Below are 72,089 nucleotides of genomic sequence, written 5' to 3'. Positions count from 1 at the left end.
TATAAATTGATGTGGTAAAAATGTGATTAGTGCTACTTAAACAATATAATGAATAGATATTTGAAATGATTTTTTGTGATTGGTGACATGCCAATTTGTAAGACATAAATAGTAAAATTTTCAATATCTCTAATATCACTCAATAATAAAATATTGTGAAAAGTTTCACGAATGGTAAAATTCGGGAAAATAATGATAAAAAAAAAAATAGTGACAAAAAATACTGTGAAAAAGAAAAAAGAAATAGTGAAATAGGTGCAAAATGTGGGACAAGACAAAAACTATTTATAAGAATAGTGAAATGGGTGAAAACGAGATATGGTTTGCTATTTAAGAAGAATTATATATATTTTTTCCTTTATTTTTCCTATGTCATAGTTACTTTCATCTAAGTGGGAGTCATTTTTTCGTTTTTTCTCATATCAGTGTGTAACTTCTTAAGACTTCATATACAAGGAAATTTTAGGAATCAAGGGGCAATTGCCCCTCTCCCCTTTTAGCTCTGCCCTTGGTTACAAGGCTTCTAGCAGTAAAAATGACAATCGACAAACTTAAAGAATGTAATTTATACTCTCAAAAAAATGTCACACAAAGTCATATTCAAGCATGTAACTTGTTGATCTGATTGCTAAAATATCTTATCGTCAAATAAAATATCTGGATTCTATGCTGTGGACAACTAAATTTCAAGTTTGAAATAAATCAACCAAGTAAAATAGTTTCACAAATATGAATTTGTATTGATGAATGTGTGGTACAATTCTCTGTAATTATAAAAGAGTAATCCTCTGATTCGATCTCCTTTAAAGACTTGTTGATTTGAATTAAGGTAATGTGATTCTGATTCAAACACCAAATATACTTTAATTTGGCTAAAGAATGGATCGAAAATCTTTGAAATAGAATTACAATGAATCTCTAGCTATGAGCTTGCTAGAAATCCTTTGTTCTTCATGTTCTTCATGCATTCTTTGTCTTTGAAGGTTTGTGGTGGAAATTCTTTGGGGCTTTGGAGGCTTGAATTTGTAGAGCTTCACCGATTTATATTTTTTTGAAGTTTCTGGAGGCTTTTGAACTTGATTCTAGTGAACTTTGAGATTTAGGAAGATGATTTGGATTATTTCTCTTCGAATGTTCTTCGTATTCGAAAGTTTGTGGTGGAAATTCTTGGGGGGTTTAGAGGCTTGAATCCGTAGAGCTTCACCAATTTGTGGTTTCTTGAAGTTTCTGGAGGCTTTTGGGCTTGATTCCAGCAAACTTCAAGATCTAGGCAGGTAGTTTGGATGATTTTACTTTGAATGTTCTTCGTATTCGAGGTTAAAGTTTTTGAAGTTCTTGGAGGCTTCAAGGATTGATTCCAGCAGAGCTTCTATACTTCTGAATCTTTTCTGATGCTGCTTGTGGCATGGATGCCTTGGCGTATCCCAAGATGTGTTGGTGTGTAGAAATGCCTTAGGAAGGCTTTTATTTATAGGAGTTTAGGGGAGGATGAGTGACATGTGGCAAAATTTGATTGGTGACATGTGTCACAGTCTGATTGGAGGAGCTTTAAAAGTTTTTCTCCAAGACACGTGGCATCTATTGATTGGCTAAAATGCTTTGATTTTCAAGGTGACACATGTCAACACCTGATTGGATTGCCTATGTGATTCCTTATATGCGCCGATGTGTGATTGGTTTTTGCATGCTTTTTATGCTTTTATTTCAACAACACTTGACAAATTTTTGTTGGTTCTAAATAGTGATAGCGGAACCTAGTAGCAGTACTTGGCGCTTTGTAATTAATCATACTTTGTGGACTTGGTAGTATGATACATTTGTAATACTATCATATCTAATTAAAATTAAATTAAATTATTATGATTTTTTTTTGAGAAGGAAATTTGTTAGGCTAAAAATAAAAAAATAAACATTGTTCACATATGTGAGCATGTGAGTCAGTTTTCCACTAAATGGTGACTTGAGGGGCCGGATCTTGATCAATGTAAACCATGGCCCAAATAAACAAAACTTGCAAGGCCTATTATAATAGAGAATATCACAATAAACTCACTTTGGAAGTCATGGTCACGTAACTAAAGGTTTTTGTAAAGTTTTCACATGTGTGAGCATGTGAGTCACTAAGGGTCTGTTTGGATAGAACTTATTTTGCTGAAACTGAAAACTTAAAACTTAAAATACTGTAGCAAAATAATTTTTAAATGTGTGAATAGTACTGTGGGACCCATATTTAATGAAAAAATTGATAAAAAATGAAATTTGTGGGTCCGTGAACAGTGCACGGACCCACTGATTGACAGAAAAGTCAAAAAAAGGGGCCAAACAGTACTGAACAGTACTCTACTGTTCCGCTTGTCCCCTGAAACGCGTGTAGAAAAAAAAAGAAAAAAAAAAGAAGCAAAACGCATAACGCAAAACGCATAACTCTGGATCCAAACTTACACTAAGTCAGAAGTGCAATAGAAGTTACCAAAATATAAGGAGGAGTGCAGTAACTGTTTTTGTCTACTATAAATAAAGATTAAAAGTATTATCAGAAAGGACAACAAAATCTGACAAACTAAATTCACATACCCGGTCAACAAAAGGATAACTTCTTGTTTGTAAGTGCATTTGCCTCACATGAATTGTCTAAGCATAGCTCTTTTTGTAATTTAACTTAGGAGTTTGTGCGATTTGAATCTTTCTTATTTGTATGAACTTGAATTTTGAATTAAGATAACTACATATTGTGATTACATTGCTTGTTCCCTTATTTTTCTTAGTTGAATATTTTGTACTTTTAAAGTCCTATTAGTTTAGGCAATGGCAGGGCCCATCAATTTGGTGCTAAGTCTTGTCCTGCAAATAGTTCTTTTCAAGATAGTTTGTATTCTCACAAACAAAATTATTATGATTTAAAAAGAAAAAAAGAAAAAAAAGAGCTCAGCTTAGAAGCTTTATTCAAGCATTCAGGCTCATACCGGTTATAACGGTCCCTTTCTTTCGGCCACGTATACCGCAAGGACAAGCTGATTGGACCTTAACGTTAATGGACTTAGATTTAAACCTCGCATGGGCCCAAAAATAAAGGCCACGCACGGGTTTGTTCTTCTTCTTCAATGTTTTTCTTCTTCAATCTTCAGTCTTCACAGGTTTGTTCTCGCTCTTTACAACCCATTGAAACAACTATAAAGAGATGCTTTAGTTTGTTAAACGGATGGGATTTTGTTAGGAATGAGCTGCTTGTAAACAAGTTCCAATTGAAAATGATCCTTCTTTCAATAATCTATTCTAATTTCTAAGTATGTCTCTCCAAAACCTCCTCAAAACCCTGAAAACTGTGAAAAGAAGTCACCGTCCAAACTTTTCCCCTACCCCTAAACCCTACCGGGAAATAACGCAAATTATCTCTAAACCCCTAAAACCCTCCTCAGCTTCCAAACCACTCAGCGCCACAACCACCACTTTCCTCTCCAATCTCAACCCCACCACACTCCTCCATGTTCTCACTGACCCAGAACTCAAATCCTCTAAATGCTTACGTTTCTTCAATTTTCTCCTCCACAACCAATCTCTCTTGTCCTTCAGACCTGACCTGCAAGCCCACTTGACCTTAATTTGCAGGCTTCTTAGGGAAAGAAGGTTCTCAGATGCTGAGAAAACCATGAAATCTGATTTGGTTTGCCAAAATCCCAGGTACCCATTTTCTGTTATTGCCTCTACAGTTGTGAATTGTTGCAATGATCCAAAAGTTATAGCCAAGTTTTTCAATTCTATGCTTAAGGTTTATTCGGATTGTAAATTGTTCGATTTAGTTTCTCAGGATTTTGATTATATGAAGAATAATGGAATTGAGATTGATGAGAGGACTTGTACTGTTCATTTGCTTGCACTTAAAAGTTGTGATCTTTTGCAATTGGTTTTAGACTTCTTTTATCAAATGGTTGAATCGGGTATTGAGGTTTCTGTGTATTCTTTGACAGTGGTGGTGGATGGGTTGTGTTGGAGTGGAGAGGTCAAGAGGGGTAGGGAGTTAGTGGAAGAGATGATTGGTAGAGGAATTAAGCCCAATATTGTTACATTCAATGTAATGGTGAATGCTTGTGCCAAGAGATGGAATTTTGAGGAGTTGGATTTGGTTTTGCTTTTGATGAAAAAGGAAAGAGTGGCATTCAATGACCATACGTATAAAGTTTTGATTGATGGGTTCACGAGTTCTGGCAAGGTTGACGCAGCTAACAAGTTGGTTTTGGAGATGCATGATAAAGGTTTAAAAGTGGATACTCATTTGTACAATTTGATTATTGATAGGTATTGTAGATTGGGGTCTATGGATGGTGCAATGTCAATGTTTGGTGAAATGACTGATAGAAGTGTTTTCCCTAACACTGATACGTATTGTGCTCTGATAAGTGGTCTTTGCAAGGCTGGAGAAATGGGGCTGGCAATGGCATATGTGAATATGATGCAGGGTAAAGGAATGGAACCAGAAAATGTTATGTTTAGTATGTTAATTGATGGTTTTTGCAATAAAGGGATGGTCGCTGAAGCTTTTGAGGTGCAAGTTCTGATGGAGAAGAAAGGATTTGCTACTGATTTAACTGTGTGTGACAAGATAGTGAGTGGGTTATGTAAGTTGAATCGGTTTGAGGAAGCAAAGAGGCTGCTGAACGTGATGGTTAAAAGAGGTGCAACCCCAGAAATAGCAAGTTTCACTATGCCATTTGATATTTGAAGCAGACGTGGGCTTTTTTGTGGAAGGGAAAGGACTGTTTTAGAGGATGGAGCAATGGGCATGTGTTCTAATATTCAGCACTTTGATAGACGGGAAAAGGAGGGAATTGCCAAGAGGCTTGTGACTTAGCGGCATTATCCAATTCTCCCATGAAGGAGAACTTGGATTCTAATCTCCTTCCCCAAATATAAATGTAGCCCGTACGCTTGTAGTTGAGATGAAAGATGAAGGTTTTATTCTGGACTGGACTCATTCTTAAATTAGAGTTCCTGGAAACTCTTTTGTTGCGGAAGGTGAAAGATTCACTAAGCTATTCTGTGATACATATATGAGGATGCATACATGGCAAAGTTTTCAGGCTTGTCAAAGGACTGGCAATTGGCAATCAAATGAAGCTTGGGATATGTATGATGATGAGATAGTAGAGAATTGTTAAAGGTGACAGGACCTTATCACCTCTCTTGATCTTGGGCTTCACTCGGCTAAATATATGACAGCTGTGCACAGTAGTCAGTAGAAGCATATATCTTAGACAGTCACACAGTTAAGAGCAATTGCTACCCACCTGGGATAAGCAAAAATATAATTGTGTATAAATAATTAATGAATAACGGTGTTTAATAAAATTGATTTCTGCTATTAATTGTGTTACTTTTTACTTCCTCTTATTTACTTGGGGTAAGGGTAAAAGACTTGACAACTGGGAAAAGCTGGGTTTTCTGGTTTTCCTCCAAAAGAGATAGATAAGCAAATAATTCAAACAGTACCAGACCGAAAGAAGAAGTGACGTAGAAGTTTGTAACTAAATAGAACTCTCACCAAACGGAACAAACTTTTGAACTCGTAAACATTCCCTATTGCTTCACAATTCACATAATCCCACCATAAATGCACGTGACCATCATGCCCTCCAAGTCCAACCCTTTAAGGTAAAATGCAGCCCAACAATTCCAGCAACCAAGGAATTCCATTCCGGTCAATTCTGATCCACTCCCTTTGGCTCACTATCGTTGGCATTGTCCTCTTCCTCCTTGCCACCGCCAACACACAAGCACTTATCTACGTCAAAGTTTTTGGTATATCCGGTGCAATTATCGCCACGGCTCCTTGGATTACACAGCTTATTGTTTCAATGGCAATTATCATTTTATACAAAGTTGGAGTTTGTGATCTAACATGGCTAGTGAAATCTGAGGTCTCAGGCTGTGGGAGTCGGAGAGAGGTTGATGAAGATTTTGATCAAGGTGCAGCTTTGCATAGGTTTGTTATTGCTCGTGGAAAAGTTAATGTGCGTGGAGAATATAATCTTAGAGACAGATTTGGCATGTTTGTGCGAGTTAATGAAAGAAACGGTCCTCAACTGCGGAGGAACATGACGGTTTGATCCTAGGCTTTGCTTAATAATAACAGAGTTTGTTTTGCACATTTTTAGTATTTTACCATTGCCAGATACCTCCTCTGCTCTGGTTGTCTTTGTTTGTAAGCCTTTTTCTTGCTCCATTTTGTTTCCCCCAATTAATGTGAAATTATTTAGTGTACAATATATGGGATCAACTAGGCCATTCAGGGCATTCAGCCAAAAAAAAAAAAAAAAAAAAAACTAAGCCATTCAGGGCTTCTTGTTTCTCTAGATATATGTAATTTGCTAATGAAGGATCTCATATATATATATTTTTAAAAATGTAACAAGTAAATGAAGGATCTCATATATATATATTTTTAAATGTAACAAGTAAATGCAAATATATTACGAGGAACCCATCTAAAATTTTTAGCCTTTTGTGCCTTCAATATCCAACAATGATCTAATTCTCAACAGGATTTTAACAAAGATGGTTTTGGCATGTTCATATAGTAGATGTAAATTTGATGGAAGATCTGGTCCTCGAATGAAAAAGCGGAGCTGTTTATTGGTAAAGCTTTAACCAGTGACATAGAAACTGAGTCTTTTACCGGACTAAAATCGTGGCTGGCAGAAAATGCAAGCTTTGTGAGCCGTAAGTGCTGGCATTATAGATTATCTCAGGGTTGCTAATCCCATAATTTAAATCTAAGCAACAGGATATATATATATATATATATATATAAAATAATAATAATAAGGCCCATTTTTCCTTTTCAATCCAACTAGGTGAAAATCAGAAGGAGATTCTGACCTACAATTGAGAATCAGAACAATTTATTTTCTCGTATACCTTTTGTAGTGTCAAACATGTCTAAAAGTTACCCCACACATCAGATGCCCTCAGAATCACCTTGAACTCCAAGACAAAAGACCTGATATACTTTTTTTAACCTTTTCATTTTTATCTTTATGCTCCATGAGCAACAGAGCAATCCTATGGTATACGTATATACATCGTAAGTTTCTAACGTAGACTAGAAGAATGATATAATCACTCAGTATTAACTCTTTTTGGCTGGATCGCCAGGTATTACCTCTTCCTGCTTTTCAGTCTCTTCCTGCTCTCTGGAATCACCTTCTACCAGAGCTTGATCTATTGCTATAGTATTGAGTGGGCCTTGTGGGGTTCCAAAAAGTGTAGTGAATATCTGCCTATGACATTCGTCACAAAAGTAGACGTAGGTAAAATGGCCCTCGTATGGGAGCTTATGTACCGCAGCTCCTGGTAGAACCCGGTGCACAAAATCAGTCATGGATGGCGGCACCACCCTATCATCCATCCCCTGAAAAAAGGATATCACAAAAATAGTGTTGATACCTCCAAGTAATAAGTAAACATCTATTCAAAGTTCTGTGTGAGTTTATAACTGATCTTCTTGTTGTCTCATCATCTTATTAAACATTAACTACATTAATCCAAATGTCTGTGAGGAAAAAAAGTCTATCGGAATTGATAATCAGACTACTTTAAGCTGATGATGTCCAAGTATCTATGGAGTGCTAGAGAATAAAACATTATTCAATCAAAACAAACATGAAGCAAATGGATATGCCACTAACCTGCCATAAGTGTATTGGGCCAAGGAAGCCTGTATATTCCTCTTTAGCTTCAGTGAGCATAGACTTGAGCCAATTGAGCAAGCCTTTCCCTCTTTGTTTCTTCTGTAATTTAAGGTCCGCAAGGCTGAAACCCCAATTTGAGACCTGTAATGCAGCTTCCTCCACAAAGGGTTTTGCATTTCCCTGCCTGATTGATTCTTCCACATCCCTTTGCCAAAATTCTTCATAAATTGGGTCCTCCATCAATGCTCTGTCCTAGAAAGATAAGCAATGTCTTCAATAATGACGCATACAAGCAAACAAGCAGCTAAATAGGCTTATCTAAAAGAACCAGAAAGTAAAAGCCTCAGAACAAGAATGCTTTTCTCCAGTTTTAAATGGCCAGCAGCATCAATCCTCTGTTACCATATAGCCTACAAGAACTATTGTGTAATCTACATAAATCACCAGCTCTATCCCTGTATCTTCACACTCACACACACACACACACAACACCCCCCCCCCCCCCTCTTTCTTTTCCCACAAGGACAGAGCACACAATAAATACAGGCTTTCTGAATACCCCAGAAGGAAATTTTCCACCCCGTCTATGCTCCACTATACAGGGGACTGTTCTTACTCATCTATACAAACAGCATAAAGGGTACTGGCATATAAAAGGACATGTCAGCCAAGATTTCACAGCTGTGTATAACTCTCCTTCCAATATTTGAGGGTAATGTGTTTCAACTGAAATTGCAAAAGTGCCTTACTGGAAACAGGAAAAAAGACGGGAAGGGAAAATAAAATACATCAGCAACCATCAGAAGACATCAAAGAGTAGTGATGGTACAAGGGTCAAATTTGTAGATATATTAATCTGAAAGAAATTATTGATGATAAAATGGCTCACCCTCTTTCCCAGTGACAATGAAAGCCACTTATCAATCTGACCATGCTTTCCAGACAAGAAGCTTCGATGGTAGAAGTAAGCGAGAAATCTAGGAAGCCTCCGAGCTAAAATGTACATAAATTTCCTCTTTTGAGTCCACTTCTCCCAAGTTCCACGTCTCTCTTCCTTAGTCATGATTGTATCATATGGATTAACCATTGGAGCAAACATGGCTGCACCTGTTATAATACAGAAAAACTATTCATTTCCTCAATCATATGTTCTGGATCATGGTCGTGTTATAAACTATTCTATCCTCTTGATGAATTTAGATTATTTAAAAAATTCAATTTCATGAATGAGCTCTAGCTCAAATTGCACCTCCTCCCCTTGTAGGAGTTGTGGGTTCAAGGGCTACCCATGACCCATCACCAGGTGCCCACATTACTTTCCAATAAAAGAAATTGATATCAACAACATGTCTATTAAGTAAGGCATCTTAATTCCTAATATGTCAAGACTTGTTTATATTGACATTGATTACCAAAGTTAACCAATAACTTGCCTTCTATTTTTTTTTTTTTTGTTTGCTGTTTACAAGTTCACTTCCTTCAACAGCAGCAGATTTTGAGGCTATGTCACCAGTATCAAGAATATCAAATCAATAAAAAGTGGCTTCAACCACACAGCACATTTAGTCTTTTTTACTTTACCATGCTAAACGTAGTTACAGCTTAGGATTAGTGCATACTGTCACCTCCTCTGTTGGACTTAATTATTTTTTTTCCTAGCCACTGCACTATTCATACAAAGCTTTCAACGAAGTTAAAATCTAGTGACTACATGTGCAATTTTGCCCCACAAGTTATATAAAAGAACAACTTTTTATTTTTCCTTTGATAAGTAATAATATAATATCTAAAGCTTAATTGATGGCAACTAAAACTTGTCTTCTGCAAATATTTTAGTCTCTTTATTTTGGGGGGAAAGCAGGGGGAAGGGGGGTTGTGGAAATTTTCTTTGATCAAGTCCTTTACCAACTGAGGAGAACCTTATAAAAAATCAAATAAATTTAAAAAAGTAATTTCCACCACATTTATTCTGCATGAGGAAAAGCAAATCTATATCTATATAGTGAGAGTAGTGTCATTACATTTCACAGGGAAAGGTAACCATGACCAAAAGATCAAGCATTCAGGAAACTCAAAACTCCAGAAAGGGACAAATACAAATTTCCTTCATAAAAACCAAATAAATGGTATTTATTATAATTTTATTTCATTCAAAGAGAGGTTCGTGTATTATTGATGTTCCACATTCTAGCCAAGCTAAGCTGATCAAAACAGATATTGGATGTTAAATACCTGCAAGTCTATCAGGAATGTATCTGAGTGCAGCCCAAGCATGCATGCTTCCACTTGAGTATCCCACTACCCAAAACTTGTCATTGACACCAACAGCATTTGCTAAGATTAACATGTCTATTGCTGATGACTCAAGATTTCTTTTAGGATGAGGATCACTCTCACCAAAACCCGGAAGATCATACGTTATCAAGCGAATGCCAAACTCTTCCAGCAGTGAAGCCTTAAGCCCAGGTATTCCTAATCAAAAAGACAATACAGAATCCAAAAAAAACAAAAAGTCAAAACATGTGGCTGATTTTACACAACACCAAATGTTACTCAAATGAACTGTGAAACTGTATTCTTTCATTTCTGCCATTGTACAACCTGCAAGCCTGGAGGAAAGGAAAGTATGTGGAGCAATCATAGAAAATCTAGCTCTTTCAGCCGAAACACCTTGCTCCTTGTATGCCAAATATCTACCATCCGGAAGCACTATGAGCTTAGCACTAGGTGGATGTAGGTACACTTTCTTCATCAACAGGACGGGGGAGGTATCCTGTTCGGTATTAATTTTCAAGGCTGCAAATTAACTAACCATGTCAGAATTTACTAGAGTCTAGAAGACATATACAAAAACATACAAGCATCTCAGGAACATACATAACAAAAGCTATACTCTAAATGAACTCACGACTACAAAGACTAATCATTAGGTTTTGTATCTTAGGTTCCTCGAATAAATTCAATTATGTGGCCTTGGAAGCTGTAACTAACTAACTATAAACAAGGAAGTGCATTGGGCAATAAGCCTCATGGTTCAATTTCATTGAGGAACTTAAGGTATAGCACCTAAGTAACTGTACCTAAGTTTTGTCATATGTAATACAGTTTTTCTATAAATTTGAGACAAAGAAGGAAAGGATTTGAGTTACAGTTAAAATCCCATACAACATACTAGGAAAGCATTATAACAAAACATCATGAAACTACATATTACAAAATAGGATAAGATTTGAAGCCAATCAAAATCAATCAATCGTCAAACCAAAAAAAATAATCCAAACATTCACCAAATCCCAAACAAAGATTAAACCCGAGTTCTTTTGTCCCCAAAAAACATTCCACTTTCTAAGATCCAAAATTAAAACAAAAACAGAAGTATTAGAAACTGAAATACCTGAAAAAGCAATGAGAGAGACAAAGAAGATGACTAGCCAAGAGTGCAAGGGGTTCTTATCTTCAGGCAGGAACTGATTGAAGAAGCTAAGATTGTGACCAAGTCTCTCACAAAAAGGCTCACCAATATTCCTCCACAAGTAAGAACCCTTTCCCAACTTTCTAGCAATGTAGGAGTCTTCTCTCACTACACTCTGTCTCACTATATCCCTGCACCCTTTTCCTAACGCCACCGTAATCTCCGCCGCCGCCTTCATAAACTCCGTTGCCTTATCCGTCAACGGCAAGTCCTCCGGCACCCTCACATTACTATAAGCGCCTGACATATCTCTATTTTTTTAACTTTATTAGTTTTTGTATGGGTGCTCAAAATGAATAGTAGTAAGAAGAAGAAGAAGAAAGGGAGTTGGGGAATATTGATATTGGCTCATTTCGTGGAAATGTGGTGGAGAGTGGGTGTGGGGGCAAGTTATAAAAAAGGCTTCACTGGTACGCAAAGGTGGAGACGAGAGAGAGGGGGACCAAAAAAGTTTGACAATGAGAGAGAGAGTGAAAGAGGGGGCAAAAAGTTTGGTGAGAAAAATACATATATACTGGTGGCTTTCTTTTGTGTCTGCAGGTTGGAAAATGTGTAAGGATTTATGACCCGTTTACTACGTAAATTTAAATATATATATATTTTAGTTTTTAAATAAAAACATACGTAATTTTATACATATTTTCCCTCACTCATATGTATTATAAAAAAAAATTATAATTTATTGTTTAAACACATATACCAAACGGGCTCTTAATCATTTTTTTTTAAATATTACCCTTTTCATCTTCTTTATGCTTACTTTGGTTTTTTTAGCTTTACACCATGTGAAAAGTTGAGGTATTCGTTGCATTTTCAATCCTAAGCGGATAAGATAAGATAAGATAAATAAATAAATGAATAAATGTTAGAAGTTATTATCACTTTATTATTAAAAGTTTACAAAATTTTGATTAACTTTTTTGCCAATAACTTATTTGAAGTTGATTCTAAAAAAAAAAAACTTATTTGAAGTTATTATTATCATTTATTTTTTAATTTCATAAAGTACTTAGATAGTAGGTTCATTTTTTTATAAACTGATATGATAAATATGTACATGGATTAACTTTTTGACTATATCTTATCTTTATCTATATATATATATATATATATATATATAAAACCGAAACCTCTGCTGGCATCACAATTTTTCACGTAAGTACAATATTAAAAAAATAAAAAATAAAAATAAAAACATTATAACACCTCAAAACCCTAGCAACCTTATCCCTTTCTCAAGCTAAGAAATATAAAGCCACAGTTTTTGTAAACTCTCTCTCTCCAAACGTAAATATCAAATTCAACCCCTTTAATTTCTCTTTATATTTTTGAGGCTTCTATAGAGTTATAATGAGTTATGCTGATTTTGTTTTTTTTTTTTTTGTGTGTGTATAGATGGTCATAATACTCCAGTATTCCAAGAAAAGTTTGTGTTTTCGTTAATTGAAGACCTTAAAGAGATAAGTGTTGCAGTTTGGAACAACAATACAAAAGACGATTTCATTGGCAGTGGAAAGTAATTACTTTGTCTCATATTTTTGTTTTTTGAATTGATTTTGTGTGCTTTTTAGACCCTTTTGGATCAATTTTGTTAATTGGGTGTTTTTTTTTTTTTTGATAAGGTCCAATTGGGGAAGGTTCTTTCAAAGGGTTACGACGACCGCATTTGGTATCTGTATACTAATAGTGGGTGGTAAGTGCTATAAATTACTAACCCTTTTAAGTGTATAATCTGTTTCTAAAATTATCTATAATATTTTGTCCTCCGAAAATTTTATCTTTTTAATTTTATTATATTGTGTTTCTTAAGCTATAGACAGATTTTCTTTATTTCTTATTTTCAATAATAAATAATTTTATTACAATACCGGTAATTGTTTGAGAAATCTAATATGTTCATATCTCTATAGAATAGAGAATAGTAGAAGCCAATTTTATTACAACTATTTAAATTGAGTTGACTTAATTCCGTACAATTATAAAGTATAGCATGAAAGATAATGGAATTAATTGTTGTAATTTTTATTTTCTTTCCATGTTTTGAATTTCCATGTTTTTAAAGCTCAGTTGTACAATATGTGTAAATTCTTCAGAAGGCTACTTTAAATAGTAAGTCAATGTGTCTCTTATATTTGGGTATTAGTTAGAATTATTTTCAAATGATTGTACCAATAAAAGTAAATATGTATAAATTTTGTTTAACTATCCCGTGCATTGCACGGGTTAGCGACTAGTTTTGTATAATTTTTAAAGCATCAAATTTTATGGGTATATTTATACTTTTGGATGATTTTTAACAGATTAATAAAAGCCAATTTAAAGGCATGGATTTGAATTAACCTTTTCTGTTAAATTATTTGATTATTAAAGTCTTGTTTTTTCCTATATGACAATTAGATCTTTGTCAACTTTTAATGAGTAAGCTTTTTACTCATCCAAACACTTGCGAAATGTGATTTGTGCTACATTTAAAAATTAACCTATCAATTTGTAAGCTTATATACAATTTTTTTTTTTTAATAATTATGACCTTTTATTTTAGTTAAAAAAATTCATATTGATCTAATTTTTGGGTAAGGTACAAACTATACAAGAAAAAAAAAAAAAAAAAAAAAAAAAAAACTATACAGGCACGAGTGAAAGAGTGAGGTATGAGAGGAAGGAGTGATTGAGAGTGATTGCGTGAGAGGACGTGGGTGAAAATTAACGGTGTGGGTACAGTCCACGTGGAGGAGATTAAGTTACGTCGAATATTATCATTATAGTAATAGTAGTGGCGGTTGCTTATGCTAGCAGAAAAAAGGTTGGAAATAACGGCCCTGTTCGATTTTCTGTCCTATCCTATTTCCTTTGTTCTACTCTCGTTGATTTGCGCGTGCATTGCCCACCTCACACATTACAAAACACAATGCCACTAATCCATACATCATAAATACGTAAAATTATTAGCTGCTTACCTTTCTTTTTTCTTTAATCAATTAATTTGTTTTTTAAGCATTGATTAATTCAATACCATACAGCTACAATTATTATCAAGGCCATACACCTGTAAAGGTTGTTTAGGCATCACCTAGAGTTAGAGAACACAACAAAAATGTTACATCAACAATATATATAGGAACCCATCAAAAAAAAAAAACAATATATATAGGAAATGTGTGGAAGACCTTTTTTCTTAGCGTGCTCCTGCAAATTGCAATTGTTTATTGATTTTTTTTTTTTTTTGGCTAAAGCAATTGTTTATTGCATTTTGAAAATTGGGATGCGTTGACTATTATTGAGTACATGGTTACGTTAAATAAATTTGAGGAGATGATATGTATACTCATTAATTACCTCTCTTAGGCCAAGGAATGAGATTAAAAATTCTTTTAACTATTTGAGATTATTTATCTGTGACTATGTAAGTCAAGAATGTTGTAATTCAACGTTATTACCTTTTTTTAATTTTTTATTTGTGAAGAGACAGACCATGAATGAGCAATCTGAGAAGCTTCGAAAGCAATTCGCTTATGAATCTCCTATTAAAGAGTTTTACTATTATCGCTCTGTGATCCCCATAGAGAAGCCTCTCGAAAAGATGGATTGGAAATTGAGGCAATGATGCAAGCTGCAATAGAGTAGACCAATACGGGAGGAAACTGAGATTCAAGGATTTTGCCAACGTCTGTAGCTTTGCTGAAAGAGTTCAAGATATCGAAGTTTAGTAAATACAATGGGGTTGGTGATCCATATCATCACTTGCTGTCATTCTGTGAGGATTTTCAAGGCCTTGATTCCCAGTCTGGGTTATCGATCCACCTTTACTAGAAACCATTAGAAGGGAAAGAACTCAAGTGGAACTCATCTCTCTCCCTTGATGCTCTACATAGTTTTGGTGCTGTGATTGATGTATTCACTGGCTGTAGACACCATTTTACAACTTGCATTTAACCAACATTAAGGGCAAAACAGTAATTTGCACCAAGGGCATGATTGTAATTTCAATAGTTAGATCTTCAGATTTGTGATACAAAACAAATCTTGATGCTCTAATGATCAATGGTATGTTATTGGCCTTAATCGAACCACCTGATCAAAAGTTATCATACAAATAATTTTCAATGATCGTGGCTCACCTACACAATGGGCCTGATCACATCCTATTTTAAACACTTAATTTTGATTGGTCCCAACAAAAATTAATTTAAAATTAATTAAGTGTGAATTTTGATTGGATTTCATTTTATTTTATTATTTTTTAAGAAATAATAAAAAATGTTTTCCTTTATGGCATCTTACTTGCTCTTTTGAAAAACAATTTGGATAGAGAAAAAGATATGATCCATGAAAATTTTCAAAAATAACAGAAAATGCTCAAAAACATTACTATTTTTAGCAGCAACTTGAATCGCATTTTTGGCTTGGAAAACGTTGAAATTTGGTTTCCTCTATTTTTGGAAAAGTTGTAGAGAATTGAATTTCCTTTCAAAAAACACCAATCCCGAATCAATTGGAAGTTTGAGTAGAAAGTTCGAGCCAAAATACGAAACAGGTGCAGAAGATAACACAAATTCAATATCATCTTCAACTTTCTTTCAAAATTTCAAATGGGGATCATTACTTGGTTTTTTTCTTTTTAATCTTGTTTATATAATGTATCATATTAATAAACTATATGTACTGTCACATGTATATAAACTGTATGTATTGCATTGACTTGAGTTTATGATCTCATATATTTTTTATATTTGGCCTTTAGTTTGATATTCATGCTTAAATGTTGAGTTTGCTTAAACTTTTGGTTTGTTATCCTATGCCTAAGTTTCATTTTCCTACAACATGCTTCAACTCTTGTTTGCTATCACATGCTTGATTTTCATTTTCTTCTAACATGTTTAACTTTTGTTTTCTATCACATGCTTGATTTTCATTTTCTTCTAACATGCTTAAACTTTTGTTTTCTATCACATGCTTGATTTTCTTTTTCCTCCAACATGCTCGGATTTTTGTTTTCCATCACATGCTAAATTCTTGAATTCCTTTTGCATGCTAGATCTTTGATCTTTACTCTAAATGTTGAAATTGTTCTCTTAACACATGCTGATTTTTAACAAATGTACATATTGAATTGGTTTCATGTAATACAATACGTTTTCACATGAAATTAATGCAATAACATTCCCTAATCCTTTGACACATGACATTTGAATTTTCTAAAGTTCTGGTGATATACTTAGATGAACATGTCTAAATATCTCATTGATATTCATTTTACATGCTTAGATGAACACTTCTAGGCTAATGCATAATTTTCACTTAAATGCTTAGATGAACATGTTTAGGTAGTTGTTTTACTCTCTTTTTTAAATGCTTAGACAAACATGTCTAATTAACGTTCTGATTTTCACTTAAAAACTTGGGTGAACATGTCTGGGTGATTTTCTTTGTTCTTCTCATAATTGCTTGGATGATTGGTATGCCTAAAAATATATGTATTTTTTTCTTTGCAATTATGTTGATGACAAATAACATGACAATTTTGTTTTCCTTCACATGCCTGGATGAACACTTCTAAGTTATTATTTACTTTTCATAACATGATTGGATGAACATATCTAATTTTCTAATCTATTAAACATGCTTGGATGAACATGTTGAAGTTAGAAATTCTTGTTTTACATTAACTTCCTAGATTAACATGCCATTACTTTCATGCTTTCTTTACATTTACATTGTTATCTAACAAATTTTACTTTTTGTTTCTCTTTACATTAAATTCCCCAACATATGTTTGTTTACAATTCTTGCAAATTAACATGTTTATATGATATATTATTTGCATTTGTTTGACATGACATGATATTAGCCACCTTAACCTAGGAGACCGGTTTTACTGAGCGAGATGGGTGCTTAATCCATTCCCATCTAGTAAATTAGCCTCCGAACCAAGATCAAGGGTTTAGACTAGGCTCTTGTACATGCAATTTTACATTTTTTAGAATGTAATTAGGAAACAAAGCAATGTAATTTACTTTCTTAGATTGTATCTAGGACCAAAAAAGCATTGTAAATTTTGTTACAAAATTGATGTAAATTGTAATATATATATATATATATATATATATGTATAATACAATAGAGGCATTTTTTATAGAGAAGGTTTTCTTATTTTTCCATTTAAATTAAATAAATGGCGACTTCATGTAAAACTCTCGATCTAGGGGGCAGTACATTTTACATTGAATTCAACATTTTGAGCATCATAATCCCACCCGTTCACATGGGAGAGGCCTAGTTTAAAAAAAAATTGGCGGACCGAGGTCGCAGTCACTCACACTGGCCAGTAGTTCCACTAGGTGGAGCATCCCCCACAAAGAGTGTGCTCTTCTGGTGTGTGCATTTTTTTTTTTTGGTGGACTTTTTGTAAATTTCAAAACATTTGTAAATTATTATTTTTTTTTTACCAATATTCAAGACATAGTATTATGAAGCTGTTAGGCTTTACTTGTTTGTTGTTTAAAACTCAAAGTTGAAAGTTTGTTTCCTTTTTTTTTTCTTGGTACACTAATTAATTTTTTAATTAAATAAATTGACATATAATTAGATGATAAAAATGACTTTTACTCCATTGGTGAATTATGGAAAACCTAGTTACAATATATATTTTTTCAAAAGATAAATAAAAATGATTCAAAAACAGTTATTTTGTATCTTTTCTTTTATTGATTATTCAAAGAAATTTATTTAGAACAAATTGATATATCAATCTTTAAAACACAATAAAAAATAATTAAAATTTTATTTATTATATTGTTCAAATTGTGCCAATTATATTTATTGTCACGTTAATTTGTAATTATTTTTTTAGTAAAATTGGTAATAGTTTTGGCGTTTTTTTTATTTGAGTGATAAGCAGAGATGACTTCAGAAACACCAATAATCATTTCGGATCTCATCATCAAACTTCTTCTTTAGCTCTAGATGCTTCTCAAAGTACTCATTTGCAGTCATGGTACTGATCTTTTTTTGTTAAGTTAGCACACAAACCAATACAAACCAAAATTGTGAGAGAGACATGGAAAATGGGTGATTTAAAAAAAAAACTAAATCAATGTTTACCTTCATTTCTTTAACTTCTGCAACCTCCTTTTCTAATCTTTCAGACTCCTTTAGAGATTTCTCCTCAGCTTCTTTGAGCTCCACCAACTACAATTCAAAATATATTGAACTTCAATAGATTTTCCCAAAAATATAAGATTTTTTTCCCTCGCCATGTTTACAGTAGCTGCATAGTTTCTATGTAGTAAGAACACTAAAATCAAGAATTTCCTGCAATCATTGAAGCTCCTAATGAAAAAGTATACCTTGGTTAGACATGACCAGGAGCAATTTCATCAAATTCTAACACATTTGGACCTTTTTTAACCCCTGTTGATGTTGATTTTTCATGTTTCCCAGTAGAAGATAAACAACATCAGAACCTTTCTTACAAGAATTGTCAATTCAGGTATTCCCGATAGAAAAGATTTTCTTGATTTCAGTTTCTCACAAGATATCACTGGAAGTCATCCCATTATATCCATGGACATTTGGATATTCTTCATGCCCTCTTGGATGTTACATTTTCAATTATGCAAATCAAAACAAGTATGAGCAGTTCCAGAAATTTGTCGAAACAAAGCACAGAGAAAGAGAAAAATCAATTATACACAAATTTGTACACAAATTTTTCCACGAAAATCAATTATACATTCAACCAAAAATTATTTTCCTAATACAATATTTCTCATAACATAGATTCTCAACCAAATAAATAGAATTTCAATCAAACAAATTCCTTTATCAATTTCCTAGCAACCAGCAAAACCTTAACATCAAATCCACAACAATCTTGAGCTAAAAACTTCCAAATCAACCTTAGACCCACCAATAGCATCATCAACACACAACTCACAACCAAGATCTGAATAAAATATCTAAATAAGAAAACAAGATCTAAACAAACCTAGATCAAAGTGAACGAGAGCAAATCCAAAACCATCTCTTTCTTTTCCTTAGTCTTTTCTTTCCTAGTCTTTTTACTATTGTCTCGCCTCTCTTCCATCTATGGCTATTGCCCCTCTTTATAGTGGGCTAATTAAATGGGATTTCTCCCTTTTACCCCCTAGGGCTTCACCAACTATTTTTGGTTTGTTATGGGCATCCCTTCAGGACTGCCCATCAACCCGTTGGTTGCCCGACCGTTATCACCATTGGGTGAATTTAGTGCATTCTCTTTCTTCCACTACCCATGCCATGATAAAATCTTTTTTTGTTTGATCTTCCTCCTACCTTTCCCTTCTTGCTTCAGTGGATAAGGGTTTAGGTGTCTCACTACCTACCTCTATGGTATGCATCGGGTGGTCCCAGCCGTCTACTACCTCTTTTGGGCAAAATGCCATCGCAACAAGGCATTTTTCCCAAAAGAAGTTAAGGTTGGAAACCTAAAATAGAATTTTTCCCCCTAATACCAGACCACACCCTTTGAATCCCTTGACTGCATGCCCACCTCTCCTTTATTGGCTAAGTACAAGTGGGTGGTGCTCCGACCCTTGTGTGCTCGTTCCACTATCCTCTAGGTTTGTTTTCTTTCATTCCTATGTTGTTTCTGCCATGTATCCTTCTGTTGTGTCTCTTCTACTTGTGTTTATCTTCCACGAAAAGGTGCATGGGCTTCTAGGTTTGCCTTATTTCTTCTCATTCCCTCGTGGGCTTGTTTGCTTGTTTGGCATAAGTTCTTGCCAAACCAATTCGTTGGGTTTTTGTTATTCTTTCTTATTTCCTTCGTCCCACTAGTCTCCTTCTCTCTTCTTGCTGTGGTTATGGGCTTGTCAGCCCATTGGTTTTTTACTTCTTCCTTTGGGCCTTCATAGCCCATTTACTTTACTTTTACCTCTTTTGTGCCCATGGGCTTGCTGGCTGTTATTTCCTACCATGTTAGCCCATTGGGCTTTTACCTTTTTTATTGGACTTTCATAGCCCATTTACTTTATTTTACCTTGCATTGCGCCTATGAGCCTACTGACTATTACTCCTTGCCACGTTAGCCCATTAGGTGTTTACCTCTTTTCTTGGGCTCCAATGGACCTTTTGCTTCCATCAGGTTTCTTTCACTCTTTTCCTCCTTCATCTTCCTTCACTATTGGGCTATTTGTAAAAAATGGGTATAACACTTGTAAAATGACTTTGTTATCCTTAATTTGAAGGAACTCCATTTTAACTAAAAAAGAGGGCTTAGTGAGTTTTCATCTCTAAGCAATAATGATAAAAGTGATATAGATGTGGCAATGACCTAGTATTTGAATTCAAATAAAACAAAGACATTAATTCAAATGGACTGTGAGGTGAACGGTTTTTTTTTTTTTTGTAACGTGTATTTGAAAGTGGTGTAGTGAGTTTTATTTTACTTTTTTGTTCCCATGTTTTGTCCTTACTTAAAGGTATTTTTGAACCACATAAAAGTCTAATTGAAGAAAGAGAATTTTATGGGGAATCCTATGATGTTATTAACCTTATTCCTAAAAACTAGGAAAAATCATTGGTTATTAGATGAGGTATGTTTGATATTGAGAGAAGTCCAGATTAAAGGAGGAATCCTGTTATAGATAGTATAGATTATCTTAGTCACAATTATCGACAAAGGTAAAAAAAACCCATTTTTATCGCTTTGCCAAAATAAATGTGACGCACATGCAAGCAACTAACCCCCAAAATTCAAAACAACAAGCATGACTTATGGCATGTACAAGTGCTCATTTATTCTAACATATTAACATTATAATAATAGGGGTTTGAGAGCAAATTGATCATGATTGAAAATCAGCCTTAAGAATTAAGTGATAAGTGAGGAAGAGGACATTCTATGATTCTACTTTTTTTTTTTTTTTTGGTTGATAATTCTACTGTTATAATGGGGAAATGGGGACTTGAAGTATAAATCATGAATGTCTCTATTAGAAACAACAGGAGTCGGTTGAGCTACAATGCTCTAGCTTCAATTGGAGCTACCAAATGAGAGAACAACTTAATTATGAACCTACTGAATGTAAGAAATAAAGCATTTGTGTTGGAAATTACTGCTCTCTAAGCTTTCCTAATGCCATCATTAAAATCAACATGTCACACCTCAAATGATCAATTTTTTCCATTTGGTCCAAACTGCCCAAGCTCAACACATGGACCAAGAGCTTGTTATGAAGAAAAAGGATGAAAAAACAGTCTTTATCTTAAAGTTAGAAATGTCTCTAGCCACTTAAGAAATCTTCATTGTCAAACTACCATGTATCAAGATCAATGTTCCTAAACCCCGCAAGAATCAAATTCCACATTTAGCATTGCCAAAATCAAGTAAAAATCAAACCCCTAAATAAGTTGAGATTCTCTACTTCCATGTGACACACAAACTCATCAACCTTTTGTGGCATATTTATTATTTTCTATTGGGCATCAAGATCAAATTGTTATGTTTTGCATATAATAAGAAACAATGTGCTAAATATAGTATTTATGACTTTTGAAACCAAATAGAAATTGAGAAAGGTCCCACATCCAACATGAATATGAAGTGAATAAATTGATTGGGTAAAACACAACTATAAAATAAAAATTGTACGACATGAATATGAAGTTATTGTAGAGATTTCTAATCCTCAAAAGCCCTTTTCATAACCGGCAAACTAAATCCTAGCCACCCATAGCCCAAAGTGATCACATTGTGAACAACCCACAAAAACCCATACTAGCCACAAACTATCAAAATTCCAATAGAAAACCCGAAGTTAGGGAAAAAGAAAAAATAAGAAGGGAATGAACACATCTCAGAGGGGCTTTCCAAATCTAATGCTAATTTGGCAACTTTTGTGGAGGTGGACAAAGAGCAATTGGAAATTTATACCGTTAAAAAAAAATAATGTAGTTAACTACAATGGTGGCACATGAAAGGTTTGAAGGGGAAAGGAAGAGTTTTTTTTTTTTTTTTTTTTTTTTTTTGAGAGATAATTACAACATGCTGCTAACCCCATAGCTTGAACCTTTTTCCCTCTAAACCTTTAAGCACTTTGTGTATGGGAAGGTGTCAATTCAACTACAACGCCTTTGGTAGGGGAAAAGAAGAGTTAGAATTGGAAGATGGCGGAATTAATGGTAAATTGAATATAATGAGTTAGAAAATGTGTAAAGCTGCACTATATATGTGTGTGTGTATATATATATATATATATATATATATATATATATTAATATAGTTAAAAAAATGGGGAAAAAATAATGACGAGATCGATGATGTGATTTTAAAAAAAAATGACAAACTTCAACTTTTAGATATATGTAAGGGCAAAGACTTAGGTACAATAATTAGTTACTGTTCTTTAGGTTCCCCTCTTAAGATTCTACCATGTGAATTTTTTCTCATGGAATGGAAGTGAATATTTTAGTTAAGTAGCGATATGATTGAATCTTAAGAGGAGAACCTAAGGAATAGCACCAAAGTATTGTACCTAAGTTTTGCCCTATATATAAATATAGATTATATATACTTCTTTTTTTCCAAGTTAGGTTAGTTTGACCCCCTTGCCTTCAAAGTGGAGCTGCCTGTGTGTATATGGTAACAAATAGTGTTCAAACATGGCAGAATCTTGTGCTATTTAAATAACAAAAACTGTTATTCAAACAACATTAACAAACATGCCCAAAATAATCTCAACATCGCTTTCCTTATAGTGATCTTATAAATAAACAACCTCAACAACCTTGTACTTTTCAAAGGCCAACTTCAACGAACAACGTTTAAGTTTTGACTAGTTGGTCCTTTGAAACCCTCTTGGAACTTAGTCAGTTAGAAAAACCTTGAAACTTGCATATGTCCATTCACACTTCCAAATTTCTCGTCTATATATTCGATTTCTACTCTTTTTTAAGGCTTACCTTCTGTTCTTTTTCCATCATTCAATAAGTTTTTGATCTTGTTGTTGTCTTGTCGTGTAAGCTAATCATTATCCTTCTTGAATTTTTACAATTAACAAATTAAAACTGTTTTAGCTTGCCATGAACAATTCCGAAGGGGTGACAAGGGTGAAAGGGACTACCCTAGGGGTAGTAATGGTGTGTCAATACACCCACATAAATAACTCTCGGAGTCTCTGGCAGGGGGATCATCCTTTGGACAACAACACTGCGATTCTACTGGCCGAGATCATCGTGGTTTTTATCATCTTTGGTTTTGCTTTCATTTTGCTGAGACCTCTTCGCCAACCCAAGATCATCATACAAATTGTTGTAAGTCTATTTCTTTACATAACTCATGTCCATATCAAGTCCTTTCCCATGTTTTAATTTGGTAGCTCCTGTAGCTACCTCTACCTTCTTTTTTTTTTTGGAAAAAAAAATTCAAAATTTTCTAATAGAAAATGTTTGGCTCAGCTATGTTTGGAGTTATCTTACTCAAATCTACATGACAATTGAAAAAACCATTCACGTGTAATTTTAGTCGCATGATATTTTCAATAAGTCATGTGATTTGTTTAAATAACACACAAAGGTAGTTTATAATTTATCACACAATGAGTTAGAAAAGATAGTTTCAAATTTGTTTGAACCAAAACTTTGTCCATATTTTATGTCTTAGAACAATGGGTAATTTATCATGGTATCAGAGTAAGAGATTTTGAATTTGATATATGTCTCAATTCTATCTCTCATTTAAAATATTAAAAATTCTATTTGTTGGGCCCCACCTATTAAAGGGGAATTTAGACTCACATAAGAGGAGTATTAGAATTATTGTTAAATAATTAAACATTTATCATTGCTGTCATCATTTTCCTACTAGTGGAATTTTTTAAAATTGATTTTGTAGCATTTGGTCCTTCCAACTTATTGTCCACAATCAAAATGCATAAAGCTGGATTAAAATCAAGTTTCTTATAGTATACATGCTGATACTTAAAAAAATCTGCTTTCCCAGGCTGGCATAATAATGGGTCCCTCATTACTAAATCAAAGCAAGGTGTATGAGGCAACATTATTTCCTCCAGGAGCCAGATATGTACTTGTAACATTTGCAGAGTTTGGCGTCATGTTTCATCTCTTTATATTAGGATTACAAATTGATACAAGCTTAGTAAAGAGCATTGGAAGAAAAGCCGTGGTAATCGCTTTAACGGGGAATATTATTCCCTTGGTATTTGGAACGGTAGTATACAAGATTGTACAACGTGCTAACCCTTTAGAGCATGCAGTTATACTTTTAGCCTTAATTACTACAAATGCTTTGACTCCTTTCATTGACATCACCAGCCTCCTCTATGAAATGAACATTCTTAATTCAGAAATTGGCCGATTTTCTGCCTCCATTTCCTTCGTAAGTGATGCATGTGGTTGGTTTCTCGCATTTATTGTGAGAAATACTGGTGCAGCCTTGAAATACTCCCCAACCGAACCTTTATCATTAATAGCAATTGTGGTCAGTTATTACTGCTCCATACTCTTCCTAATGCGACCACTAGTGATATGGATTGTCAGTTTCACGCCAAAAAATAGACCCATTGAGGAAAATCAATTTATAGCCATCCTCTGTATAGTTTTGGTGAATGCAATTTTTGCAGAGTATATTGGCGAACATGCTCGCTTTGGTGCTTTTGTGCTTGGTTTGGCTTTGCCAAATGGGACAACATTAGGCGCAATCATAACACAAAAGCTTGAGGTTATTTGTACTGGGTTGCTACTTCCAATCTTCTGCGCTATCAGTGGGCTCAAGGTGCAGATCTCTTCCATAGTAAACATGACTACAGCAAAAATAGAGCTCATCATTTTTGCTGGTTACTTTGGCAAGTTCATTGGCACCATTTTGCCATCAATCTACTTTAAGATCCCCTTCAAGGAATCTTTAACATTGACTCTCATCATGTGTTGCAAAGGCATTATGGAAATCGCTGTATATGGTGCGTTGTACGATACTCAGGTAACACAAGAAACAACTAAGTGTGAAGAATCTATAGGATCAATATCAATTTAACTTAAATGCTTGCTTCAGTCTTCACATTCAATACTTTCCAAAAACAATACTATAGTACTTTTCTTAAAGCTCTGTTTACTTAGTTACAAATCCTACGATTATCTTAGGACAAAAAAAAAGAGAGTAAAGAATGAAGTTTTGCTTGCTTTGTAAGATAATGTTAATGGTGCATTGACCTTCTGTTTTGTTTGTTCATTGACAGATCATAGCAATCCAAACATATACGCTTTTAATTTTCAACATGATAATGGCAACAGGGTTGGCCACAATTTTTATCCGTCACCTTTATGACCCTTCCACAAGATACATGGTTAACACAAGGAGGACAATCACAAACTCAACACAAAACTCTGGTCTCCGAATGCTAGTCTGTATCCATTCAGATGAAAATGTATCTTCATTTACTAACCTCATTGAAGTGTCCAACCCCACAAAAGAAAACCCTATTTTTGTATGTGTCCTTCAGCTGGTGGAGATCACAGGACGGGCAACATCTATCCTTGTAAAACTTGATAAGCAAAACAACTTATTAGCTTCTAATCTAGATTATTCTGGACAAATTAGCAATGCCTTTGATCATTATGAGAATTACAGCGAAGGGAGTGTTAAAATACAAAACTTCAAAGCAATTGCACCATGTGCAAGCATGCATGATGATATATGTACTCTTGCAGTGGATCAGAAAACAAGCATCATAATTGTTCCCTTTCACAAAACATGGGCAATTGATGGAACAGCCGAAGCAAACATTCCTTTCCTTAGGACCGTAAACAAAAATGTGCTTAAGAAGGCCCCTTGCTCCATTGGTGTTCTTGTTGATCGAGGCAAAATTGGTGGCAACTTGAGCATTTTGACAGGCAATTCATCATATTTGATTGCCATGCTTTTCATAGGGGGTGCTGATGATCGAGAGGCACTTGCATATAGCATTCACATGGCTGGGCATCCCAATGTCAGCCTAACAGTGGTTCAGCTTATAGCGTCGGGTTACAACACAAGCAGTTATCAAAATAATCCAGACAAGGAGGCAATGGATGAATTATGGGCTAGTATAAATGGCAACCAAAAAATAAAGCATGAAGAGGAGAGTGTGAGACATGGGGCAGATACAACTCTTGTTATACAGAAGATGGCGAACAATTTTGATCTCGTTATAGTGGGTAGATACCATGAACCACACTCTCCAGTTACATTAGGCCTTATAGAATGGAGCGAATGCCCTGAGCTTGGAGTACTTGGGGACATGCTAGCTAGTTCAAGTTTTAGGTTTTCAGTTTTGGTGGTGCAACATAACAACCCAGAGTAAGAGGGTGGGTAGACTACAAAAAGTAAACTCTGAATCTTAGCCAAGACATGATTAAGGTATATGATGATCATTTCGAGAACTAGTGCTAGGTTGCAGAATATTTCATTTGTAATAGTTTCCATAGAAGAGGCAAACTTTAATGCAAAGAACTATCCATTGGTCTTCCTCTTTTGGATGCTGTGGTTATGTTTGATAATTGTTTTTGTTTTCTGTTTTCAAAAGTTGGTTTTAAGAAAGAAAAGAAAAAATCCATAAGTTTTCAAAGTCAATTTGGTTACCTGCAAAAGCTAGCTCAATACATTTTGCGTTCTAAGGTAACAACAGTGTTTAAGGGGGCATTTTTTGTATAATATGTCAATTGGAGTAATTTTCATCTATTGTAATAAATTTAAAAAAAAAAAAAAAAACTTGTTTTATCAATAAACCTAAACCAGTAAACCATCAATATCATGTGTATTTTTTTTTTTTTTATAAATATTTTTAGCAAAAAGTGTTTGTACGTTTGACAAAAGCACTGTCTTTTAAAATTTTGTAATACCTAACTTTTATATATATATATATATATATATGAATGTATTTTAACCACTATTAATGACCCTGTAACATTAAAGTCCTTGACTGGTGATGAAAGCTGTCCGCCCCGGGTATTCTTCTGACATTTGGATTTGGTTGTAGCATACAAAAGCGTCCATGAAGGTGTGGAGTTTGTGCCCCGGTGTTGAATCAACTAGCTGGTTGATTCTTCGCAGGAGAAAGCTATGTTTGAGGCAGGCTTTATTTAGGTCTGTGAAATCTACACACATTATGAGCTGAGTCCACATAGCAAATAGTGGTGCATCAGCGGGTTTGGACTTTGGCATCATGGGATCCATGCAATGCATTACTTGTACGCCACCATTGTTGATGGTATGCAATGCAGCAGTCTGAAAAGCACTAACACCGTCCAAAATCTAAATGCAAGGGAAAAGAGAATTTATAAATTTGCATTAGAAAGGGGGACCACGAAGAAGCCCGAGTGTGGAGCACATCACATGACTCTTCTTTTAGCTTTTGGCATTAGGAGAAGGAGAGTGGTCCTTCTCCTTCAACAATCACATAATTGATGGTAGACATCAGAGTTGGAAGAATCATACCAAACCATTTTCTCCAACTCATCTTAGTAGAGCTTATTATTAGTTGGTTTTCTATCCTATGGTTTTTATCCCAGCCTGAGGGAGAGACAGCGTCAAGAGTTCCTCTCTCTAACCATCATCAACTTCTATCCAATATTCCTTTTATTATTCCATTTGTCTAACCTAGAGCTAGAGCTTTTAATTCTCTACGAACTTCTTCTGTTGAATTATTTTCTCTTAAATATTCAGTGAGAGAAGGAGAAGTCATGGTCCCATGAAGATTCTCTTGCCGCCATAAACGTCTCAATAAGTCAATAATCAATATTGTGAATCTGTGATATATGTAGTTTACATGCTGGAATTATAGCAGCCGATCTCAAAGAGGTGGCCAATGGCCCAAAGTTGAGTTTGGGTGGAGTTTCCTTTTTATTTTATTGTTTTGTGTATTTTGGGATTATATATCTCATTGTCATGCAAACAAAAGGAATTAAGAACAGAATTTCATAAATGAATTTAACTTTGGACTTCAGACTGGTTTGATACATATGGCCCATTCCATAACAGTCTTCTGTCTTTTTAAGAAGTCAGAACCCAGATCTATGGTACAAGTATACGATTAAATGACATGACAATCCTTACATTATTAGATCAAGAGAATAAAATAAAAAGCAATAAAATGATCGAAATAAACAAGACTTGAAATGAAGATAATCCTTTTCCACACAAGTATATTGATCAAAATTTTCGCAATTTCCCAAGAACAAGCTTACAAAATTCAAAAAGAACAAATGCTTAATTTTATTCTAATGGAATATGACAAATTGGGGATGAAGGCGTAGAAACTGAAATGCAATAGATGCTTAATAACTGAAAAGTGATAAGCAGAGATGACTTCAGTAACACCAATAATCATTTCAGATATTCATCATCAAACTTCTTCTTTAGCTCTGGATGCTTCTCAAATTTGCAGTCATGGTACTGATCTTTTTCTGTTAAGTTGGCACACAAACCAATACAAACCAAAATAGTGAGAGAGACATGGAAAATGGGTGATTTTTTTTTTTTTTTTTTAATAAAGAAATCAATGTTTACCTTCATCTCTTTAAATTCTGCAACCTCCTGCAACCTCCTTTTCTAATCTTTCAGACTCCTTCAGAGATTTCTCTTCAGCTTCTTTCAGCTCCACCAACTAAAATTCAAAATATATTGAACTTCATTAGATGTTCCCAAAAATATAAGATTTTTTCCCCTGCCATGTTTACAGTAGCTGGATAGTTTCTATGTAGTAAGAACACTAAAATCAAGAATTTCCTGCAATCGCTGAAGCTCCTAATGAAAAAGTTTACCCTGGTTAGACATGACTAGGAGCAATTTCATCAGATTCAAAGACATTTGGACCTTTTTTAACCCCTGTTGATGTTGATTTTTCATGTTTCCTAGCAGAAGATAAACAACATCAGAACCTTTCTTACAAGAATTTGTCAATTCAGGTATTCCCGATAGAAGAGATTTTCTTGATTTCAGTTTCTCACAAGATATGACCGGAAGTCATCCCATCATATCCATGAACATTTGGATATTCTTCGTGCCCTTGGATGTTACATTTTCCATTATGCAAATCAAAATAAGTATGAGCAGTTCCAGACATTTGTGGAAACAAAGCACGAAAAAAAAGAAAAAAGAAAAAAGAAAAAAGAAGAGGGGGATCCTTTAGCTTTAATAGGAGAATAGGAGGAGTAATGAGAACCAATAAAGAAAAAAAGAAATAATTGCGGCCCTTACCAAGGCATCAGACTTGGGTTTGTAATGAAGAGTGATGGTGTCTACATACTTTGGGATCTGTTATGTTTACAAAAACACCTGAAATTCAATAATAAAAAAAAAGCTAACTCCAATAACCACAGGCTCTCCGCCTTTCTGGCCTCAAGCCCTAGTCAAATAGGGAGATGCTTGAGGCTCATTGGGCTGTTGTGGTGCTCTCCGCTCTGGAATTGGAGGTGGAATCAGATTCGACCTTTCAGTCTCTCCCTGAGGTGGTTGGCCTCCTTGTGGGGTCTGAGGAGTAGATGACTTTTGACACAAAGACTGAACTTCTACCCACATGGTGGCTTGGGAACGTTGAGGGTCCTCTATGGCCACAACAAGCTCTCGGTTTCTGGGCTGCCAGACCTATTCAAAAGACTCTGTACCTTCAGTGTGCATGGAGACATGATCCACGCTTGCTTCGACTTGTTCTTCTTCACCTGAACCTGTCTAATCAGCTGCGTTCTTCTTTCTCAGAGGCATTGAAAAACAAAAAGAGAGAATAACCTGAGATTCTCTCTAGTGAAGTCGCCAAAAATGTATGTGCAAGTTAGATTGTCAAATGTGCAAAGAAGGCGAAGTAGAAATCTAACATTGTATTTAAGTGTAAAAGCTCATGAACAATAAAAATGAAAACTTTAACACTTTAACATCTAAGGAAAGTAAAATACAGAGCAAAGAAAGTAAAGAAGGCATGTAACATATGTGGAAAACCCTGAGGAAGGGGTGAAAAACCACGGTGAGTGAAGGATGGAATATCCTTCACTCTTTAAAACTCTCTATTATGTGAAAGTTTAAGGTACTACATAAGGTGATGTTCTTCCCCAAAAGCCTCTCTTTTCCTCACTTTTCTACCCAGATTTCTGCCTCTCTTTCTATCTCTTCTGTCTCTTGCCCTAATTGCTCAGCAATATATTTCTTTTATAGTACGAGGAATGTTGTTAGGTACACAAAAACATGTGTTAAGCCCTTCCCCCATTCAAACCCTAAGATAGCTATTGTACTATGCCATGGCTGGAGGAGAGAGAAAATCTGCTAATGTCAGGATAGTGGGATGAAGGACAGCTTTGCTACATCGTGAGTCCGTGAGGGACAAGCATTAGACAAGGAAAGGGAATCCAAGGGGGCTAGAAGTGATACACGTGTTCTCAGTAGTGCCCCAACTGAGTTTCAACCAATGAGAGGTGTTCTAATACCTTCGACCAAAGGGGGTTGCTATCTCCCTTTTACGCTGGTGCTGGGTGTCCATGCCAAGGCACGCATTTCACTCCCTCCAAGGGTGATCATGCCTGTGGCATGAGCCATGGACACTCTTCCCTTTGCCAAAATCCCCTTTCCTTTCCTCACTACTTGTCCACGTGTAAGGTCTAGATTCAGCCAAGTTAGCACTCTTGTTTGCCTTGGCTAGTGTACTGTACAATGATAAATATAAATTATTAACCTTTAGAAAAAAAAAAAAGAGCCTCTTAGAGATTAGTAATTATCTAAACATTTTTATAATAAAAATATATAGGATTTACCAAGGATTCTCTTTAATTTTTTAATTAATCCAAGCAGGAAACCAGATTAGCTCCCAATTCGATCTAAGTACAACATGACTCAACTAGATTTGCTCACTTTGTGATGTAAAAACTAAAAACTGTCACTCTTTTTCACACATTATTATTATTATTATTATCATCATCTCTACTAATAATAATAATTATTAGTAGAGATAATATATATAGAGATTGATAGATAATGGCAAAGGTGATGTTCAAATTACATATATGCAGGAAATAGACATTATTACCAAGGGCAGAAATATGCATAACAAAGGGCGCTGTCGGGGGAGGGGGGACAATTTTTTATTTATTTTTAATTCAAGCCAAAAATGCACTTTTGGTCCATACATTTTGGGCCTATTCTCATTTTGGTCCCTAACTTTTATTTACACCTACCTCAGTCCTTGAAAACGAAATATCACGTCCATTTTGGTCCATGCCATTAACACACTAACAGAAAATTCATACATGATAGACGAAGTGCACTATTTGCATAGTAAATGCTGACATGGCTAATAAAATAATTATAAAAAAAATTTATTTGATTTTTAAAAAATACCACGCCAGCTCCGCATAAGTTTCTAAATTTAAAAAAAAAAAAAAATTATCAATTTTAACCATATAAAAAAGAGAAGAACAAAATTAAAAACCAAAAAACACATTAATTGAGATTTGTGTTCATCTTGATCATGAATACACAAGAACAACAAACCCAGAATATTCAATCACAAGAACAAAAGAATTGAAACCCAGAATATTTCAAAATTTGTACACAAATATTTCCACAAAAATCAATTATACATTCAACCAAAAATTATTTTCCTAATACAATATTTCTCATAACATAGATTTTCAACCAAATAAATATAATTTCAATCAAACAAATTCCTTAATCAATTTCCCAGCAACCAGCAAAGCCTTAACTCAAATCCACAACAATCCTGAGCTAAAAACTTCCAAATCAACCTTAGACCCACCAATAGCATCATCAACACACAGCTCACAACCCGGATTTGAATAAAATATCTGAATAAGACAACAAGATCTAAACAAACCCAAATCAAAGTGAGTGAGAGCAGATCCAAAACCATCTCTTTCTTTTCCTTAGTCTTTTCTTTCCTAGTCTTTTACTATTGTCCCGCCTCTCTTCCATCTATGGCTACTGCCCCTCTTTATAGGGGGATAATTCCATGGGATTTCTCCGTTTTACCTCCCAGGGTTTCATCAACTATTTTTGATTTGTTATGGGCATCCCTTCAGGATTGCCCATCAACCCATTGGTTGCCCGACCATTACCACCACTGGGTGAATCTAGTGCATTCTCTTTCTTCCACCACCTATGCCATGATAAAATCTCTCTTTTTTTGATCTTCCTCCCGCCTTTCCCCTCTTGCCGTAGTGGATAAGGGTTTGGGTCTCTTACTACCTACCTTTATGGCATGCATTGGGTGGTCCCAATCATCTACTACCTCTTTTGGGCAAAATGCCATCCCAACAAGGCATTTTTCCCAAATGAAGTTATGGTTGGAAACCCAAAATAGACTTTTTCCCCTAATACCAAACTACACCCTCTAAATCCCTTGACCGCGTGCCCACCTCTCCTATATTGGCTGGGTACAAGTGGGTGGTGCTCCTGCCCTTGTGTGCTCGTTCCACTATCCTTTACGTTTGTTTTCTTTCATTCCCATGCCATTTCTGCCATGTCTCGTTCTGCTGTGTGTCTCTTCTACTCGTGCTTATCTTCCACAAAAAGGTGCATGCGCTTCTGGGTTTGCCTTATTTCTTCTCATTCCCTCATAGGCTTGTTTGCTTGTTTGGCATAAGTTCTTGCCAAACCAATTCGTTGGGCTTTTGTTCTTCTTTCTTATTTCCTTCGTCCCACTAGTCTCCTTCTCTCTTCTTGTTTTGGTCATGGGCTTGTTGGCCCATTGATTTTTTGCTTCTCCCTCCTTTGGGCCCATGAGTTTGCTGACTGTTATTTCCTACCATGTTGGCCCATTGGGCGTTTACCTTTTTTATTGGACTTTCATAGCCCATTTACTTTACTTTTACCTCTCGTTGTGTCCATGGGCTTGCTGGCTTTTATTTCCTGCCACGTTGGCCCATTGGGTGTTTACCTCTTTTCTTGGACTTTCATAGCCCATTTACTTTATTTTACCTCTCGTTGCGCCCACGAGCCTGCTGACTGTTATTCCCTGCCACGTTAGCACATTAGGCGTTTACCTCTTTTCTTGGGCTCCCATGACCCTTTTGCTTCTATCAGGTTTCTTTCACTCTTTTCCTCCTTTATCTTCCTTCACTATTGGGCTATTTGTCAAAAACGGGTATCAACACTTGTAAAATGACTTTGTTATCCTTAATTTGAAGGAACTCCATTTTAACTAAAAAAGAGGGGTTAGTGAGTTTTCATCTCTTTGCAATAATGATAAAAGTGATATAGATGTGGCAATGACATAGTATTTGAATTCAAATAAAACATAGACATTAATTCAAATGGATTGTGAGGTGAACGATTCTTTTTTTTTTTTTTTTTTTTTTAACTTGTATTTGAAAGTGGTGTATTGAGTTTTACTTATTTGTTCCCATGTTTTGTCCTTACTTAAACATTGTAGGGGTATATTTGAACCACATAAAAGTCTAATTGAAGAAAGAGAATTTTATGGGGAATCCTATGATTTTATTTTATTAGATGAGGTATTTTTGATATTGAGAGAAGTCTAGATTAAAGGGGGAATCCTGTTATAGATAGTATAGATTATCTTAGTCACAATTGTCGACAAACGTAAAAAAAACCTATTTTTGTCTCTTTGCCAAAATATATGTGACGCATATGCAAGCAACTAACCCCCAAAATTCAAACCAACAATCATGACTTATGGCATGTACAAGTGCTCATTTATTCTAACATATCAACATTATAATAATAGGGGTTTGAGAGCAAATTGATCATGATTGAAAATCAACCTTAAGAATTAAGTAATAAGCAAGAAAGAGGACATTCTATGATTCTTTTTTTTTTTTTTTTTTGGTTGATAATTCTATTGTTATAATGGGGAAATGGGGATTTGAAGTTTAAATCATGAATGTCTCTATTAGAAACAACAGGAGTCGGTTGAGCTACAATGCTCTGGCTTCAATTGAAGCTACCAAATGAGGGAACAACTTAATTATGAACCTGCTGAATGTAAGAAATAAAGCATTTGTGTTGGAAATTATTGCTCTCTAAGCTTTCCTAATGCCATCATTAGAATCAACATGTCCCACCTCAAATGATCAATTTTTTCCATTTGGTCCAAATTGCCCTAGCTCAACACATGGTCCAAGAGCTTGTTGTGAAGGAAAAGGATGAAAAAACAGTCTTTCTCTTAAAGTTAGAAATGTCTCTAGCCACTTAAGAAATCTTCATTGTCAAACTTCCTTGTATCAAGATCAATGTTCCTAAACCCTGCAAGAATCAAATTCCACATTTAGCATTGCCAGAATCAAGTAAAAATCAAACCCCTAATTAAGTTAAGATTCTCTATTTCCTTGTGACTCACAAACTCATCAACCTTTTGTGGCATATTTATTATTTTCTATTGGGCATCAAGATCAAATTGTTATGTTTTGCATATAATAAGAAACAATGTGCTAAATATAGTATTTATGACTTTTGGAACCAAATAGAAATTGAGAAAGGTCCCACATCCAACATGAATATGAAGTGAACAAATTGATTGGGTAAAACACAAATATAAAATAAAAATTGTGAACAACCCACAAAAAACCATACTAGCCACCCATATGAAGTTATTATAGAAATTGTGAACAACCCACAATATGAAGTTATTGTAGAGATTTCTAATCCTCAAAAATCCTTCTCATAACCAGCAAACTAAATCCTAGTCACCCATAGCCTAAAGTGATCACATTGTGAACAACTCACAAAAAACCATACTAGCCACAAACTATCAAAATTCCAATAGAAAACCCAAAGTTGGGGAAAAAGCAAAAATAAGAAGGGAATGAACGCATACTTTCCAAATCTAATGCTACTTTGGGAACTTTTGTGGGGGTGGACAAAGAGCAATTGGAAATTTATATTGTTAAAAATAATGTAGTTAACTGCAGTGGTGGCACATGAAAGGTTTGAAGGGGAAAGGAAGAGTTATTTATTTATTTATTTATTTTTTCAGAGATAATTATAATATGCTGCTAATCCTGCAACTCGAACCTTTTCCTTCCTAAAAAACACTTTATACATAGGGAGGTGTCAATTCAACTACAAGGCTTTTGGCAGGGGAAAAGAAGAGTTAGAATTGGAAGATGGCAGAATTAATGGTAAATTGAATATAATGAGTTAGAAAATGTGTAAAGCTGCACTATATATATATATATATATATAGTTAAAAAAAATGGGGAAAAAATAGTGACGTGATTGATGATGTGATTTAAAAAAAATGACAGACTTCAACTTATATATATATATATATATATATATATATATATAAGGGCAACACTTAGGTATAATAATTAGGTGTTGTTCTTTTGGTTCCCCTCTTAAAATTCTGCCAGGTGAATTTTTTCTCATGGGATAGAAGTGTATATTTTAGTTAAGTAGCCACATTGCTGAATCTCAAGAGGGGAACCTAAGGAATAGCACCTAAGGTACTATACCTAAATTTTGTCCTATATATAAATATAGATTATAGATACATCTTTTTTTCCAAGTCATGTTTGTTTGAACCCCTTGCCTTCAAAGTGGAGATGCTTGTGTGTATATGGTAACAAACAGTATTTTTAAGAAATAAGGGTCCGTTTAGTAAGAGATTTCTAGTAATATTGTTTAAGTATTGTGGAAATACGTGTGAGTGAAAAAGTATTGTGAAAATATGTATTGTGCTGTTTAAACAACATTAACAAACATTCCCTAAACAATCTCAACATCGCTATCCTTACAGTGATCTTATAAATAAACAACCTCAACAACCTTGTCCTTTTCAAATGCCAACTTTAACGAACAACATTTAAGTTTTGACTAGTTGGTCCTTTGAAACCCTCTTGGAACTTGGTCAGTTAGAAAAACCTTGAAACTTGCAAATGTCCATTCACACTTCCACTTTTCTCATCTATATATCTGATTTCTACTATTTTTAAAGGCTTACCTTCTGTTCTTTCTCCATCATTCAATAAGTTTTTGATGTTGTTGTTGTCTTGTCGTGTAAGCTAATCATTATCCTTCTTTCGGTTCCCCTCTTAAGATTCTGCCATGTGGATTTTTTCTCATGGGATGGAAGTGTATATTTTAGTCAAATAGCCACATTGTTGAATCTTAAGAAGGGAATCTAAGGAATAGCACCTAAGGTATTGTACCTAAGTTTTGTCCAATATATAAAAAAAATTATAGATACATCTTTTTTTCCAAGTCATGTTAGTTTGACCCCCTTGCCTTCAAAGTGGAGATGCCTATGTGTATATGGTAACAAACAATATTCTTAAGAAATAAGGGTCAGTTTAGTAAGAGATTTCTAGTAATGTTGTTTAAGTGTTGTGGAAATACGTGTGGGTGAAAAAGTATTGTGAAAATACGTATTGTGCTGCTTAAACAATGAAAACTGTTGTTCAAACAACATTAACAAACATGCCCTAAACAATCTCAACATCGCTTTCCTTACAGTGATCTTATAAATAAACAACCTTAACAACTTTGTCCTTTTCGAAGGCCAACTTCAAAGAACAACATTTAAGTTTTGACTAGTGGTCCTTTGAAACCCTCTTGGAACTTGGTTAGTTAGAAAAACCTTGAAACTTGCAAATCTCCATTCACACTTCCAAATTTCTCGTCTATATATCCGATTTCTACTATTTTTAAAGGCTTACCTTCTGTTCTTTCTCCATCATTCAATAAGTTTTTGATCTTGTTGTTGTCTTGTCGTGTAAGCTAATCATTATCCTTCTTGAATTTTTACAATTAACAAATTAAGACTGTTTCAGCTTGCCATGAACAATTCAGTAGGGGTGACAAGGGCGATAGGGACGACCTTAGGGGAAATAATGGTGTGTCAATACACCCACATAAATAACTCCAAGGGTTTCTGGCACAGAGATCATCCTTTGGACAACAACACTTCGATTCTATTGGCTGAGATCGTTGTGTTTTTTATTCTCTCTGGTTTTGCTTTCATTTTATTGAGACCTCTTCGCCAACCCAAGATCATCATACAAATTGTTGTAAGTCTTTTTCTTTACATAACTTATGTCCATATCAAGTCCTTTCCTATGTTTTAATTTGGCAGTTGTTGTAGCTACCCCTACCTTCTTCTTTTTTTGGGGAAAAAAAAAAATTCACAATTTTCTAATAGAAAATGTTTGGCTTAGCTATGTTTGGAGTTATCTTACTCAAATCTACGTGACAGTTGAAAAATCCATTCACGTGTAATTTTAGTCGCACGATATTTTCAATAAGACATTTGATTTGTTTAAATAATACACAAAGGTAGTCTATAATTTATCACACAATGAGTTAGAAAAGATAGTTTCAAATTTGCTTGAACCAAAACTTTGTCCATATTTTATGTTTTGGAACAATTGGTAATTTATCATGGTATCAGAGTAGAAGATCCTGAATTCGATACATATCTCAATTCTACCTTTCATTTAAAATATTAAAAATCCTATGTGTTGGGCCCCACTTATTAAGGGGGAATTTAGACACATACATAAGAGGAGTATTAGAATTATTGTTAAATAATTAAACATTCATCATTGCTGTCATCATTTTCCTACTAGTGGAATTTTTTAAAATTGATTTTATAGCATTTGGTCCTTCCAACTTATTGTCCACATTCCAAAATCCATATAGCTGGATTAAAATCAAGTTTCTTACAGTATACATGCTAATACTTAAAAAAATCTGCTTTCCCAGGCCAGCATAATAATGGGCCCCTCATTACTAGCTCAATGCAAGGTGTATGCAGCAAACTTATTTCCTCCAGGAGCCAGATATGTATTTTTAACATTTGCAGAGTTTGGCGTCATGTTACACCTCTTTATATTAGGCTTACAGATTGATACAAGCTTAATAAAGAGCATTGGAAGAAAAGCCGTGATAATCGCTCTAACGGGGATTATTATTCCCTTGGTATTTGGAGTGGCAACATACAAGATTGTAGAACGTGCTAACCCCTTAGAGCATGCAGTTGTACTTTTAGTCTTAATTACTACAAATGCTTTGACTCCTTTCGTTGACATCACCAACCTCCTTTATGAAATCAACATTCTTAATTCAGAAATTGGCCGATTTGCTTCCTCCATTTCCTTTGTAAGTGATGCATGTGCTTGGTTTCTCGCATTTATTGTGAGAAATATTGGTACAGCCCTGAAATACTCCCCAACCGAACCTTTATCATTAATAGCAATTGTGGTCGGTTATTACTGCTCCGTACTCTTCCTAATGCGACCACTAGTGATATGGATTGTCAGTTTCACGCCAAAAAATAGACCCATTGAGGAAAATCAATTTATAGCCATCCTTTGTCTAGTTATGGTGAATGGATTTTTTGCAGAGTATATTGGTGAACATGCTCGCTTTGGAGCTTTTGTGTTTGGTGTGGCTTTGCCAAATGGGACAACATTAGGTGCAATCATAACACAAAAGCTTGAGGTTATTTGTACTGGGTTGCTACTTCCAATCTTCTACGCTACCAGTGGGCTCAAGATGCAGATCTCTTCCATAGTAAACATGTCTGCAGCAAAAACAGAGCTCATCATTTTTGCTGGTTACTTCGGCAAGTTCATTGGCACCATTTTGCCATCAATCTACTTTAAGATCCCTTTCAAGGAATCTTTAACACTGACTCTCATCATGTGTTGCAAAGGTATTATGGAAATCACTACATATGGTGTGTTGCGCGACTCTCAGGTAACACAAGAAAAAACAAAGTGTGAATAATCTGTAGGATCAATATTAATTTAACTTAAATGCTTGCTTCAGTCTTCACATTCAATACTTTCCAAAAACAATACTATAGTACTTTTCTTAAAGCTCTGTTTACTTAGTTACAAATCCTACGATTATCTTAGGACAAAAAAAAAGTAAAGAATGAAGTTTTTCTTACTTTGTAAGATAATGTTAATGATGCATTAACCTTCTGTTTTGTTTGTTCATTGACAGATCATAACAACCCAAACATATACGCTTTTAATTTTCAACATGATAATGGCAACAGGGTTGGCCACAATTTTTATCCGTCACCTTTATGACCCTTCCACAAGATACATGGCTAACACAAGGAGGACAATCACAAACTCAGCACAAAACTCTGGTCTCCGAATGCTAGTCTGCATCCATTCAGAAGAAAATGTATCTTCATTTACTAACCTCATTGAAGTGTCCAACCCCACAAAAGAAAACCCTATTCTTGTATGTGTCCTTCAGCTTATGGAGATCACAGGACGGGCAACATCTATCCTTGTAAAACTTGATAAGCAAAACAACTTATTAGCTTCTAATCTAGATTATTCTGGACAAATTAGCAATGCCTTTGATCATTATGAGAATTACAGCGAAGGGAGTGTTAAAATACAAAACTTCAAAGCAATTGCACCATGTGCAAGCATGCATGATGATATATGTACTCTTGCAATGGATCAAAAAACAAGCATCATAATTGTTCCCTTTCACAAAACATGGGCAATTGATGGAACAGCCGAAGCAAACATTCCTTTCCTTAGGATCGTAAACAAAAATGTGCTTAAGAAGGCCCCTTGCTCCATTGGAGTTCTTGTTGACTGTGGCGAAATTGGTGGCAACTTGAGCATTTTGACAGGTAATTCATCATATTTGATTGCCATGCTTTTCATAGGGGGTGCTGATGATCGAGAGGCACTTGCGTATAGCATTCGCATGGCTGGGCATCCTAATGTCAGCCTAACAGTGGTTCAGCTTATAGCGTCGGGTTACAACACAAGCAGTTATCAAAATAATCTAGACAAGGAGGCAATGGATGAATTATGGGCTAGTAGAAATGGCAACCGAAAAATAAAGCATGAAGAGGAGAGTGTGAGACATGGGGCAGATACAACTCTTGTTATACAGAAGATGGCGAACAATTTTGATCTTGTTATAGTGGGTAGATACCATGAACCACACTCTCCAGTTACATTAGGCCTTATGGAATGGAGTGAATGCCCTGAGCTTGGGGTACTTGGAGACATGCTAGCCAGTTCAAGTTTTAGGTTTTCAGTTTTGGTGGTGCAGCATAACAGCCCAGAGTAAGAGGATGGGTAGACTATAGAAAGTAAACTCTAAATCTTAGCCAAGACATGATTAAGGTATATGATGATCATTTCGAGAACTAGTGCTAGGCTACAGATATTTCATTTGTAATAGTTTCCATAGAAGAGGCAAACTTTAATGCAAAGAACTGACCAATGGTCTTCCTCTTTTGGATGTTGTGGTTATGTTTGATAACTGTTTTTGTTTTCTGTTTTCAAAAGTTGGTTTTAAGAAAGTAAAGAAAAATATCTTAAGTTTTCAAAGTCAATTTGGTTACCTGCAAAAGCTAGCTCGATACATTTTGCGTCCTAAGGTAACAATAGTGTTTAATGGGGTATTTTTTGTATAATAAGTAAGCCAATTGGAGTAATTTTCATCTATTGTAATAATTTAAAAAAAAAAATTTGTTTTATCAATAAACCTAAACCATTAAACCATTAATATCATGTGTATTTTTTTAATAATATTTTTAGCTAAAAGTGTTTGTACGTTTGACAAAAGATGTCTTTTAATTTAGTTGTTTACATAAAATTTTGTAATACCTAACTTATATATATATATATATATATATGATTATATTTTTACCACTATCAATGACCCCGTAACAACAGAGTCCTTGACTGGTAATGAAAGCTGTCTTCTCCAAGTTTTCTTCTGACATTTGGATTTGGTTGTGGCCTAAGAAAGTGTCCATGAAGGTGAGGAGTTTGTGCCCCAGTGTTGAATCAACTAGCTAGTCGATTCTTGGCAAGAGAAAGCTATACTTGAGGCAGACCCTGTTCAAGTCCGTGAAATCCACACACATTACAGCGGGTTTGGACTTTGGTATCATGGGATCCATGCAATGCATTACTTGTACACCACCATTGTTGATGGTATGCAATGCAGCAGTCTGAAAAGCACTAACTCCGTCCAAAATCTAAATGCAAGGGAAAAGAGAATTTATAAATTTGCATTAGAAAGGGGGACCACGAAGAAAGCCCCAGTGTGGAGCACATCACATGACTCTTCTTTTAGCTTTTGGCATTAGGAGAAGGAGAGTGGTCCTTCTCCTTCAACAATCACATAATTGATGGTAGACATCAGAGTTGGAAGAATCATACCAAACCATTTTCTCCAACTCATCTTAGTAGAGCTTATTATTAGTTGGTTTTCTATCCTATGGTTTTTATCCCAGCCTGAGGGAGAGACAGAGTCAAGATTTCCTCTCTCTAATCATCATCAACTTCTATCCAATATTCATTTTATTATTCCATTTGTCTAACCTAGAGCTAGAGCTTTTAATTCTCTACGAACTTCTTCTGTTGAATTATTTTCTCTTAAATATTCAGTGAGAGAAGGAGAAGCCTTGGTCCCATGAAGATTCTCTTGCGGCCGTAAACGTCTCAATAAGTCAATAATCAATATTGTGAATCTGTGATATATGTAGTTTACCTTTTGTCTTTATGCTGGAATTATAGCAGCCGATCAAAGAGGTGGCCAATGGCCCAAAGTTGAGTTTGGGTGGAGTTTCCTTTTTATTTTATTGTTTTGTGTATTTTGGGATTATATATCTCATTGTCAAGCAAACAAAAGGAATTAAGAACAGAATTTCATAAATGAATTTAACTTTGGACTTCAGACTGGTTTGATACATACGGCCCGTTCCATAACAGTCATCTGTCTTTTAAAGAAGTCAGAACCCAGATCTATGGTACAAGTATACGATTAAATGACATGACAATCCTTACACTATTAGATCAAGAGAATAAAATTAAAAACAATTAAATGATCGAAATAAACAAGACTTGAAATGAAGATAATCCTTTTCCACACAAGTATATTGATCAAAATTTTCACAATTTCCCAAGAACAAGCTTACAAAATTCAAAAAGAACAATTGCTTAATTTTATTCTAATGGAATATGACAAATTGGGCATGAAGGCGTAGAACTTGAAATGCAATAGATGCTTAATAACTGAAAAGTTATAAGCAGAGATGACTTCAGTAACACCAATAATTGATCATTTCGGATATTCATCATCAAACTTCTTCTTTAGCTCTGGATGCATCTTAAATTTGCAGTCATGGTACTGATCTTTTTCTGTTAAGTTGGCACACAAACCAATACAAACCAAAATGGTGAGAGAGACATTTGAAAATGGGTGATTTAAAAAAAAAAAAACAAAAACAAAAACAAAATCAATGTTTACCTTCATCTCTTTAACTTCTGCAACCTCCTTTTCTAATCTTTCAGACTCCTTCAGAGATTTCTCTTCAGCTTCTTTCAGCTTGACCAACTAAAATTCAAAATATATTGAACTTCGTTATATGTTCCCAAAAATATAAGATTTTTTCCCCCTGCCATGTTTACAGTAGCTGGATAGTTTCTATGTAGTAAGAACACTAAAATCAAGAATTTCCTGCAATCACTGAAGCTCCTAATGAAAAAGTTTACCCTGGTTAGACATGACCAGGAGCAATTTCATCAGATTCTAAGACATTTGGACCTTTTTTAACCCCTGTTGATGTTGATTTTTCATGTTTCCTAGCAGAAGATAAACAACATCAGAACCTTTCTTACAGGAATTTGTCAATTCAGGTATTCCCGATAGAAATGATTTTCTTGATTTCAGTTTCTCGCAAGATATGACCGGAAGTCATCCCATTCCCATCATATCCATGGACATTTGGATATTCTTCGTGCCCTCTTGGATGTTACATTTTCAATTATGCAAATCAAAACAAGTATGAGCAGTTCCAGACATTTGTCGAAACAAAGCACGGAGAAAGAGAAAAAAGAAAAGAAAAAAGGGATCCTTTAGCTTTAATAGGAGAATAGGAGAGTAATGAGAACCAATAAAAAAAATAAAAAATAATTGCAGCCATTACCAAGGCATCAGACTTGTGTTTGTAATGAGGAGTGATGGTGTCTACATACTTTGGGATCTGAATGTCTGCAGATTAACATATATAGTGCCAAAATCAGGCTAATATAAAGTTAACAGACTAAAGGAAATAAATAAGTGCAGAAAGCAGATCGATCAACCAATTCTACCACCATAAACCATTTAATTATACTTGTTTGATTCCAATGAAGCAATTATTGGACAAGGCTGGGTGAATTCCCAAAAACCTTTTCTCTACTGCCATTATCTTGGTCTTTTCTTTTTATGTAACTAAATAAAGTTTAATTAAAAAAATGTGAAAAAGAGGGGTGCATTCCTAGTACATAGGATGTATACATGAGAAATCACCCACAAAAATAAAACAAAATGTAACTTTAAAGATTTTGATATGAAGCTTTTCCATATGTGCAAGATTCACCCACTGAACAGAGATGAAGTCAGCCTTATCAACACCTCAAATCAACACAACAGTGGGTTCTATTATTTGGCACCTAAACTATTAAAGGAATGTTTCCAATAGAATTTTTTTGTTCTAGCATTACTCCACTGTTTTTCCAAAATAATCCTGCAGGTACATACAATCTGGAAGAAAAATATGAGTGATTTGAATACAGCATGTCTTTCTTTTATCAATTGATATGTTTACAAAAACAACTGAAATTCAATAAAAAAGCTAACTCCTATAACCACAGGCTCCCCCTACCCCCCCAAAGAAAAAGACCTAGCACAGAAGATAAGGAATGGAATTATCTCTGAAAAAGAAAATCTTGTTCTCTTTTACAAGTATACTCTGCACTTCTGCAGATAAAATTTTATCGTTAATCTAGATGTAGTTATTTTCTTTTTGGAAGGGGGAGTTAAAAAATATTTTCAATACACTCTATAGAATAGACAATTTATGGCCATCTGTACTCACTTATCCACAACTTCCTAAGGGAATTATGAAGGAGGCATCTCAATAACTTCTTTTTCTTGATAGGTAGGAGGCATAAGATATACATTAATCCCCAGGTTCTTTTTTTATTTATATATTTAAGTATTGAAGTGGTGAGCTAAAGAAAACCTATATGCTGAATTTTAAAGAAAACCTAACCAAACAGTCAATACTGAATTCAACCATACAAAAAGTTCAATTTTTGAATAGCTGTATATGCTACCTACAGTCACACATAGACATAGTGCATGCAGATAAGTTCTAGAAGGTTCACTATTTTATGATCTATGACCTGAAATTTCTTGTGCTTTAGGAAGATGCAAGAAAAATAAACAAGGATTGGATGCATTCATTCTTATAGAAGACTACAGCTTGGAAGTAGTTTCCTACTACAGAGAAAAGAACCTAAGTATGGAGACTTTCGCTCAAACAGACTCACCCATCTCATGCAAGATGATAACGAAAAACGTTATATGAAGAATAAATATAAATGGCACATAGGTAATGTATAATACATACTATCATATGTTCCTTGTAAATATCAACTATGTGAGACCCATCTCAGTCAATCGGGTCAGGTTCCAGCATCATTCAAAAAAAAAAAATTAACAAAATGGATTATCAGATTATAGATAAATATAAACAAGGCCCAGAAATTTCATATGATGTCTTAATTGTTAGTGTCACCATGATTTTCATACAAATTCATTACGCGAATTTCAAAAATACAAAACAGACAAAAGAATAAACAAAGATTCCAAAAAATAAAATAAAAATGCAGGCTTTTGTATTCATTGGGACAAAACAACAACGTATAAAAGGAGAAAAATAAATAAAGATTACCAATTCCAAGTCTCTTAATTTGAAAATGAGTTTATAAAATTCATAAGCTCTAGCAAGTTCTATAAACAAAATGAGCGTCAAAGATCAATGCCATGTAAACCTGAACTTAGCCATGGAATTGCAATGACCCAATCCAAACACCCCCACACTGATTTGTAAGACACAATAACAAACCAAATAGTTTAAAATTCTAAAACATTCATAAAATAAAAATTATAAAATTAAAAAAACTTGGAAGAAATTGTTTCTGGTTTTTTACATAAACAAAAACAAAGAAATCAATCTCAACGGCTGACTTGGATCAATTTCATATCATTAATTAAGCTTAAAATGTAGAACACAAATCAACCAAAAGCCTGAAGCAATGAAGTATGAATGAACTTGGTGTCAATGTAATTAGCTAAAAAAGAAGATCGATGAGAGAGAGAGAGAGAGAGAGAGAGAGAGAGAGAGAGGAGGTACCGTACCTGACCGAACTTGGTTCGGAGGGTGTTGTTGACCTCGTCGAAGGCACGGCGAAGAGTGGAGAACTCTTAGCGAGCCTCGTCGGAGACGGAAAGCTTAGTCATCGCATCCCAATCTATGCTCTTCGATGCCTCCTCAGTTACCTTCTTCCCTGCTCCACTCATCTCTCTCTCCCCCGAGACTATCACTCTCTGACTGTGTAATATATGTAATATGTAACGAGTTTGAACTTTGATTCCTCTTCCGAAATAATAGAGAAAATGATGCTCAATACTAGTTCTGTTTTGATACTAATTATTGTCGAAGACTAAATATTAAAAATTGTAAAATAATTTTTAAATATATAAATAGTATCGGGTCCATTTTAGTCTTTATATTGTATTTTTATCACTTTTAATTCCTAAACCAATTAACACTAAACATTTAAGTCTCTGAAGACCAAACTAACGGGAACGCTGATATGGTTAACGAATCAATAAAATAATAATTTTTTTTACACATGAATCAATAAAATAACGGGAAGAAATCAAACTGACCACGCAATAAAATAATAAACTCACGTGAAGAAGAGCCATTACAGGGCCGGCTTTATGGTGGAGCAAAAAACGCAACCGCCTAAGGCCCCAAGTAAAAAAAAGGCCCCTAAATTTTAACCAATAGGATTATTTATAATCAATAAATAAAATAAATTTTTTTATTAGATGAAAAACAAATAAAAAAATAGAGAAAAATGCAACGTCGTCCACAATATTTTTCACAACACTTTTACAACTAATGCTAAGTAGCAAGTTATTACAGCCTATTGTTGATGGCAAAAAAATAATTATAGTGATATTTTCAAATAAAAAACAAAAAGCAGTTTAAAATCTAGGATTTGTTGTAAAAAATATTGTGAATGTTGCACTTCTAAAAAAAAAAAGAATAATAATAAGAGTTTAATTAACAAACTTTTACTAGTTTTCATCTAAATCTACCACTAACACCACTGTTTTACTTACCATTATCAATCTACCACATCAACAAGTATGAAAATTTTTGTCAAATTTTTTTGTCTTAAAAATTCAAAAAAAAAAAAAAATTTCTATGTAGCTCATGTTAATTAGTAGTAATTTTGCATCTAAATAAGATGATCAATTTCCCCTTTAGGCCCCCAAATGCATCAAGCCGCCCCTGAGAGCCAAGCAATCTGGCGCGCAGGTAAAGAAGAAGAAGAAACATAAAACAATTTACACAAAACCACACCATTCCCTTGTTGGGTTCAGCTTCTCTCCCTCTCCCAATTCTCACATGAAAAGAGAGAGGGAAAAAGAAGGAGATAAACATCCATTTGCTCTGTTTCTTACCAATTCTAAAACATATGAAACAGAGGAAACAGAGCATCAAACAGAGCACCAAATGGTGTTCCTCATTTTCTTCATCTTCCTCTTCTTCTTCGATGTCTCCCTCTCTGACCCTCAAGCCTCTTTAGTCAGCGACTTTGTGGTTCCTTAAAGCTGGAATCCAGCCTAAACTTCATTCCTAATTTCATATCTTCAATGGAAGAAGTATCTAGAAAAATTAATGATGAGCACTGGGGAGCCAATGCTGTGCTTTCGACAAAGCTTGAGATCTTCACATATGCTCAATGCTATGGTTTCCTCTCACACAAGGATTGCTTATCCTGCTACTCTGAGACCAGGACAAGGCTTCCTAAATGCCTTCCTTCAAACTCGGCTTGCATTTATCTTGATGGTTGTTTCTTTCGTTATGATACCTATAACTTCTTCAAAGAGTCCCTCAATGAAAAGCATGACTACGTGAAGTGTAGCCTGCCCACAAATGTTAGCAAAGATGTGTACATGGGAAAGGAGTTTCAAGAAAAAGTATTTAAAGTTATTGAAAATGTGACTGACTTGGCAGTGTTGAACAAAGGTTTTGCATTGTCAGGGGAAAGAGGTCTGGAGGCTGTTTATGCAATGGCGCAGTGTTGGATGACAGATTGCTTGGCTCTTCTTCACGTGAGTTTATTATTTTATTGCTTGGTGAGTCTGATTTCTTCCCGTTATTTTATTGATCCATCAACCAGCGTTACCCGTTAGTTTGGTGACGGAATGGTGCTTCAAGGACTTAAATGTCCCGCTTTAATTGGTTTACGGATTAAAAGTAATAAAAATAAAATGTAGGGACTAAAATAGAAAAAAAGTCAAAATATAGGAACTAAAAGTGCATTTACGTCAAAATTTGCCAACTTATTTTACTATTCAGCTTATTTTTTCTACTATTCATGAGTCTCATTGCACTTTTTAATATTATTTATGGGTCATACTGTATTATTTCAGCTAACTTTTACCTTTATTTACAGTACTTTCAACAAAAAAAATTCAATTTCAACAAAATAAGCGGATTCCAAATGGACCCTTAATAGTCAATAGTCTCAAATTATTTTTTAATTTTTAATTTTTAAGAAGTGGGAATTGGATAAGTTTTTTTTTTTTTGTTTTTTTAATTAATTTATTTTTTTTAAAGACATGTAACTTTATTCATATGAAGATAAATTCAAAACATCGTGAGCTAAAACTGACTCAATGAGTACCAGATTTTTCTCTACTCAAGTTACATAAGAATCTAAATTTCTAGCATATTGAGCTAAAATATGCGCTGGTTTAGAATTTTGGTAGTAATAAGAGAACAAATGTAATCCTTTAATGTACATGATATTAGAATATAATATGGTTATCCTGCTTAATTATACATTTGTATGAACATTCTTGTGTTGATGTGACCAATGGTTTTCATTTTGCATAAATGAATATTATTCAACCCATTTGTGCATTACTTAATGGATTTAGCATTCTAAGGTCCTTTTTTAAGGGATTGGTATTTCCTACACACAGTTTTATGACTTCTCCCTCATCTTCCTCATCCCTCCTTAGCACGGTGGTGTTGAAATGAAGGATCGTGTTCCCTTATTTAGGCTTGAATTCCTGGTACAGGGCTGCCTCAACGAAATGAAGTTCCACTTTGTCGTAAGGCATCCTAATGGCCTCAATAATTATAGGCCTACCTTGCTAAACAGGTTTCACACACTGATGATAAGTAGAGGTTATGACTTTATAAGCACGGAGCCAAGGGTAGCCTAAGATGATATGGTGTGAAGTATCACCATCCATCAATTGTATAAGAGTACGCGCTCTGATAGACCCTACCCTTAAATCCAAGGACACATGCCCCAAGGTGCACTGGTGCAACATTCCTATCCCAGACAATTGGAATGGCTCTCGGATGATTCTTTCTCGTGGGATACCCAAGGCATCCAGTGTTAGGAGGGGTAGGATGTTGGTTGAAGCACTAGTGTCTACCAAGGGTCTCTTGATCTAAGAAGCTCCCAAAAAGGCAATAATATATAGTGGTCTTTTGCCATCAACTATTCGATTGGCTAAGTCTCTTAAGGAGAAGGTCACAGAATCTTTGGTCTCATGATAAGGCACCTACAATAAACTTCCTTCAAAAGCAGCAACTCTCTATCTTCTTTCCACTACTTAGGTTAAGGCTTGTGCTGCTTCCCGTCTAGCCAACGACCTAAGACCTATCCCTTTAAACAAGGAATGGACTTTATCATCTTGTTGGATTCTCAACGTCATTTCTTCATCTTGCATAGGTGGGGTGTGGAGTTGCTACTAGCCATACTCCTAGCCTCTTCCCCCATAGGATCTTCGCATTCCATAAAGAAAGTCATGGCAACCTCAAGCATGTGCATCCTTTGGTTTGTATGCTTTATATTCTTGATTACCAAATCTCCCTTGGCTACCATCTCATGGAAGATATTCCTTAAAGCATAGCAATTCATGGTGTGATGGTCACTCCTGCAGTGATACCTACAGTAAAGCTCACCTCACTTTTCTTCTTCTATTTGATCTTCCTCCCGCCTTTCCCCTCTTGCCTCAATGGATAAGGGTTTGCGTCTCTCACTACCTACCTCTATGGCATGCATTAGGTGGTCCCAGCCGTCTACTACCTCTTTTGGGCAAAATGCCATCCTAGCAAGGCATTTTTCCAAAAGAAGTTATAGTTGGAAACCCAAAATAGACTTTTCCCCCCATTACCAAACCACATCCTCTAAATCCCTTGATTGCGTGCCTACCTCTCCTATATTGGCTGGGTATAAATGGGTGGTGCTTCGGCCCTTGTGTGTTCTTTACGCTATCCTTTACGTTTGTTTTCTTTCATTCCCATGTCGTTTCTGTCATGTCTAGTTTTGCTGTGTGTCTCTTCTACTTGCTCTTATCTTCCACGAAAAGGTACATGGGTTTCTGGGTATACCTTATTTCTTCTCATTTCCTCATGGGCTTGTTTGCTTGTTTGGCATAAGTTCTTGCCAAACCAATTCATTGGGTTTTTGTTCTTCTTTCTTATGTCCTTGGGCCCACTAGTCTATTTTTCTCTTCTTGCTATGGTCATAAACTTGTCAACCCATTGGTATTTTACTTATTCCTTTGGGCCCTCATAGCCCATTTACTTTACTTTTACCTCTTTTGTACCCATGGGCTTGCTAGCTGTTATTTCCTACCATGTTGGGCCATTGGGCGTTTACCTTTTTTATTGGACTTTCATAACCCATTTACTTTACTTTTACCTCTTGTTGTGTCCATGGGCCTGCTGGCTATTATTTCCTGCCACGTTGGCCCATTGGGCGTTTACCTCTTTTCTTGAACTTTCATAGCCCATTTACTTTAGTTTACCTCTTGTTGTGCCTATGAGTCTACTGACTGTTATTTCTTGCCCTATAAGCCCATTAGGTTTTTACCTCTTTTCTTGGGCTCCCATGACCCTTTTGCTTCTATCAGGTTTCTTTCACTCTTTTCCTCCTTCATCTTCCTTCACTATTGGGCTATTTGTCAAAAACGGGTATCAACACTTGTAAAATGACTTTGTTATCCTTAATTTGAAGGAACTCCATTTTAACTAAAAAAGAGGGGTTAGTGAGTTTTCATCTCTTTGCAATAATGATAAAAGTGATATAGATGTGGCAATGACCTAGTATTTGAATTAAAATAAAACATAGACATTAATTCAAATGGACTGTGAGGTGAATGGTGCTTTTTTTTTTAATTTTTAATGTGTATTTGAAAGTGGTGTAGTGAGTTTTATTTTACGTATTTGTTCCCATGTTTTGTCTTTATTTAAACGTTGTAGGGATATTTTTGAACCACATAAAAGTCTAATTGAAGAAGGAGAATTTTATGGGGAATCCTATGATGTTATTGACCTTATTCCTAAAACAAGGAAAAGTCATTGGTTATTAGATGAGGTATTTTTGACATTGAGAGAAGTCCAGATTAAAGGGAGGAATCCTATTATAGATAGTATAGATTATCTTAGTCACAATTGTCGACAAAGGTAAAAAATAACCTATTTTAATCTCTTTGCCAAAATAAATGTGACGCACATGCAAGCAAATAACCCCCAAAATTCAAACCAACAAGCATGACTTATGGCATGTACAAGTGCTCATTGATTCTAACATATCAACATTATAATAAAAGGGGTTTGAGAGCAAATTGATCATAATTGAAAATCAGCCTTAAGGATTAAGTGATAAGCGAGAAAGAGGATATTCTATGATTCTACTTAAAAAAATTAAAAAAAAAAAAAATCTACGGTTATAATGGGGAAACGAGGATTTGAAGTTTAAATCATGAATGCCTCTATTAGAAACAACAGGAGTTGGTTGAGCTATAACACTCTGGCTTCAATTGGAGCTACTAAATGAGAGAACAACTTAATTATGAACCTGCTGAATGTAAGAAATAAAGCATTTGTGTTGGAAAATACTGCTCTCTAAGCTTCCCTAATGCCATCATTAGAATCAACATGTCACACCTCAAATGATCAATTTTTTCCATTTGGTCCAAACTGGCCTAGGTTAACACATGGACCAAGAGCTTGTTGTGAAGAAAAAGGAAGAAAAAACTGTCTTTCTCTTAAAGTTAGAAATGTCTCTAGCCACTTAAAAATCTTCATTGTCAAACATCCATGAATCTGGATTAATGTTCCTAAAATCAAATTCCACATTTAGCATTGCCAGAATCAAATAAAAATCAAACCCCCAATTAGGTTGAGATTCTCAATTTCCTTGTGACACACAAACTCATCAACCTTTTATGGCATATTTATTATTTTCTATTGGGCATCAAGATCAAATTGTTATGTTTTGCATATAATAAAAAACAATGTGCTAAATATAGTATTTATGACTTTTGGAACCAAATATAAATTGAGAAAGGTCCGACATCCAACATGAATATGAAGTGAACAAATTGATGGGCTAAAACACAAATATAAAATAAAAATTGTACAACATGAATATGAAGTTATTGTAGAGATTTTTGATCCTTAAAAACCCTTCTCATAACCAGCAAACCAAATCCTAGCCACCCATAGCCCAAAGTGATCACATTGTGAACAACCCACAAAAAACCATATTAGCCACAAACTATCAAAATTCCAATAGAAAACCCAAAGTTGGGGAAAAAGAAAAAATAAGAAGGGAATGAACACACCTCAAAGGGACTTTCCAAATCTAATGCTACTTTGACAACTTTTGTGGAGGGGATAAAGAGCAATTGAAAATTTATACCATTAAAAACAATGTAGTTAATTGCAGTGGTGGCACATGAAGGGTTTGAAGGGGAAAGGAAGAGTTAGAATTGGAAGATGACAGAATTAATGGTAAATTGAATATAATGAGTTAGAAAATATGTAAAGTTGCACTATTTATATATTAATATTATTTTAAAAAATGGGGAAAAAATAGTGATGTGACGATGATGTGATTTAAAAAAAAAAATGATAGACTTCAACTTCTAGATATATATATATATATATATATATATAAGGGTAAGACTTAGGTACGATAATTAGGTGTTGTTCTTTAGGTTCCCCTCTTAAGATTCTGCCATTTGGATTTTTTCTCATAGGATAGAAGTGTATATTTTATTTAAATATCCACATGATTGAATCTTAAGAGGGAAACCTAAGAAACAACATCTAAGGTATTGTACCTAAGTTTTGTCCTATATATAAATATAGATTATAGATACTTTTTTTTTTCCTCCAGTTAGGTTAGTTTGACCCCTTTGCCTTCAAAGTGGAGCTACCTGTGTGTATATGGTAACAAACAGTGTTCTTAAAAATTAAAGGCTAGTTTGATAAGAGATTTCTAGTAATGTTGTTTAAGTGTTGTGGAAATACGTGTAGGTGAAAAATTATTGTGGAAATACATATTGTGCTGTTTAAACAACCAAAATTATTGTTCAAACAATATTAACAAACAGACCCTAAACAATCTCAAAATCCCTTTCCTTACAGTGATCTTATAAATAAACAACCTCAAAAAGCCTGTCCTTTTCAAAGACCAACTTCAAAGGTCAACATTGAAGTTTTGACTAGTTGGTTGTTTGAAACCCTTTTGGAACTTAGTCAATTAGAAAAACCTTGAAACTTGCAAATGTCTATTCACACTTCCAAATTTCTCGTCTATATATCCTATTAACATTAATCTCTTTATCTCTTCCCCAATTTCTAGTCTTTTTAAAGGCTTACCTTCTATTCTTTTTCCATCATTCAATATGTTTTTGATCTTATTGTCTTGTCATGTACGGTGATCTTATAAATAAACAACCTCAAAAATCCTGTCCTTTTCAAAGACCAACTTCAAAGGTCGACATTGAAGTTTTGACTAGTTGGTCGTTCAAAACCCTTTTGGAAGTTAGTCAATTAGAAAAACCTTGAAACTTGCAAATGTCTATTCACACTTCCAAATTTCTCGTCTATATATCCTATTGACATTAATCTCTTTATCTCTTCCCCAATTTCTAGTCTTTTTAAAGGCTTACCTTCTATTCTTTTTCCATCATTCAATATGTTTTTGATCTTGTTGTTGTCTTGTCGTGTAAGCTAATCATTATCCTTCTTGAATTTTTACAATTAACAAATTAAGACTATTTCAGCTTGCCATGAACAATTCAAAAGGGTTGACAAGGGCTAGAGGGACTGCCCTAGGTGAATCAATGGTGTGTCAATACATCCACATAAATAACTCCAGGGGTTTCTGGAACAGGGATCATCCTTTGGATAACAACACTTCAATTCTAATGGTCGAGATCATCGTGATTTTTATCGTCTTTGGTTTCACTTTCATGTTTTTTAGGCCTCTTCGCCAACCCAAGATCATCATACAAATTGTTGTAAGTCTGTTTCTTTACATAACTCATGTCCATATCAAGTCATTTCCCATGTTTTAATTTGGCAGCTCCTGTAGCTACCCCGTACCTTTTTTTTTTTTTTTCAAAAAAAAATTTTTCAAAAAAAAAAAAAAATCACCATTTTCTAATGGAAAATGTTTTCTCAGTCATGTTTAGAGTTGTCTTACCCAAATCTACGTGACAATTGAAAAAATCATTCATGTGTAATTTTAGTCGCATGACATTTTCAATAAGTCATGTGATTTGTTTAAATAATACACAAAGGTAGTCTATAATTTGTCACACAATGAGTTAGAAAAGATAGTTTCAAATTTGTTTGAACCAAAACTTTGTCCATATTTTAAGTTTTGGAATAGTTGGTAATTTATCATGATATCAGGGTAGAAGATCCAGAATTCAATTCATGTCTCAATTCTACCTCTCATTTAAAAAATTAAAAATCCTATGTGTTGAGCCCCCACTTATTAAGAGGGAATTTAGACTCACATATGAGGGGAGTATTAGAATTATTGTTAAATAATTAAACATTTATCATTGTTGTCATCATTTTCCTACTAGTGGAATTTTTAAAATTGATGTTGTCGCATTTGGTCCTTCCAACTTATTGTCCACATTCAAAATGCATATAACTAGATCAAAATAAAGTTTCTTACAGTATACATGCTGATACTTAAAATAATCTACTTTCCTAGGCCGGCATAATAATGGGTCCAACGTTACTAGGTCAAAGCAAGGTGTATGTCGCAAAATTATTTCCTCCAGGAGCCAGATTGGTACTTCTAACATTTGCAGAGTTTGGCTTCATGTTTCACGTCTTTCTATTAGGATTACAGATTGATACAAGCTTAGTAAAGAGCATTGGAAGAAAAGTCGTGGTAATCGCTCTAACAGGGACTATTATTCCCTTGGTATTTGGAGTGGCAGCATACAAGATCGTAGAACATGCTAACCCTTCAGAGCATGCACTTGTACTTTTAATCTTAATTACTACAAATGCTTTGACTCCTTTCATTGACATCACTGGCCTCCTTAATGAAATCAACATTCTTAATTCAGAAATTGGTCGATTTGCTTCCTCCATGTCCTTGGTAAGTGATGCAAGTGGTTGGCTTCTCGCATTTATTGTGAGAAATATTGGTGCAGCCCTGAAATACTCCCCAACCGAACCTTTATCAATAATAGCAACGGTGGTCGGTTATTACTTCATCTTAATCTTCCTAATGAGACCCCTAGTGATATGGATTGACAGTTTCATGCCAAAAAATAGACCCAATGAGGAAAATCATTTAATAGCCATCCTTTGTGTAGTTTTGGTGAATGGATTTTTTGCAGAGTATATTGGCGAACATGCTCACTTTGGTACTTTTGTGCTTGGTTTGTCTTTGCCAAATGGGCCAACATTAGGCGCAACCATAATACAAAAGCTTGAGGCTCTTTGTACTGGGTTGCTACTTCCAATCTACTGCATTACTAGTGGGTTCAAAACGCAATTCTCTTCCATAGCAAACATGTCTGCAGTAAAAACAGAGCTCATCATTTTTGCTGGTTACTTTGGCAAGTTCATTGGCACCATTTTGCCATCAATCTACTTTAAGATCCCTTTTAAGGAATCTTTGACACTGGCTCTCATCATGTGTTGCAAAGGCGTTATGGAAATCACTATATTTAGGGTGTGGCACGACAATCAGGTAACACAAGAAACAACTAAGTGTGAAGAATCTATAGGATCAATATCAATTTAACTTAAATGCTCACTTCAGTCTTCACATTCAATACTTTCCAAAAAAAAATACTATAGTACTTTTCTTAAAGCTCTGTTTACTTAGTTACAAATCCTACGATTATCTTATGACCAAAAAAAAAAAAAAAGAATGAAGTTTTGTTTGCTTTGTAAGATAATGTTAATGGTGCATTAACCTTCTGTTTTGTTTGTTCATTGACAGTTCATAACAACCCAAACATATACGCTTCTAATTTTCAGCATGATTATGGCAACAGGGTTGGCCACAATTTTTATCCGTCACCTTTATGACCCTTCCACAAGATACATGGCTGACACAAGGAGGACAATCACAAACTCAGCACAAAACTCTGGTCTCCAAATGCTGGTCTGCATCCATTCAGAAGAGAATGTATCTTCATTTACTAACCTCATTGAAGTGTCCAACCCCACAAAAGAAAACCCTATTTTTGTCTGTGTCCTTCAGCTCATTGAGATCACAGGACAGGCAGCATCTATCCTTGTAAAACTTGATAAGCAAAACAACTTATTAGCTTCTAATCTAGATTATTCTGGACAAATTAGCAATGCCTTTGATCATTATGAGAACTACAGCGAAGGGAGTGTTAAAATACAAAACTTCAAAGCAATTGCACCATGTGCAAGCATGCATGATGATATATGTACTCTTGCAATGGATCAGAAAACAAGCATCATAATTGTTCCCTTTCACAAAACATGGGCAATTGATGGAACAACCGAAGCAAACATTCCTTTCCTTAGGACCATAAACAAAAATGTGCTTAAGAAGGCCCCTTGCTCCATTGGAGTTCTTGTTGACCGAGGCGAAATTGGTGGCAACTTGAGCATTTTGACAGGTAATTCATCATATTTGATTTCCATGCTTTTCATAGGTGGTGCTGATGATCGAGAGGCACTCGCGTATAGCATTCGCATGGCCGGGCAGCCTAATGTCAACCTAACAGTGGTTCAGCTTATAGCGTCAAGTTACAACACAAGCAATTATCAAAATAATCTAGACAAGGAGGCGATGGATGAATTATGGGCTAGTATAAATGGAAATCAGAAAATAAAGCATGAAAAGGAGACTGTGAGAGATGGGGCAGATACAACTCTTGTTATACAGAAGATGGCGAACAATTTTGATCTAGTTATAGTGGGTAGATACCATGAACCACACTCTCCAGTTACATTAGGCCTTATAGAATGGAGCGAATGCCCTGAGCTTGGAGTACTTGGGGACATGCTAGCCAGTTCAAGTTTTAGGTTTTCCGTTTTGGTGGTGCAACATAACAGCCCAGAGTAAGAGGGTGGGTAGACTACAAAAGGTAAACTCTGAATCTTAGCCAAGACATGAATAAGGTATATGATGATCATTTCGAGAACTATTGCTAGGTTGTAGAATACTTCATTTGTAATAGTTTCCATAGAAAAGGTAAACTTAATTGCAAAGAACTGACCAATGGTCTTCCTCTTTTAGACGTTGTGGTTATGTTTGATAACTGTTTTTGTTTTCTTTTTTCAAGAGTTGGTTTTAAGAAAGGAATGAAAAATTCTTATGTTTTCAAAGTCAATTTGGTTACTTGCTAAAGCTAGCTTGATACATTTTGTGGCCTAATGTGACAACAGTGTTTAATGGGTCGTTTTTTATATAATTAGTAAGTCAATTGGAGTAATTTTCATCTATTGTAATAAAAAAAAAAAATTAAAAAAACTTGTTTTATCAATAAACCTAAACCATTAATATCATTTGTATTTTTTTATAATATTTTTAGCAAATGTGTCTGTACATTTGACAAAAGCTCTGTGTTTTAATACCTAACTTTTATATATATATATATATATATATATGACTGTATTTTAACCACCATCAATGACTAAACAAATAAGCATTTAACACAAATTTACATTCAAAATCACCATTCAATGATAAAAATGAAAAGAAAATATTTTTAGCTCTCTCTAATATTTATTGTTCACATCACCCTAAAATTGTAGCAACATTCACCAAGCTAATGTGAGTAAAAGAGGAAAAAATAGAGTATTTTTCTTGTACATCATGTGGCTCGCTCAATAGCTGTATGATAAGTTTAGAAAGAGAAATATTAAAAACTAGTGTTGGGCCCGTGCCTTGCACGGGTTTTTTTTTTTTTTAATTCATTTTTAAATATATGAATGAAATCATGGTTTTTAGATGAAAAATATTTTTCATGACATGTTTTGATTTAAAAAGTACTTAGAAAATAAATTAATCAAAAGAAAATTAAGTTGTATTATTTTTAATGGATAATCATGCAAGGTATGTAATATATTTTGTCAAATTTATGAATTAAAGAGGAAATAAAACTCATTGGACATATGAGATATACATAAAGATATAATTCTTGTAACTAGCTTGAAGATAATATATTCCTTTGTTTTTATTAGATCTCATATCATAGCTTGAAATATATGAGTAAACTTTTTTTTCTTCTCTCTCTCTCTCACTAGTCACATAATCCTTGAAATATTACCACTTGATATAGAAGTGTTGCTTCATTGTTATTTGTTTCATTATACATCATATTAAAATATATATATATATATATATATATATAGTAAATTACTTTAATACTATATTAATTGAACTATATTGTGTTTGTTATTCTTTAGCTAAAAATGGATTATATTTATTTATTCTTTAAAAGTGGATTATAAATCATGTAAGCAATGTGAAAAAAAAAAATTTGTGGCATTTTTAAAAATAAATTAAATAAAAACAAAGAAAATGAATAATCATTCACTAAACAATCTATAGAGTATTGCACAAAATACAAGTGTGAACACAAACATGAGCCTACATGGAGATGTCTTCTTCGTAGTTCATATCACGACAATTCCAAACTTTGTTGGGTCAAGAAGGATCAAGTCATATATTTTCATAACCAATAAACAGAAAATCATAAGAAAGATCATTACTCATTTTACATAACCCAAGGCTGTCATGGGGACTAAAAGACAGAAAATGAAGAACATGGATGAGTTTCACCTGGATCAGTAGTCCAAGCTCAACACCTTTTCATTCATGCCATGACCACAATTGCCAATGTATAAATCTCCTTGAATCAAAATAAAACAAAAAAAAATCATATTAAAATCTATAAATGAGAGACAAATCCTTGAGAAAAAAAAAATCATCAATAAGAAGTTAATCTAAACCATATATATATATATATTTATATTGCAACCAGAACAATAAAAACTTAATAAGCAACTAAAAAGATTTGAAACGAATTTGCTAAACTAATTTTAGCTAGATGGGCATTCTTTAGAGGATTTGATTGGAGAGAATGGAAAAGTTTCTAGCAATGAGTATAAAAAATCTAAAGTTTGAGATTGATTTGTTTGGGTCATTTATTTTAGTTTTTAATTTTGCTTTGTTGAGTTGTTGAGAGAGAAAGAAAGATTTTTTTTTTTTTTTGGTGAGAGAAAGAAAGATGTATAGTTGACGAGTCGGAGTGAAATTTGATCTAGAAAGTTGGAGAAAATGGAAATTACCTATGTAGATAACTCTTAATATGAGCCAAGTTTAGTGTAGCATGTGAATGCTCCATACCATTTGAATGATAAAATGCCTCTAATAGAAGTGAGAATTAGAAGAGGCAAAAGCGAATGGTTTTTGAAGTGGACAGACCAGAGAGGAGAAGCTAGTTTAGTTGTTTTCCAGTTAATTCTAATTAAGGTTGTGTTTGGTTCCATGGAAAATATTTTCCAACTATAAATTTTTCAAGTGAAATATTTTTCAAAATATAAATTATTTTTAAGTGTTTAATTGTGTTCCTGAAAATGCTATACAACACCTATTTTCTACTATTTTCTCACATTTTCCTATCTCCCAAGCACAAATATAATAAAAAAAATGAAAAATTTTAGATTAAAAAAATTGTGATTGGGGGACCAATAGTGGCAGGGTGGTTGACCATCGGGGACATTAGTGGGAGTTGGTAGATAGTGGAGGGTAGATGTTTAGTTGATAAGTTAGGGTGATGTGAAAAATGGTTTATGGAAATGGAAGTGTAAATCAATTTCCACCATAAATGCCTTTATTTTACCGTAAAAAAAAATAATTTCTAGTTAACTAACATTTTCTATAACCCCAAACACCATTAAATGTGGGAAATATTTTTGGGAAATCAATTTCCGTTGAACTAAACACAGCATAAGTCTTCTAAAAAAAACACAGCATAATTGTTATGTACTTAATATGGGTGAAATTATTCAGAGCATCCCATGGACCTTAAATGTGGATCTATTCATCGGACCATGTGAGAACCTAGAAGAGAGTCTAATAGAATAATTTCAACTAATATATATGGTCGATTTCTATGTAATCTATCAATTAACAAATAATTAGAAATTAATGCATGCAGTGGCGGCTTTAAATTTATGTCAAGTGTCTTGACTTGCAAAAAAAAAAAAAATATATATATATATATATATATACTTGTAAAAAAAAATTATATACTAAATAATCTATTTTGACAATTTGACCATTTAATAAAAATGTTGGACACCTTGACTTGAGAATTATAATAATTTGGATTCAACAAAAATAATAGTAATGCTACATCCATAACATTTTCATAATAATTTCACAACTAATCATATGTAATAAGTTGTTACTAATTTTAATTTGGGCTCAATATTAACATTACTTTTTACCCACTAATAACGACTTGTTACTTAAGATTTGTTGTGAAAAATGTTGTAAACATAGCATTATTCCAAAAATAAATTTCTCCCCTAAACATAATCCATGATCCCTTAAAAAAAAGGGGGGGGGGGGGGGGGGGCGTCTTAAATTACAATAACAAAAATGAGACTAAACCAAACAACAAGTGAACAAATTATTCTACAAAAACTCTATTAAAGAAAATCTATAATTATTCAAATTTGTAACTTATTCAACCCATTACAAACCCATTGCATAAATATAATGTCTAATTTCATTTTTCCTTAAAAAGAAGGTAAAATACTGTAATCATGAGTTCTCCTTGGCAGTACTTGTAGTTATGCTATCTTTGGCATTACAGTCATAAAATTTTTTCTCTTCTTAGCAACTCGGCTCACAGTTGTAGAAAATCTCATCTCTCTCTCTCTCTCTCTCCATTTTCTCTTCTCTATTATCATTTTAGATCTTCTCTCGCTTTATTACACTCATCTCAGCATTCTCCAGTTATTTTTTTATTAAATTTTATATAATTTAAGTTTTTTAGTAACCATCTTAAAAAAGAATCTTAAAGCCACCACACTTAATGGTTGGTGATGATGTCGAAAAAATCACCAGTAAGCCACACAGTCCTCGCATGCTCGAAATAGCACCTGCACAACAAAAAGAGAAGACCTAACAGAGAGCACCAGTGTGTTGCTGGCCAAATACCCTCCGAAGGTCAAGTTAGAACTATTCTCACAACTCTAGAGTGCTAGAGAGGATAAATTATGCGTACCTTGAGCTTTTATAGTAGCAAAGGGTTGACATCTCTTCCTTGGTGCAGAAGTCTTTTCCTTATAGGAGTCTTCTTAGGTGTATTTGGCGGGATCCTTTCCTAATAGGGATCCTTTGAGTAGTATCAAATGTGGAGAGCAAGGTATTTCCTTATACATGTAGTCGTGGGGAGCAAGTAAACATGCATCAGGGTCGTCCGCTTATTTATTTCCTTCAGCCTTACTAGCGTCAGTTTTGTTGATGCCGTTAGCCTTTAGGTGTGTCTTGCAGACTTCCCTCATTCCCTCAATTTAGAACATCAGTTGTCGACTACTACATGAGGAAGCTGACGGTTATGACTGTACCCGTCAGCTTATGTCTGATGGCTTATCTAAAACCGTCAGCTTTATGCCTTGTATGAATAAGTACTATTTTTTATTCTTATCAACTGCCCCCTACTCTACATCCTCGTCGTTTTAAATTGATGGGATGTAGAGTTAAGTTTTTATCAATTAACTATATTTTGGTTTAGATGAGCGGGAAAATCATTTATAAGTGACTCCTTGAGCCACCATACATTTAATGCTTGGACACGTGGTGTGCTCCCGCTGGCCTCGTTTTTGGACAAAGGCGTCGCCTCGCCTTCCGCGCATTCTTCTTCCTATATATCACACGCATCCTTCTCCTCATTTCTCTATTTCACCCTTGTTGATATTTCAAGAGAGAGCTCGTTGCCTTTGCTTTTGCTGATCCATCACCTGTTGCCAACATTGTCACTTTCTAGGCCGTCTTCTCCTCCAAGACTTATTTACTTGTAAGTTCTTTTTCCTTCTTCATTCGCATTTTTGCTCTAGCTAAACAATTTCTTAGTGAGGACGTTAGTTTAGGTACTTAGAATGGATCCATCACTGTAGGTAGTCAGATGTCAAGTGATGCGTCGAGTGACTAGTCGCCAGTTCGTGATGGAGCGGGCTATGACGAATTTTTGGCTCAGGTCAAGAGTCCAACGTCTTTTCTGAGTCGTCAGGACGGGAAATGTCAGCCTAGTCTCCTAGCGACGATGTAGAAGACTATGTTGAGGGAGTTGGAGAGAAAGTACTAGGTGAGGTTAAAGAGGAGTGAGAGAGTGACGGAGATGAGGAGGAGGATGATGGTGATGAGGAGTCCTATGAAGAGGCTTCAGTAAGTCCTGGAGGAAACCGTCCCTTCATCCTTCTCTAGGATTAGGCCGTCAACAAGTTTTTGCCCAAAATGAGTGAGAAGGTTTTCAAAGAATTACGTAACCGTTTCCAAATCCCAGACCACATTTCAATCCGTCTCCCTAGGAAAAAGGAAAAATGTTATACAAGGAGGATTGCATACGTCGGCATGTATGACGCCATGCTTTCTGCCGGATTGAGGCTACCACTGACGGCTTTGCACCGTTAGCTTATGGACTTTATGGGGATATCCGTCAGCCAGATTGCCCCCAATACTTGGAGGACTTTTATTGGGGTTGAGGTTTTGTGGGGTCGTTTGAGCGGTGGGAACTGTCAGCTTTCTCTAGATGAGTTCTTCTATTGCTACAAGCCCCGTCAAATTGTTTCGTCCAAAGGGACTTACCATTTCTCCGCCAGGGAAAAGGACTTAAGGCTTGTATCTGACATGCCAGATTCCAATAGGAGTTGGAAAAGTAGATATTTTTTCCTTGAGGGATCTGATTGGGTATGCCTTCCAGAAGAGTAGGATACCATGCCTCATGGTTTTGACAATACCTGGGCATTAGTTAAACCCTCAGGTTTTAACAGCTTTTGATTAACCGTCAGCTTTTTATCCTTTTATTACTCTATTTAGTTTTTTAACGTCTTCACTTTTGTCTCTTCAGCCTGTAGCCGTCCACATATAACCGCCGAGCAAGAGGCGTTCATCCGTCGGGTTCTTGAAATCCCTTTGGAGGAACGAAAGTGTAGGGACTTGATTACCTTAGACACTCCACTTATACTGTGGGGGTTCGGAGCCGTCAGCTGAAGCTCGTAGGTTGGACGACTTCTCTCGCCAACGTGAGTAAACTCTTTATTTCCTCCGTCAGTTTACCCATCTCGTCTGTTGTAATAATTGTTAGTTACTTTGTGCAGAGATGGAATCTGCTAGGCAAAGGGTGAGGGCTGTTGCATCCCGCAAAAAAGAGGAAAAGAAAGCAAAGAAGGCAGAGGGGGGAACCTCGTCAACCCCCAAGACCGTCACCAAGGCTTAAAAAAGGAAACCTAATGGGAGTGACAACCGTCTGTCCAAGAAGGTTGCCGTCACTTCTGGGGACGTTTCTCCAAAGGGGAAATCTCTCCTTAAGCCAAGCCACGGTGCGAGCAAGGGGGTAATGACTTCCTCGGGTCCCGTCATCGAGGGCCCTTGTTGCCTCCTGACCCACAAGGACTATGCCGTCGGGGAAGTTGGGTCCTTCATAAAGCCGACGGATATAGGGCTTGCGACCTACTGGGGATGGAGGACCTAAAGGCGTCAGCTCTTTTTTATCTTACTAGGGTATGCTCGCTCCCTTAGGTCAAGTTGGTTTCATTTCGTTTTGATTTACTTTGACTGACGCCTGTGCTCTTTTTTCAAGCCTTGGTGTGTGTCAAGGCCCTTCAGGATCGTTGCATTACCAAGGAGGGGGTCGTCACCCGAGTCAGAAAACATAATACAAATTTGATGAATGAGCAGGGGCAATACAAGGAGGCTGTCCGCACACTAAACAATGAGCTGAAGGAAGTCAAGGGAAAGCTAGAGGTGGCCGACCGTCAGAGGGAAAAACTGCAGCAGAAGGTGACGATTCTGGGTAAAAGGGTGGAAACGGCTGGGACTGACGCTGTTCAAGAATTTAAGGTGTTGCAATCATTCATTGACTCTTGTGCTGAGTATTATGGTACTGGGTTTGATGATTGCCTCAAACAAGTCGCGTCAGTTTTCCCAGAGCTAGACTTATCCGAAATTACGATGGACGACGAGGTGACGCCTCCCTTGAGTCCAATCCTCCTTCCAAGGATGACAGTGTCGTTGTTCTCGCCCAGCCTACTGCCAATCCTCCTACTCCTGCTTCCAACCCTCCAATAGTGCTCGTAGATGTTGAAAATCAGAAAGATGACGGGAACCCTGCTGACGCTCCTGCTACTTAGTTTCTTTATGTGTATTTCAATTATTTTGCAAACAATCGTTTAATGTGTATTTCAATTATTCCGCAAACAATTGTTTAAGTGCCCCTTTGGTTTTTGGGCTTTTATTTTTATACAATTTATTTTGTTATGTGGCATGTTATTCCCGTCGTTATTTTACTTTTAATCAGTGATTGTGTTGGATGAATTCGTCGGCCTGCAATCCCGTCTGTTTTAGGAAAGCCGTCAGTTTTTTGAGGGTGGACTTGTTCAACAAATCTGTTGATATGGGCTTGATGTGACTTATGAGCCCGTCCACCTCACCCTTTTGAGTTTGGTAAGCTCGTTGGTTTTATGAGCTTTACCTTTGGGCGTTTGATTGCGTTGTTATCCTCATAATCTCGTCCACTTTATAGACTGACGACGCCATTTTTTATGGGCCCGTCAGTTTTATAGCTTCATCCATTTATTGACCTTGTCACTTTTATTATCTTAATTATCAGATTGGTCCGTCGGCTTTATGGCTTCGGCCATGTTATGGAATTAATGACCTTGTCATTTTTCATTAGCCCGTTGGTTTTATGTGATGATAGTCTCATTCATTTGGTGAAACCGTCAGCTTTATAGCCCCGTCCACTATAAGGACTTGACGAACCCGTCACTTTTATGATTTCCTCTTTTTAAGGGACTTTAACAGTGTTTTATCCTTTTGGGGTGGGTTTGTCCACCTTATGGACTTAGAATCGTTCACTTTTTGTGAACTCAAGGTTGTCTGTTTTATGGACTTAGGACCATCCACCTCGTGTGAACTTAAGGTCATCCATTTTATGGACTTAGGGTCGTCCACTTTGTGTGAACTTAAGGTCGTTCATTTTATGGACTTAGAACCGTCCACTTTGTGTGAACTTAAGGCCGTCCATTTTACGGAATTAGAACCGTCCACTTTGTGTGAACTTAAGGTCGTCCAGAACCGTCCACTTTGTGTGAACTTAAGGTCGTCCACTTTATGGACTTAGAACCGTCCACTTTGTGTGAACTTAAGGTCATCCACTTTATGGACTAAGGGTCGTCCACTTTATGGACTTAGAACCGTCCACTTTTTGTGGAATATAAACTTGTAGAAAGAAACTTCAGTCAATTTTGAATAAACTCCTCTTATGCATTCATAGAAAAATTAGTTCTTAAAAAAGAAAAAGAAAAAAAAAAAAAAAAAAAAAAAAAAGGTCCTGCCCTTTGGGCTTAAAAAAGATATTGTAGCAAAACTAAAGTAAATGATAGAATTGAGGAGTATAAAAATTAACTACGGTGAACCGTAAAAAGAAAGGGCTGGTTTTCATGTTGTCATCTCTATTGGTAATACTTTCGTAAATGCTCAGTGTTCCATGGATGCGGTAGCTTCTGTCCCTTTAACGTCTCCAGATGGTAAGTGTCTTTCCTCTGCCATGACGTGATCCGGTAAGGTCCTTCCCAATTGGGGCCGAGCTTCCCTTGGGTGGGGTCTTTAGCAGCGCCCATAACTCTCCTTAGAACGAGGTCTCCAACTTGGAAGTCTTTGTGTCGGACCCGTGAGTTGTATTGCTTAGCCATGAGGTCCTGGAATCATGCTAGCCTTTGCTCTGCCGCCACCCTGACTTCATCTACTAGGTCAAGTTGTAGACACATGGCCTCGTCATTTTTGCTGTCATCGTGGTTATGCACCTTGTAGCTTGTGAGTCTGACCTCGACTGGTATGACTGCTTTGCTCCCGTACGTTAGCCAGAATGGTGTCTCTCCTGTGGGCGTCCTCGCTATTGTCCTGTATGCCCATAGTATGCTCGGCAACTCTTCAGGCCATATACCCTTTGCCCCCTCGAACTGAGTCTTGATAATCTTAAGCAAGGATCAGTTCGTGACTTCGACCTGGCCGTTAGCCTGAGGGTGGACGGGGGAGGAGTAGTGGTTCTTTATCCCTAACTGCGAGCAAAAATCCTGGAAGGAGTCATTGTCGAATTGCTTCTCGTTATCCGAGACAAAGACTCTAGGAATGCCAAACCTGCATATGATGCATCTTCAGACAAAACTCCGTACGTTCTTTTCCGTAATGGTGGCCAAAGTTTCAGCTTCCACCCACTTTGTAAAGTAGTCGATGCCTACTATCAGGAACTTCAGCTGCCGTACTACTGTAGGGAATGGTCCCACAATATCTAATCCCCACTGAGCGAACGACCATAGGGCCGTCATCGGGGTCAACTCTTCGGTTGGTTGTCTAATAATATTGCTGAACCATTGGCATTTGTCACAGGTCTTAACATAAGCCTCGGCATCCTTCTGCATGGTGGGCCAATAGTACCCTGCTCGCACAAGCTTGTGCAGTAATGACTTTGACCCCGAATGGTTTCCGCAAATCCCCTCGTGTACCTCCCTCATGACGTAGTCCGCTTCTTCCTTACCCAAGCATCTCAGATATGGACGGGAGAAACCTTTTTTATACAAGATATCTTTTATCAAGACGAATCTTACTGCCTGGACCTTCAGCTTTCTCGTGACTTCCTTCTCATCTGGCAAGACGCCATTCTTTAAGTACGAAACCAACGGTGTGGTCCAGTTACTCTCAAAGCCAATCTCCTGTACATCGTTGGCATCTATTAGTGGAGAAATCTGAACAAAAGAGAGTACATTACCAAGGACGATAATATGTTCTGCTGAAATGGTCTTGGCAAGACGATCAGCTTGCTCATTTTCTCCTTTGGGGATTTGGACGATTTTGGTCTCTAGATCGTCTACTCTTTTCCTTACTTGATCAAGGTACCTCTTCATCCTTTCGCCCTTGCACTCATAGTCTCCATTTACTTAGTTTGCAAAGACCTGAGAGTCGCAGTAAACGACTATGCTCACTGCCCCTGCCGCTTTGGCAAGATTGAGCCCCGCCACTAGTGCTTCGTATTCTGCTTCATTGTTGGTAGTGGGGAAGTCGAGACGGACCATACACTTAACCATGTCCCTTTTGGGCGACAGTAGTACGATGCCGGCCCCCCCGGCTTGTCTGTTGGATGACCCGTCTGTATATATGCTCCAATGAGGGGACTTTTCTGCCCCCTTGTCTTTGTCGTGAGTGAACTCTGCTATAAAGTCCGAGACAACCTGTCCTTTGATGGCAGTCCGTGGGCAATACTGGATATCAAACTCACTCAACTCTATTGCCCATAGCGCTAGTCGACCCGCAGCTTCAGGATTGCTCATCGCCCATCGTAAGGGTTTATCGGTCAGAACGTTCACTGTATGGGCTTGAAAGTATGGCTTGAGCTTGCGAGCTACTGTTACTAATGCAAAGGCAAGTTTCTCCATAGGTGGGTATCTTTCTTCGGCACTGCGAAGCGCTCGGCTTGCGTAGTATAAGGGCTTTTGCACTCTTTCTTCTTCTCTGACTAAAGCAGTGCTGACGGCTGCGGGGGAAACGACCAGATAGAGGAAAAGCTCTTCTCCTAGTTGCGACGGACTTAGCAGCGGTGGGGAGAAGAGATAGGCCATCAACTCCTCGAATGCCTACTGACATTCGGCTGTCCACTCAAATGATCTCTTCAGCGTGCGGAAGAAGGGCAAACATTTATCCGTTGCCCTCGACATGAACCTATTCAGTGCTGCTATTTTTCTGTTGAGGCTTTATACCTCCTTCACATTTCTTGGCAGTGCCATCTCCATAATAGCCCGGATCTTGTCCGGGTTGGCCTCGATCCCCCTTTGAGACACCATAAATCCTAATAATTTTCTTGCCGTTACTCCGAAGGCACATTTTCCTGGATTGAGCTTCATGTTGTAAGAACGAAGGGTGTCGAATGTTTCTTTGAGGTCTTCCAGGTGATCTTCCTCCCTTCGGTTTTTTACCAGCATGTCGTCAACGTAGACTTGGACATTCCTCCCAATTTGCTGCGCGAACATTTTGTTCATAAGCCTCTGGTACGTTGCGCCCGCATTCTTTAGGCTGAAGGGCATTACTTTATAACAGAAGATGCCTTGACTGGTTACAAACGAAGTTTTCTCCTGATCAGCGTCATGCATTCGGATTTGGTTGTAACCCGAGAAAGCATTCATATAGCTTAACAGCTAGTGCCGAGCCGTAGAGTCTACTAGAACATCGACCCTCGGGAGGGGATAACTGTCTTTGGGGCAGGCCTTGTTAAGGTCGGTGAAATCCATGCACATCCGCCACTTCCCGCTAGCTTTTTTAACCATTACTATGTTCGCCAGCCAATCCGGATAGTAAACTTCCCTGATGAAACTTGCCTCCTGTAGTTTGCGGACTTCTTCCGCTATGGCCTGATCTCGCTCTAGGGCGAACACCATCTTCTTCTATCGAACGAGTGGGAAGGAAGGCGATACATTCAGCCTATGTACCATTACTGAAGGGTCTATCCCTGGCATGTCTTCATGGCTCTAGGCGAATACGTTCTGATTGCTCCTAAGAAAGGTTATGAACTCTTGGAGGATCGCGGGATTAGCGAGGGTTCCAATTTTGGTCTTTTGGTCAGGATCGGAATTGTCATGGAGCGTCTCTTCAAGTTTCTCTACCGGCTCCGTCACCATCCGGTGCTCTTCTATATTCATGGCTTGTACCTGATCCTCCATTTCCATCATGGCCACGTAGCATTCCCGTGCGGCCACCTGACTTCCGCGCAGCTCTCCCACTCCGTAGTCGGTAGGGAACCTAATCATTAGGTGATAGGTTGAAGTTACAGCCTTCCACGAATTAAGTGTGGGTCGTCCAAGGATAGCGTTGTAGGCAAATGAGTAATCGACCACTAAGAATGTTACATCCTTGATGATCTGCTGGGGGTAATTGCCTACCATTACGGGCAATGTGAATGCGCCCAGGGGGAATACCCGGCTCCCTCCAAAGCCAACGAGCGAGGCGTTCATCGGAGTCAATTATTCCTTGTCGATCCTCATCTGCTGCAATGCCGGGTAGTATAGGATATCTACTAAGCTGTCATTGTCGACCAACACCCGGTGCATGTTGTAGTCTCCTACCTGTATGTTGATGAAAAGCGCATCGTGATGATGGGGCCTTCTCTCCGTGTTATCTTTGGCACGACTCCCGTTAGCTGAACATTTTGTACCATCCTAAGATAGGTTTTACGGGCCTTTTTGGACAACCTAGCGGTTGTTGTTCCTCCCACGATCATCCTTATGCCCCTATGGGGGGTCTTGGTCGCTCATTATCCCGCTGGGGGTGCTAGTCTTGAGGGGGTGGATCTGTTCTCTCCTTGCTGACGAATTTCTGCAGTTTTCCTTGTCTGATAAGGGCCTCAATCTGCTGCTTTAGGTCATAGCAATCGGCCGTGTCATGACCATGGTCACGGTGGAAGCGGCAAAATTTATCCCTAGATCGTTTGTTGGGATCACCCTTCAGCTTTCCAGGGAACGTCAGAGCCCCCTCGTCCTTGATTTGCATTAGAACTTGATCTATCGGGGCGGTCAATGGAGTGAAGCTTGTGAATCTTCCTCCTAGGGGCTTAGGGCGCCTTTCATCCCTTCGATCTCCTGTCCTTGCCTTCTTCTGGCCTTGGTCCTGCCGTGTGTCTTTTTGCCTGCCTCTTTTCTTGGGTCTTTCTTCTCGGGCCAGCAGCACGTCTTCAACGTTCATGTACTTGGTGGCCCTGTAAAGCACCTCTTACATGGTCTTCAGGTCATTCTTGTACAAGGAGAACAAAAACTTACCCTTCTTCAGCCCATTAGTGAATGTCGCTACAAGTATCTTGTTGTCGTCTTCGTCGATCGAGAGTGCCTCCTTGTTGAAGCGGGATATGTAGGATCTCAGTGTCTCCTCCTCTCGTTGTTTGATGCTCATCAAGCAAGCCGTAGACTTCTTGTACCTATGTCCCCCGATGAAGTGCGCAGTAAATTGAGCGCTTAGCTCCTTGAAGGTGCTGATGAAATTGGGCGTCAATCAGCTGAACCAAATTCTTGCCGCACCCTTCAGGGTTGTAGGGAAGGCTCTACACATGATCTCATCTGCTACTCCTTGAAAGTGCATCAAGGTCTTAAAGGTCTCTAGGTGATCTAGAGGGTCCTTGACCTCGTCGTACTATCTATCTGTGGCATGCGAAACTTACTCGGCAGGGGGAAGGAGTTGACGAAGGCGGTGAATGGCGAGTCAGTTCGGTTAACAAGGTCGTCAAGATTGCTGTACATTCGTCCCTTGAGAGCGTTCATCATAACTTCCATCTGTTCTTTCATTGCCTGCATTTCCACGACAATAGGTGGTGGAGCCGTATCCATGAGGGAGGGGAGGCTCACGTTTTGTCGCTCCGGTCTACTTGGGGCGTTACTGGCCTGTGGTCCCTCTTAATTCCTTCTTTTAGCGCTGGTTCCTTCTTAATCCGCTCCTTGGTTATCCGGTGCTGCGTTTTTCTGGCACAGCTGCTCTTCCAGGTCGCGATTTTGTTTGGTGAGGCGTTCCATGGCAACGGCGAGAGTTTTAACCTGTCTCTTGAGGGCAGACGTGGGTGGTTCTTCTTGAACGTCGTTAGTGGTTGCCATTGAGCAAGTGAGCACCATGCAACTCTTTTTTCCAGGAAGCAATAATATGGCTTACAATCCGTGAAACGCTTCCCACAGATGGCGCCAACTGATGATGCCGAAAAAATCACCAGTAAGCCACACAGTCCTCGCACGCTCGAAATAGCACCTGCACAACAAAAAGAGAAGACCTAATAGAGAGCATCGGTGTGGTGCCAGCCAAATACCCTCCGAAGGTCAAGTTAGAACTATTCTCACAACTTTAGAGTGCTAGAGAGGGTAAATTATGCGTACCTTGACTAATGAGAGTATTGGGGCTTTTATAGTAGCAAAGGGTTGACATCTCTTCCTTGATGCGGAAGTCTTTTCCTTATAGGAGTTTTTTTAGGCGTATTTGGCGGGGTCCTTTCCTAATAGGGATCCTTTGAGTAGTATCAAACATGGAGGGTAAGGTATTTCCTTATACATGCAGTCGTGGGGAGCAAGTAAACATGCATCAGGGTCGTCAGCTTATTTATTCGTCAGCTTATTTATTTCCTTCAGCCTTACTGGCGTCAGTTTTGTTGATGCCGTCAGCCTTTAGGTGTGTCTTGCAGACTTCCCTCATTCCCTCAATTTAGAACATCAGTTGTCAACTACTACATGAGGAAGCTGACGGTTATGACTGTACCCGTCAGCTTATGCCTGATGGCTTATCTAAAACCGTCAGCTTTATGCCTTGTATGAATAAGTACTATTTTTTATCCTTATCAGTTGGTTTGTTTTAACTCTTTCCCTTAGGTTCAAGAAAAAAATTGCACCTAACTAACAAGGATTAATCCTAGTACTTAAAGAATGGCACGAACAAGAATCAAACGACAGGTATAACAGACACTGGTTGACCCCTAAACCCCCAATGTTGTTTAAAAAGAGTAATACTAGGAATAGAGTTGATAAATTGATGTGTTGTTAATCATAAATAAATAAATAAAAATTCAAACATTCTTATTAGGGGCATGAAGCAAACAAGCATGAATCATGTACATTGCCACCGAAAAGCCGTGTATACTGGCACTGCATGTATAGTTCTGCCTTTGCTGGTTGGCTTGACAGTGCATGTGGCATTTAGAAGAGTTTCGTTAACCGAAGAAGAATCGTCAATACTTCCATTTCTAATATCAATATATTGTCCAATTCCATTTCCGGTTGTTGCTTGCCTTCTTGTTGTTCTTCAGGACCAAAAAAATATTTTTTATCAAATGATACCACGTTTCATTCATATTAAAATCTAATAAACAAGAAATGCATGCAAAAATAACTACCCACTAACAAATGTATTTTAATTATTAGAAAGTTGTTTTTTACTAACATATCTCATACTTATTAGATTTTGATACAATTGAGATGGTATTATTTGATACCAAATACCTTCTCTGTAGGTTAGAATATACAAGGATTAAATAATTGTCTCCTCTTTTTTCTTTTTCTTTTTCTTTTTGGTTAAAGAGGAATATGCACTAAATTAGGAAGCCATTAAAGGCAAAGTTGTGGCGGTGAGCCTTAAGGAATACAAACCAGCAGCATTAAAACTAAAAGATTACAAAATACATCATTAGGTGGCACATCTAAAACAACAAAATTCCCTGCAAGAGAGCAGCCGGCTCAAGCGAGGTTGTCAACGCACCTATTCACCTCTCTAAAGAT

The 72,089-nt window shown here is 36.1% G+C and overlaps 5 protein-coding genes, 1 long non-coding RNA gene and 1 pseudogene across 6 annotated transcripts; 3 read left to right on the top strand and 4 right to left on the bottom strand.

The window, feature by feature from the left end:
- Positions 1 to 3,089: 3,089 nt before the first annotated feature.
- LOC115989150 (pentatricopeptide repeat-containing protein At2g28050-like) lies at positions 3,090 to 5,347 on the top strand. Its single transcript, XM_031112813.1, has one exon. The coding sequence runs from the start codon at positions 3,287 to 3,289 to the stop codon at positions 4,715 to 4,717; it is 1,431 nt and encodes a 476-aa protein (XP_030968673.1). The 5' UTR covers positions 3,090 to 3,286; the 3' UTR covers positions 4,718 to 5,347.
- Positions 5,348 to 5,513: 166 nt separating this feature from the next.
- LOC115952435 lies at positions 5,514 to 6,260 on the top strand. Its single transcript, XM_031069645.1, has one exon. The coding sequence runs from the start codon at positions 5,652 to 5,654 to the stop codon at positions 6,099 to 6,101; it is 450 nt and encodes a 149-aa protein (XP_030925505.1). The 5' UTR covers positions 5,514 to 5,651; the 3' UTR covers positions 6,102 to 6,260.
- A 579-nt stretch (positions 6,261 to 6,839) lies between these two features.
- On the bottom strand, positions 6,840 to 11,631 carry LOC115989140. The gene is made up of 6 exons (XM_031112805.1): positions 11,080 to 11,631; positions 10,287 to 10,481; positions 9,918 to 10,157; positions 8,575 to 8,792; positions 7,683 to 7,937; positions 6,840 to 7,405 (listed from the first exon to the last, which is right to left on the bottom strand). Exons 1-6 carry the CDS (start codon positions 11,402 to 11,404, stop codon positions 7,124 to 7,126), a joined length of 1,515 nt encoding a protein of 504 aa, XP_030968665.1. The 5' UTR covers positions 11,405 to 11,631; the 3' UTR covers positions 6,840 to 7,123.
- A 6,432-nt stretch (positions 11,632 to 18,063) lies between these two features.
- Positions 18,064 to 45,605, bottom strand: LOC115989124 (annotated as a pseudogene).
- LOC115989133 lies at positions 28,310 to 30,628 on the bottom strand. The gene is made up of 2 exons (XR_004091815.1): positions 28,700 to 30,628; positions 28,310 to 28,596 (listed from the first exon to the last, which is right to left on the bottom strand). It is a non-coding gene; the product is annotated as an uncharacterized LOC115989133 (long non-coding RNA).
- A 1,271-nt stretch (positions 45,606 to 46,876) lies between the features above and the next one.
- Positions 46,877 to 56,631, top strand: LOC115953370 (cation/H(+) antiporter 14-like). The gene is made up of 3 exons (XM_031071002.1): positions 46,877 to 47,338; positions 54,277 to 55,272; positions 55,528 to 56,631. Exons 1-3 carry the CDS (start codon positions 46,877 to 46,879, stop codon positions 56,629 to 56,631), a joined length of 2,562 nt encoding a protein of 853 aa, XP_030926862.1.
- A 9,329-nt stretch (positions 56,632 to 65,960) lies between these two features.
- Positions 65,961 to 67,235, bottom strand: LOC115953362. Its single transcript, XM_031070992.1, has 2 exons — positions 66,878 to 67,235; positions 65,961 to 66,739 (listed from the first exon to the last, which is right to left on the bottom strand). Exons 1-2 carry the CDS (start codon positions 67,233 to 67,235, stop codon positions 65,961 to 65,963), a joined length of 1,137 nt encoding a protein of 378 aa, XP_030926852.1.
- Between the last annotated feature and the right edge of the window lie 4,854 nt (positions 67,236 to 72,089).

This window comes from Quercus lobata, chromosome 1 (genome assembly GCF_001633185.2).
Source record: "Quercus lobata isolate SW786 chromosome 1, ValleyOak3.0 Primary Assembly, whole genome shotgun sequence".
NCBI classification, from domain to species: domain Eukaryota; kingdom Viridiplantae; phylum Streptophyta; class Magnoliopsida; order Fagales; family Fagaceae; genus Quercus; species Quercus lobata.
Note: the sequence above shows the minus strand (reverse complement) of the source record. Positions and strands in the feature narration are given on the sequence as shown.

Bases quoted from the DNA above. Each gene is read 5' to 3' on its own strand.
- LOC115989150 (XM_031112813.1), top strand. From the start codon at position 3,287: ATGTCTCTCCAAAACCTCCTCAAAACCCTGAAAACTGTGAAAAGAAGT.
- LOC115952435 (XM_031069645.1), top strand. From the start codon at position 5,652: ATGCAGCCCAACAATTCCAGCAACCAAGGAATTCCATTCCGGTCAATT.
- LOC115989140 (XM_031112805.1), bottom strand. From the start codon at position 11,404: ATGTCAGGCGCTTATAGTAATGTGAGGGTGCCGGAGGACTTGCCGTTG. The intron at 10,482-11,079 runs GTATTTCAGTTT...GTTAATTTGCAG, and splicing joins CTCTCTCATTGCTTTTTCAG to CCTTGAAAATTAATACCGAA. The intron at 7,938-8,574 runs GTGAGCCATTTT...TTATCTTTCTAG, and splicing joins CATTGTCACTGGGAAAGAGG to GACAGAGCATTGATGGAGGA.
- LOC115953370 (XM_031071002.1), top strand. From the start codon at position 46,877: ATGGAAGAAGTATCTAGAAAAATTAATGATGAGCACTGGGGAGCCAAT. The intron at 47,339-54,276 runs GTGAGTTTATTA...CTACTTTCCTAG, and splicing joins ATTGCTTGGCTCTTCTTCAC to GCCGGCATAATAATGGGTCC. The intron at 55,273-55,527 runs GTAACACAAGAA...GTTCATTGACAG, and splicing joins GGGTGTGGCACGACAATCAG to TTCATAACAACCCAAACATA.
- LOC115953362 (XM_031070992.1), bottom strand. From the start codon at position 67,235: ATGGAGAAACTTGCCTTTGCATTAGTAACAGTAGCTCGCAAGCTCAAG. The intron at 66,740-66,877 runs GTATGGTCCGTC...TTGCAAACTAAG, and splicing joins CAAAAGGGACATGGTTAAGT to TAAATGGAGACTATGAGTGC.